General features: G+C 37.6%; 6 protein-coding genes across 10 annotated transcripts; 4 read left to right on the top strand and 2 right to left on the bottom strand.

The window, feature by feature from the left end:
* The first annotated feature begins 37,418 nt into the window (after positions 1 to 37,418).
* Positions 37,419 to 39,239, top strand: LOC110884005 (probable inorganic phosphate transporter 1-7). The gene is made up of 2 exons (XM_022131681.2): positions 37,419 to 37,938; positions 38,101 to 39,239. Exons 1-2 carry the CDS (start codon positions 37,419 to 37,421, stop codon positions 39,165 to 39,167), a joined length of 1,587 nt encoding a protein of 528 aa, XP_021987373.1. The 3' UTR covers positions 39,168 to 39,239.
* A 1,084-nt stretch (positions 39,240 to 40,323) lies between these two features.
* Positions 40,324 to 42,168, top strand: LOC110880567 (probable inorganic phosphate transporter 1-7). Its single transcript, XM_022129066.2, has one exon. The coding sequence runs from the start codon at positions 40,351 to 40,353 to the stop codon at positions 41,971 to 41,973; it is 1,623 nt and encodes a 540-aa protein (XP_021984758.2). The 5' UTR covers positions 40,324 to 40,350; the 3' UTR covers positions 41,974 to 42,168.
* Positions 42,169 to 43,158: 990 nt separating this feature from the next.
* LOC110884004 (actin-depolymerizing factor) lies at positions 43,159 to 45,796 on the bottom strand. The gene is made up of 3 exons (XM_022131679.2): positions 45,478 to 45,796; positions 44,532 to 44,797; positions 43,159 to 43,620 (listed from the first exon to the last, which is right to left on the bottom strand). The coding sequence occupies exons 1-3, from the start codon at positions 45,499 to 45,501 to the stop codon at positions 43,470 to 43,472; spliced, it is 441 nt and encodes a 146-aa protein (XP_021987371.1). The 5' UTR covers positions 45,502 to 45,796; the 3' UTR covers positions 43,159 to 43,469.
* A 788-nt stretch (positions 45,797 to 46,584) lies between these two features.
* Positions 46,585 to 57,558, bottom strand: LOC110884003. 4 transcript variants are annotated; one of them, XM_022131676.2, is made up of 5 exons: positions 57,410 to 57,558; positions 56,883 to 56,936; positions 54,146 to 55,301; positions 49,903 to 49,956; positions 46,604 to 48,322 (listed from the first exon to the last, which is right to left on the bottom strand). In XM_022131676.2, exons 3-5 carry the CDS (start codon positions 55,299 to 55,301, stop codon positions 48,315 to 48,317), a joined length of 1,218 nt encoding a protein of 405 aa, XP_021987368.1. In that variant the 5' UTR covers positions 56,883 to 56,936; positions 57,410 to 57,558; the 3' UTR covers positions 46,604 to 48,314. The 4 variants fall into 4 exon arrangements, 3 of the variants coding, with proteins under 3 accessions (XP_021987370.1, XP_021987368.1, XP_021987367.1); XM_022131675.2 differs by lacking the exon at positions 46,604 to 48,322 and adding an exon at positions 49,087 to 49,384; XM_022131678.2 differs by lacking the exons at positions 54,146 to 55,301; positions 56,883 to 56,936; positions 57,410 to 57,558 and adding an exon at positions 50,430 to 50,580 and having other exon boundaries at positions 46,585 to 48,322.
* A 6,278-nt stretch (positions 57,559 to 63,836) lies between these two features.
* LOC118483366 (signal peptidase complex catalytic subunit SEC11A-like) lies at positions 63,837 to 67,282 on the top strand. 2 transcript variants are annotated; one of them, XR_004870543.1, is made up of 4 exons: positions 63,837 to 64,061; positions 64,309 to 64,478; positions 64,682 to 64,753; positions 64,959 to 65,088. XR_004870543.1 is itself a non-coding variant. In XM_035979099.1 (4 exons), exons 1-4 carry the CDS (start codon positions 64,673 to 64,675, stop codon positions 65,449 to 65,451), a joined length of 255 nt encoding a protein of 84 aa, XP_035834992.1. In that variant the 5' UTR covers positions 64,504 to 64,672; the 3' UTR covers positions 65,452 to 67,282. The 2 variants fall into 2 exon arrangements, 1 of the variants encoding a protein (XP_035834992.1); XM_035979099.1 differs by lacking the exons at positions 63,837 to 64,061; positions 64,309 to 64,478 and adding exons at positions 65,152 to 65,197; positions 65,360 to 67,282 and having other exon boundaries at positions 64,504 to 64,753; positions 64,959 to 64,994.
* A 2,673-nt stretch (positions 67,283 to 69,955) lies between these two features.
* Positions 69,956 to 71,101, top strand: LOC110880566. The gene has a single exon (XM_022129065.1). It carries the CDS (start codon positions 69,956 to 69,958, stop codon positions 71,099 to 71,101), a length of 1,146 nt encoding a protein of 381 aa, XP_021984757.1.
* Positions 71,102 to 72,089: the final 988 nt, after the last annotated feature.

Here is a 72,089-nt window from a genome sequence, read left to right as displayed (position 1 = left end):
AGAATCATGGAGAAAACTTACAAGAATCGCTTGAAAATGGATTGAAAGTGCCTTGGAACGAGGGAGTGCGTCTGGGTCGGAGGAGGCTGTCACATCAAGTGATGTGACAAGGGTATTTATAGTGTGAGGGAGAATAAGGCGGTGCAATATGCTGGGTTGGATGGCTGTTCGGTCAAATGGTCATCCGATCGGATGGTCATCTGATCGGATGTCCATTCGGACAGCCGAGACCCGTTTTGCTAGATTTCTGATTTTGGTTCGTTTTGCGAGCTAGATTAAGCATTGCGTTGCGTATTGTTGTGTAATTTCATTATATGACAAGATTGTATAACTAACACAAAAGTTTCCGTGTTTCAAGTCTACGTAAGCTAGCTATTAAGTGTAAAGTTTCAAGTTTCTAGTTTAACAAAGTCTCAAAGTTTCTCGTTTCATAAGTATCATGAATCAAGAATCAAGTGTCTAGTATTAAGTTTCCCCAAGAATCAAGATTCATAAGTATCAAGCATCAAGAGTTAAGTTTTCAGGTATCCATGTGTCTAGATTCAAAGTTTCATAAGATTCAAGTATCATAAAGTTTCACAAATAGTCTAACATAGCTAAGCCTCAAATAGTATAGGGACCAGACTTGCCAATAGTTGAAAGTTCAGGAACACAGGGCGTTACACTGAGGACGGCTAATCATTCATCATGTGGTGGCGTTGATAGCTAAAAGACAAAGGGTACATGCACTAATCGGTCTTTGTCCCGATTACTAAGTGTTATGTGCCTTATATCCAAAGCTTGATGCAAAACTACTAGCGAGCCGGGGGTCTCACTAGAAGCAGCCTCTCTATTCCTACGGGGTAGAGGTAAGGCTGTCTACATCTTACCCTCCTCAGACCCTACCTTTGCTTTGCTATTGGTGGGATTTACGGAGTATGATGATGATGATGATGAATCAGGCTAAAACGCCCCTCCACACCTTGACTACCGCCCCTCTGGGTGTTTTTTTTTAAATGATGAGATTCGCTGATTTTGAGATTTAACCGTTGGGTCCAACGGTAATAAAAAATATTTTTTTCTTTATTTTTAATCCATTTTTTACCTATAAAGATCTCACTTTCAACTCCATTTTTTATAAACATTTCCCTCTTCTCTTCACTACTTCTTCACATTTATATATATATATATATGTATGTATATATATATATATAATATATATATATATATATATATCATGAATCCCTTCTGACCCCCTTTCGGTGTTCCGTCTAGACTCGGCAACCAAACTTCATATCGTCCAAACACCACCCAACTACAACCATCCTACAATTTCCAAGATATGGACCAGATTGTGATGGCGTACACGCAAATATTAAACATGCCTCCGCAATTCTTTCACGGTCCACACGCCTTTGCATCCATGGGCGGTTCGCATGCGGCTCAAGAAGAAACCGAGCCCGACATCGAAACGGTGTCGGAGACACAACCGGACCCCGTAGCCGAGGTATCTCAACGTGGTAGACTGATGTGCTAAAAGTGGTCTAATTAAACTAACTAATTTTAACCTAAACTAGACTAAGTTTTAAATTTATAAACTAAGACTCTCTAAAACCTAGACCATACTACCGACAAGTGTACCAGTCTATGAGTATCGAACCCACAAGACTCTAATGATTACGTTACTAGACTCGACTAACTTTATTAATCTAACTGATTTACTTGATAGGCTACAGGTCCTATTCTTTTAAGAATTTTGAAAGGTCCAATATACCTAGGACTAAGCTTTCCTCTTTTAATGAATCTTACTACTCCTTTCAAAGGAGAGACTTTTAATAATACTTTATCTCCTACTTGAAATTCTAATGGTTTGCGTCTGTTATCAGCATAGCTCTTTTGTCGATCACGTGCTGCTTTCAGTCGTTCTTTGATTTGAATGATTTTGTCAGTTGTTTCTTGTACTATCTCAGGTCCAGATAATTGTTTTTCCCCAATTTTTGCCCAACAGACTGGGGTTCTGCACTTTCGTCCATAAAGTGCTTCGAATGGTGCAGCATTGATACTTGTGTGATAACTGTTATTATAAGAAAATTCTATTAAAGGTAAGTGTTCGTCCCAATTACCTCCAAAATCAATTACACAAGCTCTAAGCATGTCCTCCATTGTCTGAATTGTCCTTTCGCTTTGCCCGTCTGTTTGAGGATGATAAGCCGTGCTTAAATTCAACTTGGTTCCCATTGCTTTTTGGAAACTTGACCAAAAATGAGAAGTAAAACGGCTATCTCTATCGGAAACAATTGATAAAGGAATTCCGTGTAATGAAACAATTTCATTTACATATAATTTGGCTAATTGTTCCATACTAAAGGTTTCCTTCATTGGTAAGAAATGAGCTAACTTGGTTAACCTATCTACAATCACCCAGATTGTATAATTACCTTTCCTTGTTTTGGGCAGTTTGGTAACAAAATCCATTGTTATCAATTCCCATTTCCAAACTGGTATTTCTAATTGTTGTAACAATCCTGAGGGTTTCTGATGTTCAGCTTTAACTTGTGAGCAAGTTAAACATTTAGAAACATAGGCTGCTACATCCTTTTTCATTCCTATCCACCAGAAATTTTTCCTTAAATCCTGGTACATTTTATCACTTCCTGGATGCATCGTATATTTAGACTTATGGGCTTCTTCTAATATACGGTGACGTAAATTTCCTAATTTAGGTATCCACATTCTCTTTTTATGGAACCTCCAAATTCCATATGTTCCTTGTTCTAATTCTTTAATCATTCCTTTTAATCTTTCAGTATCCTCCTTGATTACAGATTCTTGTGCTTTTCTAATCTGACCGTTTAAATCTACTTGAAGATTTAATTTAAGAGAACGTACCCTTTTTGGCTTTTCATGATACTTTCGACTTAAAGCATCTGCCACTACATTTGCTTTTCCTGGATGATACTGGATATCACAATTATAATCACTAAGTAATTCCATCCAGCGTCTCTGTCTCATATTCAACTCTTTTTGCCCAAAGACATATCTTAAACTTTTATGATCTGTAAAAACAGTAAACTTACTACCATAAAGATAATGTCTCCAAATCTTAAGGGCAAAAATTATAGCTCCTAGTTCCAAATCATGGGTTGAATAATTTTCTTCATGATTCTTAAGCTGTCTAGAGGCGTAAGCTATAACCTTTTGACGTTGCATTAATACACATCCATATCCTAACTTTGAAGCGTCACAAAAGACTACAAAGTCTTCAGTTCCTTCTGGTAACGCTAGTATAGGTGTATGGGTTAATCTTTGCTTAAGGATTCTAAAGGCTTCTTCTTGTTTTGGTCCCCATTCAAATTTAACAGATTTACAGGTTAACTTTGTTAAAGGGATGGCTATTCTAGAAAAATCTCGGATAAATCTTCTATAATAACCGGCCAATCCTAAGAAACTTCTAACCTCAGTTGGTGACTCTGGGGTTTTCCATTTGGTAATTGCCTCGATCTTTGTTGGATCTACATGAATTCCTTCATGGTTAACTAAATGTCCGAGGAATTGCACCTGTTCTAACCAAAATTCACACTTTGAAAACTTAGCATAAAACTTTTCTTTTCTCAATAAACTTTAAAGTAATTGCAAATGCTTTGCATGCTCCTCTTTACTTTTAGAGTAAATTAGAATATCATCTATGAAGACAATTATGAATTTATCCAAATATGGTTTACATATTCGGTTCATCATGTCCATAAATGCAGCCGGGGCATTGGTTAAACCAAATGGCATGACAGTAAATTCATAATGACCATACCTTGTTCTGAATGCGGTTTTAGGAATGTCCTCTTCCTGTACCTTTAATTGATGATATCCTGATCTTAAATCGATTTTAGAGAAAAATCGAGCTCCCTGAAGTTGATCGAACAAATCATCGATCCTCGGTAATGGATACCGATTCTTAATCGTGACTTTGTTTAATTCACGGTAGTCAATGCACATACGCATTGATCCGTCCTTCTTTTTAACGAATAAAATCGGTGCTCCCCATGGTGATGAGCTTGGTTGTATAAATTCCTTCTCCAACAATTCGTCTAATTGTTTCTTCAGTTCTTGCATTTCAGCGGGTGCCAAATGATAAGGTGCTTTGGCAATTGGTGCTGTTCCTGGTAGCAGGTGAATTCTGAATTCAACTTCCCTGTCAGGTGGTAGTCCTGGCAATTCTTCTGGAAAGACATCTGAAAACTGGGACACTACTGGAATGTCTTTTAATTCTTTTCCTTTCGTGTTAGTGATTATAGAAATCAAATACACTATAGATCCTTTCCTTATATAACTTGCAGTTTTCATCACAGAAATGAATTTAGTGGATTTAGATGGTTTATCTCCTTTAATTGTGATCTTTTCACCTCTTGGTGATTTTATCTGTATTGACTTTTGATCACATAAGATATTTGCTTTATTGGCTATTAACCAATCCATTCCTAACACGATATCAAATCCTACTAGATTCATTGGGTAAAGGTTTGCAATAAATTTTTGATTAAAAATTTATATTCTTGCTCCTTGCAAGACTTCAGAAATCTTAACGGTTTCTCCATTTGTTGTTTCTACTAGACATTCTTGTGGTAGTTTAGTTAATGATTGATTTAGGAGTTTGCAAAATGAAGTATTAATAAAACTTTGGTTGGCACCAGAGTCAAATAATACTTTAGCAAAAATATCATTAACTAAAAACGTACCAGCAATGACGTCTGGAATCATCTTGGCTTCATCTGCAGTTAGAACAAAAGCTCTAGCATTTTTAGGATTCTTGTTATTTGCAGCTGGAGCCAATTTTGGACAATTTGGCCTGATGTGACCTTTTTCTCCACAATTGAAGCAGAATCCATTACAGGATTTCTTCTTGCAATTCTCTTCCTTGTGTCCTGGTGCTTTGCAGAAATTGCAGTAAGTACAGCATCTTCCGGAATGCTTCTTTCTGCAGGCTTTGCAGTATGGTGCAGAGGTAGAACCTACATTCCTACGATTGGAATTTCCAGAATGGAATTCTTGAGTAAGCTTTTGGGTTAGGTTTCTCCTCTGATCTTCTTCTCTAGTTCTCACTAGTTCATCAGTCAAGGTATTGGCTAGTTCTACGGCTTCCTCTATGGTTTGGGGTCTAGCTGCCTTGACTACATGTCTAATCTCTCCAATTAATCCCCAGATGTAACGGAAGATTAACACTGGTTCTGGTGATGCAAGGGTAGGTACTATCCTAGCATATTCAAAGAATGTGGTAGTGTAACCCTTACTGTCTACCCCGACCATTCTAAGATTCAGAAATTTATTTGCTATTTGTTCCTTTTCATTAGGAGGGCAGAATTTCCTTTCTACCATATTTTTGAATTCCTCCCATTCCATGTTATAAATTCTATCACTTCCTCTTGACTGGAGGATAGTGTTCCACCATTCTAAGGCTGCGTTTTTAAACAGATTTGAAGCAAACATTATCTTATCTTCTTCAGCACATTTACTTATTTTCAAAACAGCCTCAGTTTTCTCTATCCAGCGTAGGGCTGCAATGGGTCCTTCATTGCCCGAGAATTCTATTGGCTTACAGGACCAGAATTCTTTGTAAGAACAACCATATGGCATGGTTCTTCTTCTTTTGGGAATGGGCGCTTGAAGTACAGGTCCATTGTTCACGCTGTGTTCCGGTTCACTTGGTCGTTTACTGCTATGCTTACTTTTATTATTCGCTTCTTGAACTGTTTGAATAATAAATGGCATCGCATCTATAATTCCTTGTGCCACTATGTGTTGAACGACACTATTATCCATTTGATTTCCATTGTTGTTTGGATTCTCATTAACCACATTATTGTTACTCTGGTTATCGTTATTCAGATTATTCTGATTTTCCTCGTCGGTCATCTGAATTTTACATAATTACCAAATATTAATATCACAAATAATATTTGAATATAGCCAATCACATGACACGCACTTTTAACCAAAAGCGTCGAGCATTGCGACTTTTACTCTATTTATATAGTATGCATCATTACACACTAGTACTGAAATTTAAATTACAATACCGACTGAAATGTAAAGCTACAATACTAATAGTAGGCATCCGTATTGTTTTTTTTTCTAACACATACACACATATACTATTTTATTATTATTATTATTATTACTACCGTTCCTGCAATTACCTTCACTGATATGGATTCATCCAAAAATCCATATTACGCTCATCGTATTTCCATACGAGGCGTTCTCCCACCTGTCGCATTCTATCACTGCTTTCTAAAATTTCCTCCCCAAAAGTCCTAAGTTCTTGGACATTTTCTGCACTCATTGGGGGTGCAGGCTCTAGGACTGGGTTTGGAATTTGTGGTACGGGTTCCTGATACGGAGGCATAGGGGCCTGGTACGGGTATGGATTCTCTAAAATTTCCCTAACATATGCATCACTAATGTTGTAGGGATCTTGAGGATCTAACCCTGGGTAAGCTCCTAAGTTGGGCATTGGCATATTTTCCTGTATTGGGTTTTGTTGCACGTAGTCCCTAACATCGTCCCACCAGGGGTCGTAGTTGTTTGGGTCTAGGGGATCTGGTGCCGGTACCCTAGGTATCTCCTCCGGGTTGTAATCAGGCATTTCTATCTGGTTTTCTACTTCCATGGGTTGGTCAGGATTTTGTGGTTGGGGTGCTAGCATTTGTTCCAGGTTTGGGTCAGCAGCAGTGGTTGCTAAAATATGGATATTAGCGATACCCCTATTGAGCATATCCTGATTATAAGCATCAGTCTCTCTTTTTGCTGCGGCTAACACTCGCTGCTCCTGCAACTTTTTCATTCTTTTCCTACGCTCGTGCGCTCCCCTACAGAACCATCCCCTCTTTTTCTGAGGAAATGGCTCTTCAGACTGAGCCTTAAACACAAAGATTCCTTCTTCTGTGTCAGCAGAATACCCTGAGAGGGCAGGCTGAGAAGAGGAGGTGCCTTCGCTCCTAGGCGAACCAGACAGTTGACGATAGATGTCAGAAGTTCCTTGGTCGCTCATACTGTAAACTAACAAATAGTCAGATAACACATAGCAAGAAATACAATTATACACGTATTTCCATAATTTATTTCCTAACACTTTGAATTTTGATGTCAGCAGAACACTTCTGTGGCTGAATCAGTGGCATAGCTCTGATACCACCTTCTTTCACAACCCCCGATCCCTATTCACCGGGAACGGGCGGCCGCGAGCCAGTTTCGGTGGTATCACGTTATTAATCAATTTGGCAGCGGAAATTTTCATCAGGACCGTAGTTAGGAAATGTTGAATCAGAGTAAACCACCTCGTTTAATAATATTAAACATATGGGTAAAACCCAAGTTTTCAATACACACGTTTCATAGGAATAAATCCTATTTATTTATTAAAAACATCTCTTTTATTCTTAGGTAACTCTATTGCCACTTTTCCAAGCCTTCAGTGCTGTCCAGCTGGCTTCTATTTGGCTTTCACATATTGTTACCTGAAACGCGTTTTAAAAACATTTTGTCAGTGGGAAATACTGGTGAGTGAATTCCAGTTTAATCAAGTTTAAGTAAAAACCAATTTGCAGTATTGAGGGCACATCCGCAATTACATTTGTATCCAAGACATCACAATTAACATCAATGGTACGGTCATACTCAACTTATGGGATGTTACCACGCCAGTAACCAATTTTGTATACAAAACCCCAACATACCCACTATAATTGTATTCTTTACAAATACTCAATAACTGCTTTGTATATATTTAATTTAGTGAGGTTTTGTAAAAATAGTAACAAAAAGGTTTACAAAAAGTGAATCAACTCACATTGCTGGTTTAGGTTTTTCGTAAGGATTTCCTGGAGATAATCTATAAATTACACAAATGCACGTGTGTTAGTATAATAACCCATTTTAACATTAGTAATACCCTCCCCGAGACGTCATTCCAACGACTACATCGGGCAGAACCACGACAGCCGTTACGGAACCCTAGATCAATCGGGCAGCGTATCTAATACGTCTCCAGGGGTTATAATACTTACATCGTAGCAGAACCTCGCTATTTTAGGGGGTATAATACCCGGGTATAGTAACGCCACTACAGAAATTTAAGAAAGAAAGAAAGGAAATGAACGACAGACTGAAGGCTCGTTGCCTTCTATTTATAGGGCTGAAATCGCACTTCCAGGCGGCCCGCATTAAGAATGGGCTAAGCTTACGCGGCCCGCGTCAACGCTGGGTCAACGCGTAGCTTGGCCCGGTCACCACCTAGGTTCGCCGTGTGTTGGGCCACGTGGCGGCCCAGGGCTGCGCCACATTCTAGGTCGCGCGCGACCCGCTTTAACTTAAACAACTAGTACGCGGCCCGCATCAACTAATGATTTCAGCGGATTCTGGTTGCATTCTAATGCGGCCCGCGTTAAGTTGAGGTGAGGTCAATGCGGCCCGCCTCAACTTAATAATTATTGTTTTTAATTTATTTTATATGTTATATTGTATTTTGGGCTTGGTTTTCACATACGGGGTGCATATAAAGACATGTTGGGATATTTTAAGATATATTAGGGTGTCAGAAATATTATGAGGGTGTCGGTTTTACCGAGGGTTGTTATAGTTTACTTTAATTATCTAATCCAAAATTAAATCCAAAAACCGAATAAAAATAATTAGTCAAACATAGTGTTCATCACAAACCTAGGCAGCGTTTAGAGTTTAGCTGTAACACCCGTGTTTTCAAAAGTCAAAGTCAAGATCGAAGTCAAAGGAGGAAAAGATCGCTAATCATGATCTGTCACTCTTTGTTCAACTATTGTTTTGACTTCTTTGACTGTAGTTAGTCTATTTTATGTTTACGTTAGTTGTATTATGTGGAGTATTTAATTAAAATCGAAGTAATCGAATTGTTTACCGCTGCGAACCGCTTTCGGCTGTGAATAATAGGAAGTAACAATGCGATAAAGTCAATTAATCAATCATCGAGCTAATCTAATCATCATCGAAGTCGAAACTTGAATCTCTGGTGTTATTATACGTCTGTGTGTGCCTTATGTGTTACTTGTGCATGTTTACTTTATGTTATGTGTGGTAATCAATCGAATCAAAATCGAAACCCAATCGAACTCAATCGAAATCGAGTTATGATAATTGGTGGAGAAGAGATAGCGTGAGATATAGATGCTTGTATGTTGATATAGCGGTTGGGATTAAAAGTAATTTGGATAGGAAACTCTATCATACTCGCATCGTCCTCAATCGAAATCGAAATATCAAAAATTGTCGCACCAAACACTCGAATCAGGCAGCTGAACGATTAGGCTTCCAGCCGATCGAACAGCCAGCCGACCGGACTGCTGTCCGATCGGACAGGCTGTCCGATCGGACAGGCTGTCCGATCGGCCAGCCCTTTCCTCTTTTGGCAGCCTATAAATACCCCTGTCATTGTCATTCTTACCACTTTTGGAAACCTCTGACCGACCAGCTCATGCTCTCATCCTTTTTCTCAGATTTCTCTCGATTCCGATAAGATTTCATCCTAAATCTTGTACTTTCTTGATCTACACGCACTCCTACACCTTTCTATCTTTCAAATCTTAACTTTTAACCGTGAAATCATCAAGATTCAAGTGTTCTAGGATGATGTTATCATGGTGTTCTTGAAGAACTTCATGTTTTGGCCTCAATCCACCAAGAATAACTTGGATCTAGCCGATTTCCACATAAACAAAAAAAGATCTGTTATAGATCTAAACATATACACAGTGAAAAGGATTGAAAGATGGATTTCCAACTTTCTTTCAACTCTTTTACACTCAATGCCTTCAAAACCGATAGGAACGGAGCTTGAGCCGACTTACTAACCATTTTAGTAGTTGTGCGGTTCAAGATTCGGATTCTATCCACGAGATTCACGATTTCGGGTTAAACGTTAAAACTCCGTTCCGAACAGTTCACCGGCCGGATCTGGGTGATTCCTGTCCGATCAGGAGAAACAAGTAAGAACGAGGGTTCTGTGGTTCAACTCGTTGTCAAAACACCTCGATATAACGACAAACAAAATCAGAACAACCAAGTGTTAGACGAACAGGCCGACCAGGTCAGGATGCTGACCGATCGGGCTGCTGTTCGAACGGACAGCCAGCCGATCGGACAGTCAGCCGATCGACCGGCCGGCCGATCGGCTAGCACATGGTCCCACACTTGAACAATTCAAAGAAGTGGAGTATTGAACGAACTGTTGTTCGATCGGACTGCCGTCCGATTGGATTACTCGTCGGATCATGAGATACTATGCTTCAACACTTAATCGATTTTCAACATGTTAAATGCATTTGGAGTGCCACCCGATCGAACAGCCGTCCGATCAGGTGACACCCTACTAAGAACCTGTTTGCTGAAGTACCTAACCGATCGGGTAGCCGGCCGATCGAACGACCGTTCGATCGATCGACCTAAAAGGTAAGGATACTTCAATATTTTCAAATGCTACAACGAAAACCTCAAAAGGTCAAATCATCATACACAAACGCATCTTACTCAAAGTAAGAAACAATCCACTCGAACAGCCATCTGATCGGCCTACCGACCGACCGACCGGACAGGTTGTCCGAACGGAATGCCAACCGAACGGTCAAGCCGACCGATCGGACTACCGTCCGATCGACCAGCCGTCCGACCCTCCAACACTTATTTTCGTTTTACGCGTTGCTCATCATTATGCTATCGAACTATTCAGGCTAACCCTACTCCCAAGCGCTCCCTTCAATCTATCCAATCGCTGTGAGTATACTCGAACCCTTTTTGCTTTAGCACTTTTGGGTGATACATACGTTACTTATCCTAAATCACAATCGAACACACTACTCAATTACTTTAAACGCTAACCGTTACCGCATGTATTACGTGACTAAATGAATGCTTGTTGTTATGTTTACACGTGGAATGCTATCTACCTGCCTTAACGACGATAGTACTATAGTTTGGACTCAGCACCCGTTCACACGGGGGTTGTTAAGGACAATTACTTGCATGGATTACGGTGGTAATCATGTATTGTGAACTGCCTCGGGCAGTCAACCCGCAGTCATTGGTATCGATAGATCCATGTCGATAATTAACATTCTTCGTTTTCCTCTGTATACGTGTTGGTTATGCGTAAACTATTTCGAACTCTATATGAAACTATCAAACTTGTATGCTCACCTTTACATTTTATGTATTGACTTTATTTTAACGTATGTGACAGGTGTTTAAGATGCTTATCTGCTAGGAAGGCGAGGCTGGAATAAAAGTCTAGAGCATTGTTGTCTGTAGATCTTGCAGCATGAGTCTCTAGACATAGATAAACAATATTTATATTTAAATCTGAGTTGTCGGAACAGAATATTTGCCTGGATTTTTATCTGTAATAATTTATTTGCTATTTGAGGTACGATATGGGACGTATTATAAAAATTAAATAGTAATGATAATCGTTATGGAAACTTCTGGACAATCTGTTTCGCTCAGTGCCATGCCCCGATGATTCCGCCATCGGGTGGGGTGTGACAGATTGGTATCAGAGCCATAACTATAGGGAATTAGTGTCACGACCCCCGACCCCATCCTGGCCGGAATCGGAAGTCGCGAGCAGTCCAGTGGTACCGGTGATTATTTTGAAAAAACATTGCAGCGGAAATTTCATCAGGATCGTGAGTTAGGAAAAATATCAGAGTTTAGAAACACCGGATTTTATTTAAAAAGATGGAATAAATTCCATGTTTTACAAAGGTAGCTTTTAATAACAACAATATTTCTTAATTTGAAAATAAGCCACTTCTTGAAGTCCTTTAGTGTCGGATCCAATCCTTACTCCAATCTATTGTAATTACCTGAAACGCGTTTTAAAAAGATTTTGTCAGCGGGAAATACTGAGTGAATTATCCATTTTACTGAAAACGACACATTTGTTATAATTCACAGTGGTAAGATCTTTTACAATGTCTCTGATATCAACCAACTACCCACAGTACTTTACCACTCGATCCATTGGCCCATACGTCCAATGGTATCTGTGATTATGGTCATATCACCCAATGGCTGCCCCAATGGTGAAGATTATCAAGTAATGTGCACAATACCCCACATACCGGCTGTAACTTGGTGATTCACATAAACTTAATCACTGTAAGTTATAATTCTGAAAATAATTTGGAGTATTGTAAATAGTTAACAGCTCACAAACTGTGAGAAAAGAGTTTATAAAAGAAGAATAACTCACTAATCATCATGCAGGATTGAGTTAACAAACTTCTTGATTCTATTTTTCCCGATAATTAAGCATGTACTTTATTATTCTGGATCTTCTGATGATTTAATAGTTTGTTTGATTGTAAGGGTGTAGTTGGGAGTGTTTTTGGTGGTTTAACAGAATAGAATACGTATTGGTGTAAAACCCAAATCAAACCTTAACGGTAGTCATGAGATTCGAACCTTAACGAATTTCATAAAAAACCGGGTTAATGATCAATACAGCTTTTACGATAATTCACGAGATCAAATTCTCACAATGAATGACAAAGTGCAATACTTCAACTCATTTATCGTATTAACGACAAACGACAAAGTATAGTACTTCAACTCAGAATCGAATTATCGACAACTACAAAGTACAATGCTTCAACTCATTATCGAATTATCGACAACGACAAAGCATAACCCAATGTGGGCGGCACTTAGACATTCTTTGGACATATTGATCCCGGAAATGAATCGTAATAGCGATCGAGTAATTACCCCGATTGCGGCAAAATTTTGAGATTATGTGGGTTTTTGTAGTATTTCGACGATATCTCGTTGCCTGAATCGAATTTGTTCGTCGAACCAACGCAGGAAATCAAGTGCCAAACTCCTCTATTTATACTGGAAAAACGGCGCGCTCGCGTGTCACGACAGGGAAACCTGGTCCTGGCGCGTGGCGCGAGAGGTCACTTTTAATATGAAGTAGCCACGCGTCCCAGTAGCTTGGGTGAGTCGACGGTTCGAGAAAATTCGATTTCTATCGAAAACTGTTTAGATAATACTAACTAGGAAATACCCCCCCTGAGTTTTAGGGGCCCTGATCCTGATTCCGATTGTTCTGAAAATTTTAGGGTTCATGCAGTATCACTTGGGGGTCTCAATTAGGGTTTCCTATTGGACAAAATATAATAAGAAATAATAGTTTTGGTGAGAGTTGTTACATCCTCCCCACCTTAATAAAAATCTCGTCCTCGAGATTTGAACTATGATATTTTCTTGGGGTTATGTTTCTTCTTTTAATTAAGAGGGATAATGTTGCGTGGAATGGAATCAAATGATATTTTGAGGGGTATGAAAATTTAAAATTAAAAATGATTTATAGAAACAATTGGATTCAATATTCGAAATGAACTTACTTTGATCAATTGAGGGAGATTCTGAATGGATAGATTATTTATTTGTGAATGGAAGTATGGAAAATGATTTGTTAATGATTATCCGAAAATCAATATCGTTTACTTAAATGGTACTGGACAACAGGATTTAGTGTATTGTAATCTGAGTACATAATTGTACCAAGAATATGACAAATCAAACGAATGACTCATGAATAAGGTTTAACACAGGTTACAGCTCTATTCGGATGCTACAAAGTGTTTGTAATGATTGAAAGAATTCAATAATGATAACCGAATAAATTCACCGTTTTTGAAATTGTGAGTTTCAAGGAAGCGAATCTAGATATTTCAAAAGATGAAATGTTCAAACGAATGAGATGAAATGGTATAGTTTTTCAAGGTGATTGGGTTCAAGCTAAAAGATATATGATCTATAGATTCTTAGAATGAATGTGAAGAACTTTTTGGAATTAGTAAAATTCTTTGTCAGAAGAAAACTTACCTTGATTGGTACCTAAGGAAGATTTAAGATTGACCGGTTCAAAATGAAATGAAAACATGAAAATGTTTTGTCAGATATCGAATTATGATATGAGAAAATCAATGTGCTGCGATGGGTGATTTGTAAGAATACATGAAAAGACAATAAAGTTAGAGTATTTTTGTCTTAATACAAAGTTGTATTCAGATGATTTTAATCAAAATGTTTGATTTAAAGATAGGTGATATTTTGATTTACTAAATACCTTTTCCTTTTATGTTATCATAAAGTAGAATAATACATAAATATAGATAGGTTTAAAATATCAAAATCCGTAATAATAATAATATATGTTTTATAAATAGGTTTACCCAATATCGTAGAACTCATGATTATTATTTTTAAAATCAAGTATGTTTACTATAAGATTAGGGTATCATGAAAGTAGAATAATAAATGTTTATTTTAATATCGAGCATACTTAAATATTGGTTTGCGTAAATGACATTTGATATTTTAATATGTATATATTATAAAAGAATATTTCTATAAGTATTTAATAGTTGTGAAATATTAATTAAGATGATCATATGAATGCTTAGACAATTATTTAGATAATTTTTGTTCGTCCCTTTAATTATTTTTATGAAAATATATTTTCTCTTTACAGTACGAAGTATATATATTTCTATATATAATATAAAAATATGTAATTGAAATTTACTAACTAAGTATGATGACTTAATTTATATATAGTAAATAGTTATTATCATGGTTGGATATTGGTTAGTGCTGCCTTGTTTAAGCATAGGTGATCAGTCCATGCCTAACTAAGGCTAGGTTATCCAACACCTGTCCTTGACAATAACCCTAGTATTTTAAAATAATACTAACACTATCACTATTAATATTATTACTAATAAAAATTAATATGAATTACCAATAATAAATAACTAAATAAAACTAAAATGAGAGTATACCTCAAACATAATTTTATATGTAAAATATAAATTCTGCACCTCAATGGTTTTAACAAGATTTTTAAATATAGTAATACTATATTATAAATTAGGTAATTACTTATGTAAGTTTCCATATAGAATAAATCAAATTTATATTTTAAATTTATATAATGTTTTTCGATCAATGATGATAATAAATATCACGAAAGGCTCGATTGATGCTGTAAGAACTATTTTAAGAGATACACGGAAATAGGACATGAAATGGGGTATTCTTATCTTAGCACATAATTGTGTTAAGATTGTTTGTATAGAATAAATCAACAAAGCGGATTCAAAATAAGTAAATAACTAAATAATTAATCCGAGATTAGCGCAAGCTTCAGATTTTGTGAAAACGTCACCACAAGGTGATCGTGATTTAAAGAAAATGATTCAATGAAGTTGAAGACCAACAAGCATGTTATAGTTCAAGAAAATTGAAGTGCTTGTTGGGATTATTTTGAATATGATGGTTGCAATTCATCATATGGGACTTTGAATGAAATATGTATTGCGGGCAAGTTAACTGATTTTGAATAAACCGAGTTTGAATAAGAAAGTTCGACATGATCACAACAAAACCATGTATACCTTTTAAAAGAAACTCGAGTTTTTCGAGAAACTCATTGCTTCGATATTAGAGAGTCATTGCTTTGTAAAAACGCGGTTTACAATGCAAAGATCAAGTATAGTGAAATGATATTTGAACTTTTGATAAAACAACAAATTGGAATGTTGCCCTCCTATGGTTTTCATAACTCAAATGAACCATATGCGCAACAAACAGTGCATGTGTAACGTGTGGATTTACCAAGAAATGAAATGGATCAATATTTGCTGCTATGAAAGAAATCCTCATGGTATGATTACCATTAAAAGAAGTGGAAAACATGAAAGTCAACTCTTTATAGGCAGAAGTCAGAATTGCAACGAAAGAAATATAAGAACTTCTTATCTGGAATTTCGTGTGATAACTATTGTTAAATGATATTATCAGAGAATGCCGAATGAAGTGATATGAAATAGGGAATTTGCAAAACTATATGACTTCTTTTATAGTGCTAATAATTATGACTCAGGTTAGACTATGCACCAATGTTTGTGAAATATTGTTCCAACGTACCTCAGCGGGATTTTGATTGTTTTGTAAGATCATGTGGCAAAATACCGCTTTTTGATTAGTAGTACTTTTACCGACGGAATTAATATTGGTGTCATCGTGCCTAATTTATATTTTTCAAAGGTCTTGCCTTGGAAGTTGTGTGTGATAAACTTTGACGTCTGTGGATGTATAATTTTAAGTTTCATGTGTTCTTCTTGTGCACCAAATTTTTACATGCTTCTTATTTGAGTTCATAATTGTGGCGTTAATAATTTATGGTAACGCATTGGTAATTCTTATATTTTTGATGGTGTCTAATGGGTTTTCCATTTATTATTGTTGCTCGAGTTACGATGTAGATAATCAAACAAAATAATGTTTGATATCGATATAGGTAAGAGATTCTTGATAAAGGAATCTAAATTTATTATTGACACATATACTTGTGCTTTATCCCTAATTATCAATTGTTATGGCTTTTGAAATTTCTTATAGATATACATATCTATATAATCATATATTTCACATGCTGTAATATACATACCCTTTATAAGGTTAATGTATTTAACAGATTCTTATTTCCAAAAACAAGTCAGGCCATGATATTTATTTAGGGAAATCTTGTCACTTGTTTGACATTTTATATACCCCATCTTACCCGGTTCGCGCCGGAGAGGTAATCTCAGTATATCCGGACAAGCTGGAGAGTCTGCTACTCTATACCCAGTTTGGCCGGAGAAAATTTTCTATTTCCCATAAATAGTATATTTTCAAGATTTTAAAAGTGTCTCTTTTATTAGGACTTTTATCCCGAATCAAGGAAATTTGTATTCCCATAACATATCTTATTTTAGACCAAATAATATCAATAAGCAAGAATAAATAGCAATTAAGTGCTATTGCCTGCTAACCGTCATTCTTATGATATACCAGTATCCATTACATTATACTTATATAAGTAATTTTACCTTAAAGTTTATTTTAAGGCAAAATTCTTAAGTTCAAGTCTAAATATCATTCAGAATGTTATCAGATAATATTGAGTTTTTAACTTTCCGTTTAAGCTTAGGTATTATTATTATAACACCTACTTGCTCTAAACAAGTGGCTTAGTTTATACTAAGGCATCTTTTCTTATGTTTAAGTCTAAATTCTATCAGATGTGCTACCAGTTAATAACAATCTCCTAACTCTTTTTATTTAAGCTTAAGTATTGTTATCACAACACTTTATAGGCTTAAAGTAGTGGCTTAGCTCTGATACCACCTTCTGTCACGACCCCCGACCCCATCCTGGCCGGAATCGGAAGTCGCGAGCAGTCCAGTGGTACCGGTGATTATTTTGAAAAAACATTGCAGCGGAAATTTCATCAGGATCGTGAGTTAGGAAAAATATCAGAGTTTAGAAACACCGGATTTTATTTAAAAAGATGGAATAAATTCCATGTTTTACAAAGGTAGCTTTTAATAACAACAATATTTCTTAATTTGAAAATAAGCCACTTCTTGAAGTCCTTTAGTGTCGGATCCAATCCTTACTCCAATCTATTGTAATTACGTGAAACGCGTTTTAAAAAGATTTTGTCAGCGGGAAATACTGAGTGAATTATTCATTTTACTGAAAACGACACATTTGTTATAATTCACAGTGGTAAGATCTTTTACAATGTCTCTGATATCAACCAACTACCCACAGTACTTTACCACTCGATCCATTGGCCCGTACGTCCAATGGTATCTGTGATTATGGTCATATCACCCAATGGCTGCCCCAATGGTGAAGATTATCAAGTAATGTGCACAATACCCCACATACCGGCTGTAACTTGGTGATTCACATAAACTTAATCACTGTAAGTTATAATTCTGAAAATAATTTGGAGTATTGTAAATAGTTAACAGCTCACAAACTGTGAGAAAAGAGTTTATAAAAGAAGAATAACTCACTAATCATCATGCAGGATTGAGTTAACAAACTTCTTGATTCTATTTTTCCCGATAATTAAGCATGTACTTTATTATTCTGGATCTTCTGATGATTTAATAGTTTGTTTGATTGTAAGGGTGTAGTTGGGAGTGTTTTTGGTGGTTTAACAGAATAGAATACGTATTGGTGTAAAACCCAAATCAAACCTTAACGGTAGTCATGAGATTCGAACCTTAACGAATTTCATAAAAAACCGGGTTAATGATCAATACAGCTTTTACGATAATTCACGAGATCAAATTCTCACAATGAATGACAAAGTGCAATACTTCAACTCATTTATCGTATTAACGACAAACGACAAAGTATAGTACTTCAACTCATTATCGAATTATCGACAATGACAAAGTACAATGCTTCAACTCGTTATCGAATTATCGACAACGACAAAGCATAACCCAATGTGGGCGGCACTTAGACATTCTTTGGACATATTGATCTCGGAAATGAATCGTAATAGCGATCGAGTAATTACCCCGATTGCGGCAGAATTTCGAGATTATGTGGGTTTTTGTAGTATTTCGACGATATCTCGTTGCCTGAATCGAATTTGTTTGTCGAACCAACGCAGGAAATCAAGTGCCAAACTCCTCTATTTATACTGGAAAAACGGCGTGCTCGCGTGTCACGACAGGGAAACCTAGTCCTGGCGCGTGGCGCGAGAGGTCACTTTTAATATGAAGTAGCCACGCGTCCCAGTAGCTTGGGTGAGTCGACGGTTCGAGAAAATTCGATTTCTATCGAAAACTGTTTAGATAATACTAACTAAGAAATACCCCCCCTGAGTTTTAGGGGCCCTGATCCTGATTCCGATTGTTCTGAAAATTTTAGGGTTCATGCAGTATCACTTGGGGGTCTCAATTAGGGTTTCCTATTGGACAAAATATAATAAGAAATAATAGTTTTGGTGAGAGTTGTTACAATTAGGCTAGACACAACCTAGTCCGGGTCGATGTCTTAGAGACCTAGACAATAGTTAGGAACCAACAGACCAAGCTTATGTGCTATATCCTGCTATTTCTCGCTTACTCTACACTATCACTGCACCCGAATTTTCAACTAAAGACAAGCAATTAAGTCAGGATTAGGTGTGAAAACCACAAACTCTCGGCTAAGTTGCTTGGTCAATGTTGTTTTTATCAACTTATCAATGATTTCTTCATTATTCTTTTTAATATAGAGCGCTTGTTTAACGTTGAGAATTATGGCAAATCAGGAGTGAAATCCATATTTTGATGAATAATCTCCTCTATTTTACTAAAAACAAGGAAGAAGTTGCTAAGCCAGGGGTGAAACCCTAACCTTGACAACTTGTTCCGACTTTTACCTCATCTCACCAAAGCCTCGACGGACTCCAATGACCTGAACTCACGAGTATGACCTGGGGAATACGTGCTGAATGCCCAAGAATCGAGGCAGAAACACGACCCCGAAAGTCGAAATGTGACGACAATTTTTCGAGAATAGTCGAATCGCCTTGGATAGTCAATGTCTAATAGCCGCAGACAATCTATTTCTCAATTTTATGTGTTTCAATTCTGAGCCCGCAACTGCTGACTCTGATAATTCTTCGATTTTATGTGTTTTATGTGTATGTGTATTTACCTGCTTACATGCTTTAAATTTATGGAGAATTATTCGATTTTGCTATCACTTCGATCGACACACATGATTCGCATTGCTCCTCTATCTCAAGACAATAACAAGTCGCTGCAAATCTAGACAATATTATGCTATGATATACGCTTATACTATACTCGACATGCCATACGATTATACTATACTACTCGATATGCTATACGCGAACTATATATACGAACGGAACGCGAGCTTTGAATGAGAGGTTTCTGTATTCTGACTACCTCTGTGCCTAAATGCGTTTGTGCTTATGTGCTTCTGTGATTCTGTGCCCTACGTGCTTATGTGCTTCTGTGGTTATGTGACTTTCGTGCCTATGTGTTTATGTGATACATGCCCTATCGTGTTCCTGAGCATTAGTTAGAACTAGACGTGTGAGGTGAGATTCGATTATGTTGTGTTGAGTCCTGTGATGATGCCTATAGCAGACAATGTCGTCTGGATCCTGACACCTACTTACTTGCCAAGAAAAGAGAGAAAACGTCTTGCTGCTATCATCGCCAAACAAGTAGTAAAAGCTGTGAGCGATGTCTATGAGAACGTCAGCAAATCGTCTGAGGAGTCGAGAATCGAAGCTCCTAAAGATGCTACCAAGACAGTTTTCAGCTTCAAACAGTTCAAGGCATGCGGACCAAAGGAATTTACCGGAGAAGATGGCCCTACCGCCATGTTTCAATGGTTTAATTCTGTCAAAGTCACTCTGCGCCAAAGCGGTTGTCTAGAAAATCTCCGTACCCTAAACGCAACCGGCGTCTTCCAGTCCCGAGCTCTAGACTGGTGGACGGCCGAACGAAACAAACGCGGGAATGATGCAACTTATGAGCTGACTTCGGAAGAGTTGAAATCCATTATGATGGACGAATTTTGCCCTCCCCATGAACGCCAAAAGCTGGAGGACGAGTTTTGGAAAATCAAGCAGAAAGACGGAGACAACGCTGCCTTGACTGCTCGCTTTAAGCAGCTTAGCATTATCTATCCCGATCAAGTCAAGACACCAGATATGGCTATCAAGAAGTATATTCGAGCTCTACCCGATTGTGTTGCCGACTTTGTTCATGCCGCCAAGACATCATCGATTGAAGAGACTTACTTGCTTGCCGCCGAGATCAACGACAAGCGGGTTAAATCTGGTTTCTAGGATAAGCCCTCCAAGTCTCTGCATCAAGCTACTACTACATCGACCGCCGACACCGCCACTGCTCAACCATCCAAGTCATCATGCTGAAAGAAGAAGCACAATAACAGCAGCTCCAGCAACAAGAACTGTGCTGTTACTACCACTGCTGCTCCTCTGCAAGCCGTACCGGCTCAACAGCAGTCTCACCATCGACCAGCACCAGTGACATATGCACCGCCAGCAAATCGTGCATACACAGGTCCCTACCCGCTTTGCCCGACATGCTCATATCATCATCCGGTGGGTCTCGCCTGTCGTTTCTGCGCTCATTGCAATTTGTACGGTCATTTCACTGCCAACTATCATTATGGTCCCCGTAACACCGCAGCTCCTGCCACGGCTCATCAAGCTCTACTTCCAGGCCCGCAAGGCCAACACGCAGCTCAAGCACCCGCGGTCAATGCTCGAGTCTGCTTTGCATGTGGTGATCCTAACCACTTTGCAAACATGTGCCCAAATAGGGTTGTGAAGCAAGAACCCCAACAGCAACACCAGCAGCAGCAGCCTCAGCAGCAACAACAAGCAGCACGCGCTAGAACCTTCAACATCAATGCTCGTCCAGCCCAGGCTGACAACAACGTGGTTAATGGTACGTTCCTTGTGAATAGTATTTATGCATCGTGTTTGTTTGATACTGGAGCCGATAACTGCTTTGTGTCGTTTGGATTCGAGAAGCTCCTTAGTCGTAAGCGCTCTTATCTCCCCTCGTCATTCGAAGTTGAAGTCGCTACTGGAAGAACTGTCACCGTTAACTCTGTTCTCCGTGATTTTACTCTCGAACTCAACAATCACATCTTTCCAATAGACCTCATTCCTATGCAACTCGGAAGTTTCGACGTCATAGTAGGCATGGACTTTCTTCGCGAAAACAATGCTGAAGTTGTATGCTTCGATAAAATGATTCGATTCTCGCTCGCGAATGGTGATCTATTATGTGTGAACGGTGAAACTTCTTCGAAAGGTCTTAAGCTCATGTCATGTGTCCAAGCTAGCAAGTACCTCCGCAAGGAATACAGAGCTTTCTTGGCCAACATTGTAGTAGCGGAGAAGGAAAAGAAAAGGAAGGCAGAAGTTAGAGACGTTCCAGTGGTCCATGAATTTCCTCAGGTGTTCCCTGATGATCTTCCTGGACTACCGCCAAGTCGTGATATCGACTTTCGTATTGACCTCATTCCTGGAGCCAACCCTGTTGCCAAAGCTCCTTATCGACTCGTGCCATCCAAAATGTGGGAACTCTCAAACCAACTCCAGGAATTACTTGAGAAAGGATTTATTCGCCCGAGCACCTCTCCTTGGGGCGCGCAAGTCCTTTTCGTTAAAAAGAAGGACGGTTCGTTCAGGATGTGCATCGACTATCGGGAATTGAATAAGTTAACCATCAAGAATCGTTATCCCCTGCCTCGTATTGATGACTTGTTTGATCAACTGCAAGGTGCTACGTGTTTCTCGAAGATCGACTTACGCTCAGGCTATCATCAACTGCACATTCAGGAAGGAGATATACCTAAAACCGCTTTTCGCACTCGATACGGCCACTATGAGTTCATTGTTATGCCTTTTGGTTTAACTAACGCACCCGCGGTGTTCATGGATCTGATGAATCGCGTGTGTAAACCATTTCTAGACTGTTTTGTCATTGTATTCATCGATGATGTCTTGATCTATTCCAAGTCGAAAGCCGAACACGCGCAACATCTACGTTTGGTTCTCGAGCTACTCCAGGGGAATCAACTCTACGCCAAGTTCTCCAAGTGCGAATTCTGGTTAGAGGAGGTTCAGTTTCTGGGTCACATTGTTAATAGTCAAGGTATTCATGTCGATCCCGCGAAGATTGAAGCAGTTAAGAGTTGGATTACGCCCAAGAACCCGTCTGAAGTCCGTTCTTTTCTCGGATTAGCGGGCTGTTATCGACGATTTATCGAAGGATTCACTAAGATCGTTGTGCCGCTTACCGCTCTTACTCGTAAAGACAAGCCTTTTGTTTGGGGAACCGAACAAGATTCTGCCTTTCAAACCCTCAAGCATATGCTTTGCAACGCTCCTGTTCTCACATTGCCCGACAGAAACAACGACTTCATTGTCTATTGTGATGCTTCCAACTTTGGTCTTGGTACCAAATCGAACGGAATCTTCTATTTTCTGGATCGGACAAGTTATAGCTTTGCAACGCTCCTGTTCTCTCATGCAGCGGGACAAGTTATAGCTTACGCATCTCGTCAGCTCAAAATCCACGAGAAGAACTATACAACCCATGATCTCGAGCTAGGCGCAGTTGTTTTTGCGTTAAAGATATGGCGACACTACCTGTATGGTACCAAGTGTACGATCTTCACCGATCACAGGAGTTTACAACACATCTTTAATCAGAGAGAACTTAATATGCGTCAACGCCGATGGGTAGAACTTCTTAACGACTACGACTGTGAGATTCGTTATCACCCAGGCAAAGCAAATGTTGTTGCCGAAGCGCTCAGTAGACGGAGTTATTTGCTCAGTATTCGCAATACTCAAGCCCAGCACGACCTCGAAACCCTCATCCGCGAAGCCCAACATGCTTGTTTTAATGAACACACCTTGAAGAAGGAGAGATTCTATCACGACGGAGCTCAGCTTGTAAGCAAATCGAACGGAATCTTCTATTTTCTGGATCGGATTTGGATCCCTAAGCGGACCGAATTACGAAAGATTCTAATGGATGAAGCCCACAAATCCCGATATTCTATTCACCCCGGTGCCGATAAGATGTACCAGGATCTTCGCTACAAGTACTGGTGGCCGGGCATGAAAAGGGATATCGCTCTCTATGTCGGAAGATGCCTGACTTGTGCAAAAGTAAAGGCTGAACATCAAAGACCCTCTGGCTTGCTCGAACAACCGCCAATCCCTGTATGGAAGTGGGAGAGTATAGCTATGGACTTCATAACCAAGCTTCCGCCTACTTCATCAGGTTACGACAGCATTTGGGTTGTCGTTGATCGTTTGACCAAATCAGCCCACTTTTGGCCAATACGAGAAGACTACAAGGTAGAACAATTAGCCCGAATCTACACCGAAGAGATCATTTGTAATCATGATACGCCTCGTGACATCAACTCTGACCGTGATGCTCGGTTTACCTCGCGATTGTTGGAAACGTTTCAAGCAGCTCTTGGTACGTCGCTTAACTTAAGTACCGCATTCCATCCTCAAACCGAAGGACAGACTGAAAGAACGATCCGTACTCTTGAAGACATGCTCTGTGCGTGTGTTATAGACTTCGGTGGTAATTAGAATAAATACCTGTCGTTGGTCGAATTCTCGTACAACAACAGTTATCATACCAGCATCCAAATGGCACCATTCGAGGCTTTATATGGAAGAAAATGTCGATCGCCTATTGTGTGGCACGAGATCGGTCATTTGCAACTAACCGGTCCCGAGTTACTGCAAGAAACGACTGACAAAGTCCTCCAGATTCTAGACAACTTGATGAAAGCTCGAAGTAGACAGAAAAGTTACGCCGATAGAAGATGCAAGCCCCTTGAATTTGACGTTGGTGACTACGTACTCCTAAAGGTATCACCTTGGAAGGGTGTGGTCAGATTCGGCAAGAAAGGGAAACTAGCGCCTCGATATGTTGGACCTTTTAAGATTCTGGAAAGGATCGGAAAAGTCGCCTACAAACTCGAACTACCGGAGGAACTTAGTAACGTCCACCCGACTTTCCATGTGTCAAACCTTCGAAAATGTCTGGCTGAGCATGATCTAATTGTGCCTCTCGACGACCTTCAAATAAACGAAACGCTACATTTCATGGAGAAGCCTGTCGAAATCATGGATCACCAAACCAAGCAACTCAGACGCTCGCGCATTCCTATCGTGAATGTCCGATGGGAAGGCAAACGAGGCGCAGAGTTCACTTGGGAACTCGAAAGCAACATGAAGGCGAAGTACCCACAGTTGTTCTAATGAAAGTCGAGAGAGAGAAAGTAGCAAAAGGTGATTCACGGTGTTGTGCAGCTTTCGGCCTAATTTCGGGACGAAATTCCCTAAACAAGGGGAGGCTGTAACACCCCGTGTTTTCAAAAGTCAAAGTCAAAGTCAAGATCGAAGTCAAACGAGGAAAAGATCGCTAATCATGATCTGTCACTCTTTGTTCAACTACTGTTTTGACTTCTTTGACTGTAGTTAGTCTATTTTATGTTTACGTTAGTTGTATTATGTGGAGTATTTAATTAAAATCGAAGTAATCGAATTGTTTACCGCTGCGAACCGCTTTCGACTGTGAATAATAGGATGTAACAATGCGATAAAGTCAATTAATCAATAATCGAGCTAATCTAATCATCATCGAAGTCGAAACTCGAATCTCTGGTGTTATTATACGTGTGTGTGTGCCTTATATGTTACTTGTGCATGTTTACTTTATGTTATGTGTGGTAATCAATCGAATCAAAATCGAAACCCAATCGAACTCAATCGAAATTGACTTATGATAATTGGTGGAGAAGAGATAGCGCGAGATATATATGCTTGTATGTTGATATAGTGGTTGGGATTAAAAGTAATTTGGATAGGAAACTCTATCGTACTCGCATCGTCCTCAATTGAAAATGAAATATCAAAAATCGTCGCACCAAACACTCGAATCAGGCAGCTGAACGATCAGGCTTCCAGCTGATCGAACAGCCAGCCGACCGGACTGCTGTCCGATCGGCCAGCCCTTTCCTCTTTTGGCAGCCTATAAATACCCCTGTCATTGTCATTCTTACCACTTTTGGAAACCTCTGACCGACCAGCTCGTGCTCTCATCCTTTTTCTCAGATTTCTCTCGATTCCGGTAAGATTTCATCCTAAATCTTGTACTTTCTTGATCTACACGCACTCCTACACCTTTCTATCTTTCAAATCTTAACTTTTAACCGTGAAATCATCAAGATTCAAGTGTTCTAGGATGATGTCATCATGGTGTTCGTGAAGAACTTCATGTTTTGGCCTCAATCCACCAAGAATAACTTGGATCTAGCCGATTTCCACATAAACAAACAAGGATCTGTTATAGATCTAAACATATACACGATGAAAAGGATTAAAAGATGGATTTTCAACTTTCTTTCAACTCTTTTACACTCAATGCCTTCAAAACCGATAGGAACGGAGCTTGAGCCGACTTACTAACCATTCTAGTAGTTGTGCGGTTCAAGATTCGGATTCTATCCACGAGATTCACGATTTCGGGTTAAACGTTAAAACTCCGTTCCGAACAGTTCACCGGCCAGGTCTGGGTGATTCCTGTACGATCAGGAGAAACAAGTAAGAACCAGGGTTCTATGGTTCAACTCGTTGTCAAAACACCTCGATATAACGACAAACAAAATCAGAACAGCCACGTGTTAGACGAACAGGCCGACCAGGTCAGGATGCTGACCGATCGGACTGCTATCCGAACGGACAGCCAGCCGATCGGACAGTCAGCCGATCGACCGGCCAGCCGATCGGCTAGCACATGGTCCCACACTTGAATAATTCAATGAAGTGGAGTATTGAACGAACTGTTGTTCGATCGGACTGTCGTCCGATTGGATTACTCTTCGGATCATGAGATACTATGCTTCAACAGCCGTTCGATCAGGTGACACCCTGCTAAGAACCTGTTTGCTGAAGTACCTAACCAATCGGGTAGCCGGCCGATCGAACGACCGTTCGATCGATCGACCTGAAAGGTAAGGATACTTCAATATTTACAAATGCTACAACGAAAACCTCAAAAGGTCAAACCATCATACACAAACACATCTTACTCAAAGGAAGAAACAATCCACCCGAACAAATACACAAACACATCTTACTCAAAGGAAGAAACAATCCACTCGAACAGCCATCCGATCGGCCTACCGGCCGACCGGACAGGCTGTCCGAACGGAATGCCAACCGAACGGTCAAGCCGAACGATCGGACTACATTCCGATTGACCAGTCGTCCGACCCTCCAAAACTTGTTTTCGTTTTACGCATTGCTCATCATTATGCTATAGAACTATTCAGGCTAACCCTACTCCCAAGCGCTCCCTTCAATCCATCCAATCGTTGTGAGTATACTCGAACCCTTTTTGCTTTAGCACTTTTGGGTGATACATACGTTACTTATCCTAAATCACAATCGAACACACTACTTAATTACTTTAAACGCTAACCGTTACCGCATGTATTACGTGACTAAATGAATGCTTGTTGTTATGTTTACACGTGGAATGCTGTCTACCTGCCTTAACGACGATAGTACTATAGTTTTGACTCAACACCCGTTCACACGGGGGTTGTTAAAGACAATTACTTGCATAGATTACGGTGGTAATCATGTATTGCGAACTGCCTCGAGCAGTCAACCCGCTGTCATTGGTATCGATAGATCCAAGTCGATAATTAACATGTTTCGTTTTCCTCTGTGTACGTGCTGGTTATGTGTAAACTATTTCGAACTCTATATGATACTATCAAACTTGTATGCTCACCTTTACATTTTATGTATTGACTTTATTTTAACGTATGTGACAGGTGTTTAAGATGCTTATCTGTTAGGAAGGCGAGGCTAGAATAAAAGTCTAGAGCATAGTTGTCTGTAGGTCTTGCAGCATGAGTCTCTAGACATAGATAAACAATATTTATATTTAAATCTGAGTTGTCGGAATAGAATATTTGCCTGGATTTTTATCTGTAATAATTTGTTTGCTATTTGAGGTACGGTATGGGACGTATTATATAAATTAAATAGTAATGATAATCGTTATGGAAACTTCTGGACAATCTGTTTCACTCAGTGCCATGCCCCGATGATTCCGCCATCGGTTGGGGTGTGACATTAGCCAAGAACCATGTTTAAGAAAAAGAAACGAGTCTCAAACAAATAATAAATCATAGTATCAAGTTTGGAAAACACAAAGTAAAAACTAACTAAATAACTAACGAATTGTAGTCTACCCGATTCTTCAATTCTAAACTTTGAACTTGAACCAATCCGCTTTCTTCTCCTGTTCGTCGAAGGCTCGCAGCCACCTCCGACAACAACAACAACAACAACAATGGGTAGGAGTTGGCTACAAAGCCTATTTTTCCTACAAAGTGTAGGAAGCAATCTCCTTGTGACATGTGGCATCTAGTATTATTTTACTAAACGACATTAAGGTAATTGAATAATTACAACTATTTATAGAATTTTTATATCATAACAATAAAAAAAACTGTTTTTATGGAGAGTTATGTCTATTAACTATTCAAAATTGGAAGTTACATCATTCATATCCACAATTAATTTATCCGAAGTTCGAAACATAAAATAAATTCATCATTTCTTAACATTGTGTTTTATCAGTTTACGATTTTTTCACACAGTGTTATATCAATTTTCACAATTAAACACACCCTCATATATTTCGAAACATAAAACACATTCATTATTTCTTGACGTTGTCTTTCATCAACTGATTTCTTCACATTGTGTTATACCAGTTTTCACAATTAAACACACCCCTTACTCATAAAACACAATAGTGTCTGAAATGCACAATATAAAACACACCAGTGAAATACACAATATAAAACATGCAGACATTATATAAAACACACTAGTGTCTGAATTATTTGAATATTAATTTTTTAGATATGTAGCAATATGGTACTCATATTAGAGATAAAAAAACGCTCATTATTATGGCATAATTTTTTTAAAAAACAAATTATGTATAAAAAAGTTATTGACGTTTTAAAAAGATGGGGTGAAGTTACATGTGAGTTGCATGTGATTCCTAAATTTAAGGCATACGAAATTTACTTTTATACACTTAATTCAATAAATTAATCAATTTAATTAAAACAAATATTACAATTTTGCCATTTATTTATTCTTATCCATCAATTACATAATCTAATGGCTATAATCACTTCTTACACTTTTTAAACAAAATACACTTTGTAGAGAAACCCCATAATAATAATAATAATAATAATAACAATAATAATAATAATAATAATAATAATAATAATAATAATAATAATAATAATAATAATAATAATAATATTAATAATAATAATAATAAGAATAATAATAATAACAATAATAATAACAATAATAATAACAACAACAACTCATTTCTTTCCCGTAGGGTTTCTTTCTCCGTATACAAAGAAGATAATATCTTATTTTTTTTTTTCATTCGTCCACAACAATTATATATATGGCAGCAGCTCCTTTGTGCGACCTCTCCTATCATAATTTGAGTTGAACTCAAATATGTTGTTGTGGGCCTAGCCTCACTAATCTCTCCAGTCTACTAACTTATAAAATAGAGATAGTAGACTTGGCCCAATTAAGGAAAATAGCAGTAATTTTAATTCGGTCACTGATGTTCTACTCTACTTAACTGGCTAGTTATTTCCTCATTACTCGTTTTTGCTCCATTTACACCAGGACCTTGCAAAACACAAAATAACATAATACAACACTAAAAACTAAAAAAACAAATAAAAACTATACACAAATTATACACTTTACACGGGACAAATATGTGTATTTTACCACACATCAAATATCCCCACACTTACCTTTTTTATCCCTGAAAAAGACTTACGCTAATGGAATCAGAACTAGGATCACTGGTTTCAAAAACTTTAAGTTACCTAATTACTAGACTCAAGAACGTTTAACCAAGATTACCGGTATTGTTTTCCACCTAAACCCAACCACCGACTCATCAAGCCCCTTTAATACTAGCATTAGGTTCAAATTAACATTTCATCTGAAGGTCTCAACTAAAAGTTCAAAGATCTACCTAATCCCATCTCAGGCTTCTAAGGAAAAAAATCAAAAATCTATCATCTTATATAAATAACTCTTATGTGTTTTTAAATTAAATTTTGGATGGAATGATGGATGATGATGAGCTTTATTTTTTCTTTTACTTCTATCTAACGGGTATACCCCACCCGAGTCACCATCCCAGCAGTTAATACCATAGGCTTTCGTTTATATTATTATAATAGCTCGTATGAATGGATGATGGATTTTTTTTCTTGGCGCCACCAGAATCCGGATTTAGTTTCCTAAAAAGGATAAGGCGTGCCAATTTAATTTAAAAGTACTTATAGGTCATTTATTTATAATGGTTCCTTTTATACCCTCAACAGTTTCCGTTTTCCAATATTCCCTAAGATGAGAACCCACAAGACTTCATGATTTAATATTAAGGTATTAACAAATCTAGGAACTCTCTAAGTCGGTTGGGCCTACCAATATAACCCGGAAAATAAGTCTTTTGTCTGATTTATTTCATATGTATAATATTTTGAAAACCAAGCAATCCCAGTTTTTCTATCATTTTCCTTTTATTTGCAAAAATTATTTTGAAGGACATTTTCTATTTTTTCAATTTTTTTCAATTTTTAATTTTTTCTATTTTATTTGTATTTTTTTATAACTCAAACGACTCAACTAAACACTACGACTCAAACGACAGGTTCTCATCCCCACACTTAAATTCTACATTTCCCTCAATGTAGGAATAGAAACCGACTCAAAAGACTAAAATTAATAAGAAATAAAAAACTAAGTGCAAATCGGAAAGGACTTAGCTCGTTATATAACGCATAAGCTCTAGAACTCTAGTCCAATCCAGCTCGATCATATAGCATTTCATTCGCGATCGAGTACGAGTGGTACAATCCAAACCTGCACAAACAAAGCAAAACAAAACCCAAAGCAATACCGTCTCTAAAAAATTAACTACTCGAAACACTAACGACTATATGAAAACTAAACTACAACTCTAAACAAACTCGGAGGAAACCATTATAATTTATTGTTGAATCACTAATATGTTACCAGATTCTAACAATAGTTCAAACACAAAACATTGGATCACTTACAAGAATCCTCCACCTGGAGGAAACCATAAAAAAATTAGCCGCTCATCTCAGTCACGTGATCTTCAATAGCTTGAAAAGTGGCTGACATCATGTTCTTGATCTTGATTGTGATGAAGGATATGATAGTTGATGATGATTGAGAGCCAAAAATCTTGTATTCCCACCAAAATTCGTCCCAGGAAAGAGTTAATCCCGAATAACGGTTTTAAAAATACATTAAATACCCCTCAAACATGATTCTACGCGTTAATCCATAATTCACATGCACTCAACTTTCAGCTAATAACATCCAGGCCCCTGAATTTTAATGTTTCGTGTTTCTTGTGTTTTTGAGTTATCTTTTGACCCGAACAACTCTCATTTAGTGTGATATCTCTCTAATAATCATCCGTGGTTGCCCCGTTTTATCATTACGCTCTCTAACTTCCCCGTATTACGTGTGTTACCTATAAAACCACAAACACTCGTAGTTAACATATTCAAGGCGCATTATCATTTTAAATATAATAAAACACGTACTATACCCACATTAATGCACAAGATTCACACTCTACATCACATCCTCACACTTAACTTTGATTGTCCTCAAGCAACCATCACGAACATTACTCACCTTATTAACAAATCACCTTCAAATCTCTTACCGAATTAACAAAACAAGGTCCCAAGTCATACCTATCCCATAGACTGACACAATCGAGATTGACAAGCTGACAGTTAGATAATATGTCTTTAAAACACTTTAAGACTTGCCTAACTAAAACTAACATGCTTATCACACATGCCCACACGCCCCTCACAATAATCACTACTCTCGGTTTTATCAAGACTAGCGTGTAATGTGCTAGTATATATTTCGCTCAAAACCAAATACGCTACCTTGCAATCATAAGCTTGTATAGCAATCACACCTCCACTGTATCAAATAACGTAGCACATATCAAAAGGACTTTTGGGTTTTGGGTTTTGGGTTTTGGGTTTTGGGTTAAGGGTAAAGGTAAGGAAATATTTTTGGATTTTTATATGTATATGGCAAACACAAACGAATACCAAACCATAACAACTTTATTCACAATAATGTATATAATAAAACACGTATTATACCCACATTAACGCACAAGATTCACACTCTACATCAGAAGGTAAATTGTACATAAACCGGGTATGAAACACGCAGGGCCGGCTCAACCATTTTGGTGGCCTAAGACGAAGTAAAAGCTTGTGGCATTTTTCCCAAAAAAAACGTATGTAATTGAAAGTTAAACTTGAAGGGCCCAAGTGTAATTATTTGAAAGATTGTGTTAAAATTTAAAAACAAGAAAAAAAAATGGAAGAAAATGGTGAACCAGGGATTCAAACCCATGTCTCACCAACATCCATACATACACAAAACCACTACACTACCAACCATCAATCTGTTGATAACCCACACCCTAAAGCTTTTATAAATGGACTGTGGTTTCATCAAATCGTGGAGGCCCTATAGTTTTGGTGGCCCAAGGCCCAAATCTCATTTGACTTAGGCTTGGGCCGGCCTTGGAAACACGGTAGTACACACAACAAGTAATGATGTAGTGGTGCATAAAAAACCCGAACCCGGACCCGGAAAAAAAACCCGGAACCGGGTATTATAAAAACCGGGTTTTCTATACCCGAACACGACCCTACCCATAGGGTAGGGACCGGGTATTCATATTTGATCTAAAACCCGAACCCGGAACCGGGTTTTTTTATACCTGGTTTATACCCGAAACCCGGTTTTTATAAATAACCGGTTATTCATATTTGATCTATGTTATTTTATCTATGTTTTCAAGCATTAAGACTTCTAGTTCTTATGATTTAACAAAATTATGTATGCACTTTGATGTAATCTTGTTTAATTATTAGGTTTCTAATGATATTTGAAGTATTTGGTCATTATTCCCCTCTATTTGCTGGAAAGATCCATTGGTATTTGTCTAATACAAAAAAATGAAAAATTGATGGAGCTTGGTTAAAACATAACATAGCAAATAAAATATATTGTTGTTTATGTAATCCAAAAGGATTCAAATCAGGATTATTCCTTCGATCTAGCACTATCGAATTTAAATTTAGAAATGTCATTAAAATTTCAATAGGCACCATCCATTAAAACATACAAAGAAACATTAATACCCGATCGGGTTTTTCTAATACCTGGTGCGGGTTTTTCCCAACCTGATGCATACCGAACCCTACCCGATGAATACCCGAACCGGACCCGAACCCGGAAATACGGTATTATAATACCCGGGTTTTATAAAACCTGACCCGAACCCGGGTATGAAGGGTATACATTTTTGGTAGAAAACCCGGACCCGGACCCGACCCGGTTTTTAAAAAAAACCCGATTTTGTAAAACCCGATCCTACCTGAACCCGGTTCCATACCCGGAACCGGTTTTTAAAAAAAAACCCGATTTGTGCACCACTATAATGATGCTTGTTGAATCTGTAGCTTGCTAGTATGTGCAATAACTTTAAAATTACTTAAGTCTTATTTGAAACTATGGTTTGTTAAATGTTTTTCACCGGTTTATCGTTCATGATTTATTTTCAAATCGTTTTCTGGTAATGATAAATAAATATAATAATAGTGATAGTGCTGGAAGGAGGGTGATGTCATAGGCACTAAGAAACCTCATGGATGGAGAATTTTGTAAAACTTTTTTTGACAGTATTTTGATTACCTATTATATAGGGTCGGGATTTAGAGAAAATGCTCAAAAGTGTGAGAATGGTGAGAACGCTTATCAATCGTCCGATGAAAACAATCTATGGACTAGATTGGCGCGGTGGCGTTTTCATAAATAACATCATTTTTATTACGTGGACGCGCTTCATTAAGGGTAAAAGCGTCTTTTGACTACTTCAAACAAAACGCCATCTCATGAAAATAAAACGCCAAAACAAAAATCACACAACATTCTGCTAAAAACGCCATTAGATATAAGACGCCAACTTAATTATAGTAAAATCCCGCCTAAAAAACCGCCAAAAAATCCTATATATACAACTACTCAGACATTCAATTAAAAAAACACAAAAAACAAAAACTCCAAACGTCATATTTAATATATACCATTAGACTGATAAACGCCAGAAACCCCAAAATCAAATATATTGATGTCAATAAAGTGTAGCTGTATGGTGTGGACAACATTGTCAATTTTATTTCTTAACTGGGGATTAACAATGTTATCCACACAACATACAGCAACACTTTATTGATTTTAGCATGATCAAATTTACAGTTTTAAGATGGTTTATTGGTGGCGTTCTTTTTATCGGTAAAACGCCAAAAAATATAACATTTTGGCTGAAAGAGTGTAAAATCAATAACATTTTTGCTGCATGAGATGTACAAAAATTATAGAAAAAGAGGTTGATTTCATACGAAAGTTGAAACAGCTAGTGAAGATAGTTCAAAAGAAGAAAGAGACTGGTGACAGTGAAGATTTAAAGATCAATATTTATTTTGTTTAATTTTCTTTTTCAGTTGATTGTTATTTAATAAACAACGCCATATCTAATAAAAACGCTAAAAAAGTAAATGTCTTACACCTTTGGCGTTTATCAAACCATCATAAAATGACAATGGACAAGTATTATAAAAAAAACTTTTTTTATGTATTCATTTTTTTTATTTTCCTTTTCAGTTGATTGTTGAATATAATAAAACGCCATATATAATAAAAACACCAAAACAGCCAAAAATGCTTGTTTAAACGATATCATCCAGTTAAAACGCCACACCAAAAACTCCCAAACTATAATAAAATTAGTTTAAAAAAGTATTATAAAAAACACAAAAAAATAAAAAATAAAAAACAAACTTGAAAATGTAACTAGAAACAGTAACTTCAAATCAGAAAAAACTGAAGATAAGGAAAATTTATTATATTACAATCTAAAACGCCAAACTTGAAAGATGGGACGTGTTACAGACTTCAGAGATAAAGCTTGTCAACAACAATAATTACAAACAGTAACTGAAAAGACGAATACTTTATTATAATAACGCACTGCCTAACTTACGCGCCAAAAAGAGATCCTATAAAATGTCAGGAACTTCCATTTGATCAAACAAAAAAAAACGCCAATACTTCTAAAATATCACTCACTGTAAAACGCCAAAAAAAATCAAGATTGCTAATATGCTTTCTTGGATATTCAGAATTTTTATTCGTCAAGTTTCACTGAATGAATTGTTAGGGAGGCAAGTAACTCAGTAAGATTTTGCTACATGAGATGGACAATATTCAAGAAAAAAATACTAATGCCAGTCATATGGCATTTTGTATTTTTCGTTCTTGAAGTAGACTTGGATGAGGAGAAAAGATCAATGACACTGAAGAGTGGGATGATGATAAAGATGAAGATCAAAATGAAGAAAAAGCGAAAAACCCACCCACACGTCATAGATCTATGTCCCCAGACATCCAGAAAAAAAAAAAGTCACTACAACAGACGAGTAGGCAAAATAATCAAACCGATGGGTTTGTTAAGTTTTACATAAAACGCCATATTTTCGTGTCAGTTCTTGTACTATTAAAGAACAGAGAGACTGATGACAGTGAAATATTGTGAAAAGAGATCCGATTAGCATTTTTAATTTATTTTCTTCGCTTGTATTTTTTTTTACTGTGGCTGAAATATAATCCAACAATTGTAAAACGCCAAGATAACCAAAACGCCAAAATGTTTATAAAAAAATAATAGAACAATGAGCCATCTTGTTTAAAACCCCTTCAAAAATGCCATTCAAATAGATTTCCTACCCCCTCCCCCCCGGTTCCAATGGCATGCGTTGTGAATAAATGCCATAAACGCCAAAATGTTGATACAATGGAACCATTAAAACACCATTAATTATTGGATTTGGTTAACGCCAAAAATCTCAAAAACCAAAAATTAAAGCAGAAGATGAAAGGACAAAAAAGCTCCTCCACCCTTTTCTAAGCGGCATGACACGTATTAGGCCAGGAAGCGTTCTCACCGTTCTCACATTTTTGATCGTTTTCTCCCGATCCCGTTTCCTATTATATAAACGTTTTTGTACAAACATAAAATGGTGTTTAAATCTGTGTATGTGTATATAAGTATTATTTTAACATATAAAGTTGTTAACTTATTGCAAACGTTTTTCACTACTTATTATTTATCAAAACATGTATAAACCGATTCGGTCGCACGCCCAGGGTGTAAAAAACCTCGGTGTGACATACTGGTCATGGACACAGTATTGGGTGATGCATGTTTTAGTAGCTCATATTTAGGGTTGTTCACAAGCCAAGCCGAGCTCGATCTAGAGACCTAGTTGTCTTGGCTCGGCTCAAATTTTAAACCTAACTGAAATTTTGAGCTCAAGCTCAGCTCAGCTCGCTTTGGCTTGAATTTTATATTTCAAACGAGTTAAAATACTAATTAAACTTGTTTACACTAGAGAGAAGATTGTATAAGTTTATCATTTGGGTGATGTGGGAATGGAATAAAAGGGAAGAGTGGCATTGAGTAAAAATAAATAAGAAGCTACCTAGATTCAAACTCGGAATCTCCAACACTAATTTTGCATTTCAAAGCTTGATATACATATGAAGTATTTTATCTTGACAATTATTCGAGCTAATGAGCCAAACTGAGCCGATCCACAACTAGCTCGGGCTCGACCTGTTTACAATTGCGACGATTTTGAGCGAGCTTCGAGGCACATGCATTTTGAACAACCCTAGTCTTATTAAGTCATAATATATCTTAATATGCCACAATGAGTCACTTATGTATATGTATGACCCATATATATATGGCCATGTTTGAAGGGTTTGATAAGATTGTAATGTTGGGACTTAGCTCATGCATGCTAGGTCTTTGATTGGCTAAGATTTGGTTGTAATTGGCCATATTAGGTCATAGTGAGTTATAATGCGTCATTGATGTCTTAATGGGCCTTATTAAGTCATAAGAGTCATCATAGCTGTTAACGAGGCAGAATATACATATTATGTCTCTAAGATCTTGTAATGAAACATATTTATGATAGAACTTAATCAAGCATGATAGACCATATTACATAATACGTCTAAATGGCTAGATTGGGTTGTAATTAGTTATATTAGGTCGTAACAGCCTTATAATGGTTGTGATTGACCATTTTCTACCTAGACCGATCAAGTATGATTGTGATTGACCAACATTGACCGTGTATCAAAACGCGACTACGTTCTTGGTTTTCTCTATATATAAATTTATACAACTGGTACATTTGTATTTTTCTATAAATGATCACCTAATCTCACTCAAAACTATCATTTTCCGGTACGAATATGATCATCATTTAATTCATACCTTTTTTTGTATATACATTTGATTTGACTGGGTTGTTGGAGTAGCGAAAATAATGAGAATATGCCGCTTAATTTTAGTTTCAATACTCCTTTTCATACTATATATATACACATTTGTTTTAACCTCCCTCCATCAGAAGAACAAACAAAGGTCAGTACACGATACCAAATATTTCTATCTTTAGTCTTTTTCTATTACATGAATGCATGGATCAACACCACTTTCTCTAATTTCATTAGGGCCTGTTAAAAAATAATAGATCAATCACATTTTTGTTAATCAAACCTAAATTGATTGTATGAGTGTGATATTTACTAGGTACGTTTGTTTGTTTGTTTGTTATATGTGCATTAATTTCTTGTAGAAAGGAGGAGATTGATGGAGCCATCGGGGAATTTACAAGTTTTAAACGCCCTCGATGGAGCAAAAACACAATGGTACCACTTCACGGCGATTGTGATCGCTGGAATGGGGTTCTTCACGGATGCATATGATCTATTTTGCATCTCGCTCGTTACCAAATTGCTTGGCCGTATTTATTATTACCAAGAAGGATCTCCAAAGCCGGGAAGTTTGCCACCTCAGGTCTCTGCTGCCGTAAATGGTGTTGCACTCATCGGTACCCTAGCCGGACAGTTGTTTTTTGGGTGGCTCGGTGATAAACTAGGGCGGAAGAAAGTGTATGGTATCACGCTTATGTTGATGTGTCTTTGCTCCATCGCTTCCGGTTTATCATTTGGTAGCCAACCAAAGGGGGTAATGACCACTCTTTGCTTTTTCCGGTTCTGGTTAGGGTTCGGTATAGGCGGTGACTACCCTCTCTCCGCCACCATCATGTCCGAATATTCTAATAAGAAAACACGTGGCGGGTTTATAGCCGCAGTTTTCGCCATGCAAGGTATTAAATAAAAATATTAGTTATGGTTTATTGTTATACCATTACTATTACCATAGAAGATATGATTTAATTAGTTTTCTTTTGTAATTATCTTCAGTGCATCCGTTTATAGTTGATTAATAATACAAAATATATTAATTAATATATTCTTTCTAATACAAGGATTCGGGATCTTGGGAGGCGGAGTGTTTGCGATTTTTATTGCGGCGATTTTCGATAACAATTTCAAAGCTCCACCGTACGAGGTGGATCCAGTAAAGTCAACAGTGCCGGAAGCCGACTATGTATGGCGCATTGTCCTCATGGTCGGAGCTCTTCCAGCACTGTTAACTTACTACTGGAGAATGAAGATGCCAGAAACCGCCAGGTTCACCGCCTTAGTGGCTAAAGACGCCAAAAAAGCTGCTTCCGACATGTCAAAAGTCCTCCAAGTTGACATCGAATCCGAGCAAGACAAACTCGACGAAGCCATGGCCGATACGAAATTCAGCTACGGACTCATAAGCAAAGAATTCGCTAAACGCCACGGCCTCCATTTACTTGGTACAACAAGCACATGGTTCTTGCTTGACATCGCGTTTTACAGCCAAAACCTCTTCCAAAAAGACATCTTCTCCGCCATCGGATGGATCCCACCCGCGAATACCATGAATGCGATCTACGAAGTTTACAAAATCGCGCGAGCGCAAACTCTCATCGCGCTTTGCAGCACTGTCCCCGGATACTGGTTCACCGTATTTCTCATTGACCGAATCGGTAGATTCACAATCCAACTAATAGGATTCATCATGATGACAATTTTCATGTTTGTTTTAGCATTCCCTTACGACTACTGGATCCAACCCAAACACAACATGGGTTTTGTTGTCTTCTACTCTTTAACATTCTTCTTCGCAAATTTCGGGCCCAATGCAACAACATTCGTCGTCCCAGCAGAGATTTTCCCGGCCCGGTTGAGATCAACTTGTCATGGGATATCCGCAGCGTCAGGGAAACTCGGGGCGATAGTTGGGGCTTTCGGGTTCTTGTACTTGGCTCAAAACAAAGATCCTGCTAAGGCGGATCACGGGTATCCACCGGGCATAGGAGTAAAGAACTCATTGATTGTGTTGGGTGTGATTAACTTGTTGGGGACATTGTGTACGTTTCTGGTGCCGGAATCAAAGGGGAAATCACTTGAGGAAATGTCTGGTGAGAATGAAGAAGAAACTGGTGAGACAAGAGCATAAGTGTTGCTGGAGGAAACAAATGCTGTTTTTTTGTTACATTTTTTATGGTGGTTTTGTCACCTTAGCTTATTAGTTAATTTATATTGCAACTTTTTTTTTTCTTTCTAGAGTTATTATTCATTTTTTTTTTTTTTTGTGTTTCATTTTTGTAGAAGACATGTTGTCTAATATAGGTTATAAAATGAGAATTTTGTTTTTGAAAACGAGTTATAAATGGTGTTAATGTTACTTGAGATGCAAATTATCTCAATGGTTTGTCTTCTTGTTGAAGTTTAAGATTATATCGTATTATTGCTTTGTCTTTTAAGAATTGTTGTAAATATAATCTAACCCTAGTTTCTTGCTAGTACAGTTTCTTTTTATAAAACTCAGTTGTTCTAAAGAAATATAGATTTAGGATATCCAGGCGCTCTAGCAAAACAGAAATATTTCTTAGGCAATAACATATATTTATTAGGCGTAACTCGCTATCGTCAAACCAAAATGAACTAATTGCACTTTATAAATGCAGTCGATTATTCCAAAGTATTTAACAAGAGTGGTCTATATACAATATTGGTAATGAAGCATCACAAGCATATCAATTCTCAGATGAGCTTTGTGTCACAAGCCTCCACTAGTAGCATACATAATCATATATCAAGAACCAGAAACGAATAAATTTATCGAAAACGACAACCAGTCAATATAAAAACGCCGATCTCGTAAAGCAAAAACGAGAATATCATCCAAACAACTAAATGCTACAAACCAATATTTGTTCATACTTTCATAGAAGGTGTATTTTTGACCTTGTAAACCTCTTCACACTTGTCTCTATTCTTATTTTGTCTCCAAAGGGCATTAAAAACTCAAAATCAATGCCTCCCAAGAAGCGGTGCCTCCAAAACGCCGGAAAACATCCAAATTCGTGAATCTTGACGTAGAAAACAATCCGAAAACCTTGAACTCCAGACAAAAAAAACTTGCTGTCTTAACCATATTATCATTTGAAAACCTCAAGAGCACAAATTCATCGATGATTTTCCACCTTAATATATGTTTTTATGTATCAAAACAACTGTTTCCAGGTCAAGGGTATATGCTAGTATATATTGTTTCTAACGTCCATATGCAACATATATGCACACACACACACCGTACACCGTTAACCGAAGTAGCGCATACTCACATTCTTCCGGAGATGGCTGGTGATCAACTTCAAGTGCTTCACGCACTTGATCTCGCAAAAACACAATGGTATCACTTCACCGCGATTGTAATTGCGGGAATGGGTTTCTTTACAGATGCATATGATCTTTTTTGCATCTCTCTCGTCACTAAATTGCTCGGTCGGATATACTACTACAAGGGGAAAAACACACCCGGGGTGTTGCCTGCGAACGTGGCAGCAGCGGTTAACAGTGTGGCATTTGTCGGGACCCTTTCGGGCCAGCTCTTTTTCGGGTGGCTCGGGGACAAAATGGGAAGGAAAAAGGTGTATGGTATGACGCTTATGATCATGGTGATTTGTTCGATAGCTTCCGGGCTTTCGTTCAGTACGGACCCAACGTCAATTATGACTACCCTTTGCTTCTTTCGGTTCTGGTTAGGGTTCGGGATTGGCGGTGACTACCCGCTTTCCGCCACCATCATGTCTGAATATGCAAATAAAAAGACCCGTGGCGCGTTTATTGCAGCGGTTTTCGCGATGCAAGGTTTCGGGATATTAGGCGGGGGGATTTTCGCCCTTATAGTGGCGTCGTCGTTTAAAGCTGCGTTTGATGTTCCTCCTGCTTACGAACTGTTAAAAGATACGACCCCACATCAGGCCGATTACATTTGGAGGATTATTTTGATGTTTGGCGCAATTCCTGCGGCTTTGACTTACTATTGGCGAATGAAGATGCCAGAAACCGCTAGATATACGGCTTTAGTAGCTAAGAACGCTGAAAAGGCGGCAAAAGATATGGCTCAGGTTTTGCAAGTTGATATTGAAGCTGAGCAAGGAAAGGTTAACGAACTTACCGAAAAGGAGAAAAACTCATTCGGTTTGTTCTCAAAAGAGTTCCTTCGACGCCACGGGCTTCACTTGCTAGGGACCTCAACCACTTGGTTCTTACTTGATATCGCATTTTACAGTCAAAATCTATTCCAAAAAGACGTTTTCGCTGCAATCCAGTGGATTCCCAAAGCGTATACTATGAGCGCGATGGAGGAGGTTGTCAAGATTGCGAGAGCTCAAACCCTGATCGCGCTTTGTAGTACGGTTCCTGGGTATTGGTTTACCGTTGCGCTAATCGACAAAATGGGAAGATTTAAAATCCAACTGATGGGTTTTACGATGATGACAATCTTTATGTTCGCACTAGCAATCCCATATAATCATTGGAAAAACGACGATAACAAATACGGGTTTGTTGTGTTGTACTCACTAACTTTCTTCTTCGCCAACTTCGGCCCGAACTCCACCACATTTATCGTGCCAGCCGAGATTTTCCCAGCAAGGTTGCGGTCCACTTGTCACGGGATATCCGCAGCATCTGGGAAGCTCGGGGCAATAGTTGGTGCTTTCGGGTTCTTATATCTGTCGCAGAGCCCATCAAATCCAGAAGAAGGGTATGGTAAAGGAATCGGTGTGAAGCACACGCTTACTATTTTGGCTGTTGTTAACCTTTTAGGCGCTCTATTCACCCTTTTGGTACCCGAAGCTAAAGGGAAATCACTTGAGGAGATGTCGGGTGAGAATGAGGACAATGACGATGATGCAGTGACGCTTGAAGATAGATCTAAGGTTACCGCGGATGAATCTAAATCAACAGCCTAATATCTCTTTGCATACTTATTTGTTTTGTGTTTAATCTGTACTCTAAATCCTAATAAGTGTCTTGTATTTTCTTTAAGAATCATCTTCAAAGAGCAATATGGAGACATACAAGTTTCAAGGTGATCATGATCATTCATTTCTTTATGTAAAAACATACCCTAGATTGGATTAGAATAGAGGTGTAAATTTATGATATGCCACAAACCTAACATAAAATTCACATGTTTGGGTTTAGTCTAAACGGGCATGGGTCAAACATGTGAACACGTTGAGCTAACGGGTTGACATGTGTAACCTATTTATTATTTCTATCTTTTTATATGTGTTTTTAATCATAACTTAAAATAATCAAGGAATTTTATGCCAAAATTTAGAATTAAAAGAGAAATTAACATGTCTTTATCCCTTTTGCCTTTGATACTTTTGGCTCCCTAGCGCAAGAAGCCATCAACTTCTTGACGAGGGTTCAACGGGTTATCCACAGCAATTGTTCGACCCCAGGGGGTCAGGGGTTTGTGTTCGGGAGGTTGGGGTTTGCAATTCAGAAAGGATTGGCGGCGCAGCTTGTTGCCCGTCTACCTTCTGTTTTGATGTAACTTAACAAGTTTTCTGGACTTTATTTATATATCTTTCTATTCATATCAAAAAAAAAAGCAATTGTTTTGCATACATTGTAGTTTTTTTTTTCTGTTGTAGATATGCAACTCTAGAATATTAATATTTAAAAAATAAAAAAAGAAAAAAAAATCTGGTTAAACGGACCGTGTTGCTGTCACCGACGAATATACATGTTGTGTTCAAGACTTCAGGTTCACGGTTTGACACAATTTTTAGGTTTGAATCATGTTTGGCTTCATGTCAAAATTTCGGATTTGGCCCAACAACCAACAAACACAACACGTTTAGCACCCCACTAAACAAAGTACATATATCAAAATGAACGGTTTGGGTTAGGTTCAAAGTCAAAATGAGTAAACTTTTGATTCCGAAACAGTTTTTGTCCAAAAATTTTTATTCTTTAATAACAATTAGTACGTCAAATATGACTACAAAAGTTATATTATCCCATTAATATGATTTAGAAGATTTATGCATTAAAAATACACTTTTGGCAAATTTTCAACCCATTTGACATGCTTTCCTTTTAATCTAACTTTTATCTTTTGCCCGTTCGACAAGCTAAAATAAAACATAACCTAAATCGATTTATTTTTAAGCAAGTAGGCTGAAACCGCCACCTCTAACAAAATAATACACAAGAAGGTTACAGGATTAGAAGCCAACTATATAGATATAAATCTATAATGATGAGTCACTAGATACATAACAATTTGTAAGTATAAATAATGGAACAATTCTTACAATAATCCGGTGAAACAAGCTTATTGTCGTCCGAGTGCCATTTTTATGAAACGTGAATTCTTTTGCTAGAATGAAGCAGAAACTAGTCTGCAGCTTCAGGAAGCTAGAACCAGTGGTTCAAGAAAGCTAATCGATTAGTATACGCGTTCCTTTAGCACGTCAAGCTCCATTTCTGTAGGGTCGGTGGCTTGAATCTCATAGTGGACCCCATCGAGCTCGTGTCTGAGTCTGTCTTTTGATGTTGCATATAACATCTTCGCTCGGATCCTAGAGGTTGCAGGAGACCTACACAACATGCAAGTAGATTGTAAACGTATAGGAATCGAACCAGTAAAATACCCAAGATTTCCCAATCAGCGCATGCACCCAAAATGAGACATTTTTTTTCTAAGCAGTCAATGCGGTAAAAAATCGGATATCGGTCAAGGACCGATATTTGAGATATCGGTAATCGCGGTGGGATATCAGTAATTTTAATATCAAGCTGAATTTATATATATAGCAATTTAACACTAACAAATCAGTAAATTCTCCTACCATTAATAAAATAACCTTTTGCAACTTGCAAAAAACTAACAATTGTAGCAAGTAGGAATTGATTAAGATTTAAAACACCAACATTTAACAATAACGATTACAAATTAAGGGGTTGTTTGTTTACCTGTTAATGAGGCTCTTAATGGTTTAGACCTCTTACTGGTTCAGCACTTAATGGTTCAAACTGTTTGTTTCGCAAGCAGATGTCTGAATGGTTCAGACATTTGGCTCTGAATGGTTAAGCATTATACAGAGTCTGAATGGTTAAGACCTCTAATCTGAATTGGTCAGACATTTTCCTCTGAACGATTAAGCATTATACTCGCTCTTAATGGTTTAGACCTCTTCTGGTTCAGCACTTAATGGTTCAAACCTCTTATTGGTTCAGCACCCATCCAGATGTTGCCAAACAGCCACTAAGACTTAAAACACTAATAGCGGCAATAAGAAGAAAGACGAATGGTAGAACTAATAATAATGGTACTGATATCGGGAAAATTGGTGATATATCGGTCCAACATCGCCGATAATATCAGTACCGATATTTTGCCCTGATGTCTAACCAGGGGACCGATAACCGATATATCTACGGTATTAACTGCATAGATTTTTTTCTTAAGGTATGCAAATGGATCATATAGAAAAAAGAGAAAACTAACCATGCGATGAAGAAGATCTTGCTCTTTTGACAGTTCTCAGAGGTGACAAAGTCAAAGTCAAAGATTGCGTATCTGCAATCATCTTCGGGCAACGCCGATGTAAAATCATCGTAACTTTCAGCAGGATTGCCGGTCTTCTCCACAACAACTTCATTTTTCTTCTCGTCAATTTTGAAAATCACGTAACGGTGTGCCTTTTTTCTTTGGAGTTCCAAGAAGGTGCCTTTACAGTGATCAGCAACACCCATTCCAGAAGAAGCATTCTTCTGCGTATCAATAGTATACGTGTAAGAATACATAAGAAAAATAATTCTAAAGTGATTCTCCAAAATCGCCTAAATCGCCATATAAACAAACAATAAGAATCCGTTTCATTGCAGCTACTACTGAAGTGATTCTACAAAACTTATTGTTTAACCACTATAAAACCACATAACAAGAACCGGTTACATACAGTTTTCAAAATTAAAATCAAATTCAAAACCTTTTTTAACAGAAAAAAAAAACAAAACAAAATTTATCAACTAAAAATCCAATATATGATTGGCCAAAGATAACATAATATCAAGAATTAATAATAAATAGTAATACCCTGCAAAATCAACTATGAAACCTTTTCCAAAATCAAATTCAAAACCTTTTTTTAACAGCAAAAAAAAAAAAAAAAAAAAATTTATCAGCTAAAATTCCCATATATGATTGGCCAAAGATAACATAGCATCAACTAATTAATAGTAATTAGTAATACCCTGCAAAATCAACTATAAAACCCTACTGATAACCATTAACAAATCATAAACAAACAGAGATCATATGTCAGCTCATAATTATACCAATTAACTACTACTACAAAAAAAAAAAAAAAAATCTTAAGCTGATTCCATGATTGATTTATGAACATAAAGTAAAGAAATTTTTACAAAAAAAGATGATAAATTGGGCATACCCCTCCTCGGAATCTGAACGACATGATCAATCTTGGATATGAAAAGAAAAACCCAGCCAAGTGGAATGAATGAAGAAGAGAAGTGGGTGGGTATAAGTTGGGTGGGTTTAGAAGGTAAACCACAAAATAAGAATAAAAAGATGAGCGGATGATAATATAAAGACTGAAAATTCAATTCACATTACGTAAAGATTGGGAAGATGATTGGGAATCGGGGGCGGTGCGTAGAATCAACGCTTGATTGAATTTAGTGGATCAACTTGTTGCTACTTGTTTTGTGGGTTCGATTAACCTCTCCTAGTCGTCGCGTCCACTATATATAAATAAAAAAATATTAGCTTTTTAATTTATCATTACTTTCTTGTGATGTTTCTAAACTGATTGATTTGTCTTACTGGTTTACTCTTTTTTTTTTTTTTTTTTTAAAGAGAACTTCATTAAAAACACACCTCCGACTCAAACGGGCAAAAGGCAATACACAACAAACACCCTCAACCCAAACGGGCAAAGGGCAGGAAATTACAACATATACATCGGAAAAGTCGAATTGGCTTACCAGGTCGGTTCAATAATACAATTCTTCTATTTGGAGATAGGATTGCATGTTTGTGTTAAGTAAGTTTTTATATGTAATTTTGTTAAATAGTCGGGCAATTCGGCCATATAAAATGACCGACTTACTCTTCTCGTTAACAGAAAAAATGAATAAAATTAACCAAGTGGACTAAAATGGCAACGATTAAACCTTTTTGAACCCACAGGCGACTTACTCTAAATGCGGTCTTTTGAATGTCTTCTCCTCGTACTCTAACCTGATGATACCCAGATCGCAGATCTATCTTGGAGAACCAACTCGCCCCTTGTAACTGATCGAAAAGGTCGTCAATTCTAGGTAAAGGGTAGCGGTTCTTTATAGTTAGCTTATTCAACTCCCTATAGTCGATGCACATGCGCATCGACCCGTCTTTCTTTTTAACAAATAAGACGGGCGCTCCCCAAGGAGACACGCTCGGGCGTATAAAGCCCTTGTCTAAGAGGTCTTGTATTTGTGTCATTAATTCCCGCATCTCTGTGGGAGCTAATCTATAGGGAGCCTTAGCGACTGGTTTCGCATCCGGATTCAATTCGATTTTAAACTCCACTTCTCGCTCGGGAGGGAGTCCCGGCAATTCCTCCGGGAATACATCCGGAAATTCGTTCACCACTTCAACCTCTTCAAGCTTTGGGAAGCTTTGTTGAGTATTTACTACGTAAGCTAAGTATGCTCTACTCCCATTGAGCACGTACTTAGTGGCTTGAACGAGAGTACATAGCTTCGCTTCTATCTTTCTTTCGCCTTGTACATTTAATCGTCTTCCACTTGGGGCTCGGAGATGTATGGTTTTGGTTTCACAATTTATCTCCGCGTGGTTTTGAGACATCCAATCCATACCCACTATTACTTTGAATTCCCCCAAGATCATGGGGATAAGATCAATAGCAAACTCCTCATCCTCAATGGTCAATTTACAATTTTTACATATTTCGTGCAATAAGAAACTTTTGCTATCTGCTATCTCTACTTCTAAGGGCATCGACATTCGTTCAATCTTAAAGGGTGGACGTTGAACAAGTTCACTAGAGATAAACGACATGGTAGCTCCGGTGTCAAACAAAACGTAAACCGGTACAGAATTTATTAGAAATATACCTGAAACCACATTGGTTGGGACTTGGCTTCTTCAGACGTGATCTGATACATTCTCCCCTTTGCCCTAGAACCCTCTTGCTTCTTATCTTCTTTCTTTGACCCTTGTTGAAGCTTTGGGCATTCCGACTTGATATGCCCTTTTTCGAAACAGTTGAAACAAGTCTTTGGGTTATCCGGGCATTGATAGGACGAATGCCCCTCCTTACCGCATTTAAAGCACCCCTTCTTACCTAGCAAACACTCCCCGGTATGGAGCTTTCCACACGTCTTGCATGGCGTAATCCCACCTTTCGACTTACCCTTTCTTCCTTGATCCTGAAACTTCCCCTTTTTGGATGGACTAAAACTTGCACCTTTTTCACTCGGCCTCTTTTCACCTCGCTCCTCTTGCCTTTTAATTTCGATCTCTCTATCCCGCGCTAAATCAATGAGCTCTTCAAGAGTTTCACATTTTGAGGGAGTGATGAACTCTCTAACTTCTGCCTTTAACACACCATAAAAACGACTTATCTTCATCCTCTCGGTTGTTACCAATTCCCCACAGAACTTCATCTTATCCATAAAATTGTTTGCTATTTCATTCACTGATTCGTTTTTCTGCCGGAGGCGTAAGAAATCCTCCTGAATCTTGTCGATCGCCGACTGTGGACAATGATATCTCATGAAAGGCCCCTTGAACTCTTGCCAAGTCATAGCTTGCAGTCTGTCTTCGCCTACCTCCTTGCTGTGAGCATCCCACCAATCCTTCGCTTGATGGGTTAGTAAACCGGTAGCGAACATCACTTGATCCTCCTTATCACACCGGCTTCGTATAAAGACCGCCTCTATATTCGAGATCCACCTTTGACATTCAATTGGATCTATTTTACCGTCATACGTCGTCGGATGACAAGCCATAAAATCCTTGTAAGTGCACCTTCGTTCCTTACTTCTACTCTTGGATCCTTCGATTAATTCCTTCAACTCTTCGAACCTACTCGTCATCATAGCATCCACAACCCCCAGAACTCGGCTTTCTACTTCTTGAGCCAACCGTGGAAGATTGGCTTGTATAACCCCTTCCGCTACTTCTGTAACTCTGTTCTCGAATGCTTCTTGTCTAGCCACATCATTGTTATCATCATTATCATCGTTAATATTTCTTGCATCAGCCATCTACACAATGTTAATATTTCGTTTAATACAATTTAATCATTCAACATATCTTTAATCATTAATCATCATTCATTTAATCCATTTCATCTCATTTGCTTCGTTTCCTTTGATTCTTACGAATCCATTCTTGTTGTGTTCGCTAATAGTGATTACACACACTTGTTAAACCTTTATGGACACAACGTAGCCAAGAAATAAGCCTTTCAAACAACCCGGTAACACGTAATATAAAAGAAAACAAAACAATTCAGCGCTTCAGCATTAGGTAAGCCGTCGGCGACGGCTATGTTGCCCGTCGGCGACGGGCTCGTATAGGGGCCGTCGGACATGTTCACCCGTCGGCAGGGTGTTAAGGCGTCGGACCAGGGCTGGCCGTCGGCGACGGGGGCTAACCCGTCGGCGACGGGCCTTCGTTTAGCAGAAACGCTGCAGCTTCATTTTTTTGTGTTTTAACCCACTTCCAGGTCCGTACCAGCTGCCCGGGTTCCGGAATTACTTGTTTTGATGCCCATAATTGTTACTTCACATTTTTAACTTAACCTTACATCTTAAACTCATAACATATACTAGCATTTATCGAAATCATACTTTATTACCTCATTGGCGATCCGGGAGCGAGCACACTTTCGAACGAGCCACTGGTTTGAGTTCAAGCATCGCTTTACAAGCTCGAATCCCTCAAACCATGGCTCTGATACCAACTTGTTAGGACCGCTTTTTCAAAAATAAAAGAATAACTACATAAGCAAGATTTTTAGGAGAATTAAAGTACCACTTTGACGCTTAATGAAATTTTTTTTTTACAAAAATTGGGCATGACCCGTTTGTAAAACGGACATACTCCCTGTTTTTACATAATTAACAACGTTTACACTACGACCCATTTAACATAAAACTATCCCAACAAAAACGACAAGTTTTTAATTCTAAAACATTTCAACAAGTCAACAAGTAATAAACACGATCCAAAAGCATGCATATAAGTTGCGGAAGCGCATGGTATCTTAAGGCTTGAACATGTGCTCGTCCCATATCTCCAAATCGCCTATAGAGGTGCTTTACCTACATTAACATTCACAAATTTAATAAGTTAGTTATCTCATAGAAAATCATAACCTTTCGGTTTAGCTTTAACCACATAGAACATTCTTACTCTTAAGCATACAACAACCCAATAATTGGGTTAAGCATAACCATTCTCGTAGAGAGTTTGACATACGCATTCGACCCACGAAGTTGGGTTTAGCATAAACACTCTCGTAGAGAGTTAAGCATACACTTTCAACCCATGAAATTGGGTTTAGCATAACCACTCTCATAGAGAGCTAAGCATACACATTCGACCCATAAGATTGGGTTTAGCATAACCACTCTCATAGAGAGCTAAGCATACTCATTCGACCCATGAGATTGGGTTTGCATAACTCAACACTTCTTTCATTAGCATACCCAAATCCACGAGGGATTTGTCGCTTGCTTACTACATCGTCAATCTCGTTATATAAAAAAAGTATAGCTTTAACAACGAAAGTTTATATAAATATGAAATATAATAAAAACTCGTATGACATGAAGCATACCTCGATCTTGTGCTCCTTCCGCTTTACTAGTGTTAGAGCTTTCCTCCTTCACGCCTACATTACAACATTCGTTTACTTAGTTGAATCAAGTCATTCCATCATTTTCTCTCATACTACACATATAATCATCTCTTAAGCATTTTATCAAACACTTGGTGGGCATTGAATTTATAATCATAATGTACAAGTGTTCATAGCATGGATTTCACTTGATTAACTTTCTAGTTCAACAAGAATTTGTTAAATTCATATACTTCCTTTACCTTATGATAATTTGTCTAATTCCTTCATCACATACAAGATCATGCAACAACTCACAATTGTAAGCATGTTATAGAAATCACCTTGTTCATACAAGTCTTTCAACATATGGGTATAACCCTAACCTTTTCAATAATCGAAATTAAGCACAATTCTAAGTTTATTTTAGGTTCCTAACCTGCATTTGCACATGAATTGCACCTAATTTCACGTTTGGGTCAAAAACCCACTTCTTATTACTCACTAAAACATGATTTTTGACTTACCTATTGTTGTTAGAACTTAGATGGTTGACAATTCGGGTTCTTGCATCGATTTGGGCTCTCAATTCCTTCCAAATCTTGAGAATTCTTGAAAGCTAGGGTTTTCCCCCTTTTGTTCTTGCTTGTCGTCGACCAACAACACCACCAGTGTGTTGGTTTTACAACTTTCTAGTAGTAATAAAATACTTTTATCATAATTTACTATTTCAGCCCTTATAGTTTTAAGTGTTGATAATTATCATATTAAACCTCTCTCTTATTAACTAATAACACATTCTATTAACTTGGTTAAATTCTTGCAATTATATTTACTTAAATTAGCATAAATAAGTGATAAACATATTTTGGGGTGTTACAAGTCTACCCCCCTTAAAGGAGGTTTCGTCCCCGAAACCTGATCATAAATTTATTCATGGACATACCGAATAGAAAAGGATAGTGTTTCCTCATTTCGTCTTCTGCTTCCCATGTAAGATCCGAACCCTTCCGGTGCTGCCATTGTACCAACACTTGTCTAACAGCTTTGTTGCGGAGATTCTTCACCTTGAACTCCTTAATGGCTATGGGCCTTTCGACATAATTTAACCCTTCATCCAACTCGATATCATCGAGTGGTACTAGTGCTGTCTCATCCGCAAGACACCTTCTTAGTTGCGACACGTGGAAAGTATTGTGAATCCCGTTTAGAGCAGGCGGTAATTCCAATCGATACGCAACCCTTCCAACCCGTGCCAAAATTTTAAACGGCCCAATGTAACGAGGACCTAGTTTTCCCCGTTTGCGAAAACGGATTATACCCTTCCATGGGGACACCTTTAGCAAGACGAAATCTCCAACTTGGAACTCGATAGGACGCCTTCTCTTGTCTGCATAAGCTTTTTGCCGATCTTGAGCTGCTTTCAACCTTGTTCTAACCATTTCAATCTTTTCGTTCGTTACTGCTATTAAATCACTTGGTGCAAGCTCCCTTTGTCCCACTTCGCCCCAACATACGGGAGTCCTACATTTTCTCCCGTATAATAGTTCGTAAGGTGCCATTTGAATACCACTATGGTAACTGTTGTTATAAGAAAACTCGACCAGGGGCAATTGGTCGTCCCAACTTCCTCCAAAATCTAAGGCACACGCCCTCAACATATCAACGAGCGTTTGAATGGTTCTTTCTGACTGGCCGTCAGTTTGAGGGTGGTAGGCGGTACTTATGTGCAGCTTCGTACCCACACTCTCGTGAAACTTCCGCCAGTAACGAGAAGTAAATCTAGTGTCCCGATCCGAGACAATCGACACGGGCACTCCATGACGGGATATGATCTCGTTCATATAAATTTCTGCCATTTTCTCGGAAGAGTAAGCTTCTTTGATGGGTAAAAAGTGAGCGCTTTTCGTAAGTCGGTCTACGATTACCCATATTGTATCATGCCCTTTCTTTGTTTTAGGAAGTTTGGTTATCAAATCCATCGTTAGTTCCTCCCACTTCCATACCGGTATCTCCAAAGGTTGTAATTTCCCATACGGCTTTTGATGTTCTACTTTCACTTGGGAGCATGTTAAGCATTTCGCGACGTATTTAACTATGTCACGCTTCATTCCCGGCCACCAATAATTGGCTTTCAAATCCCGATACATCTTTGTAGCCCCGGGATGGACCGAATATCGAGACTTATGTGCCTCGTCGAGCAAGGCAGCTTTGACTTCGCAGAATCGCGGAATCCAAATTCGGCCGAACCGTGTCTTAAGCCCGGTCGAATTTTCTTCTAGATTATTGATCACACCTTTTAGTCGTTCCCTCTTCAGGTCTTCCGCTCCGAGCGACTTTATCTGGGATTCGCGTATTGCCTCGAGCAATCGTGGCGTAACTACCATCTTCATGGATTTCACTTTTATGGGAGGTGGGTACTCTTTACGGCTTAGAGCATCGGCTACTACATTTGCCCTCCCCGGGTGGTAGAGGATATCACAATCATAATCTTTGATAAGTTCTAACCACCTCCGCTGCCTCATATTTAGGTCTCTTTGTTCAAAGAAATATTTAAGGCTTTTGTGGTCCGAGTAAATGGTGCATTTTGCCCCATATAAATAATGCCTCCAAATTTTTAATGCAAACACTACCGCCGCTAATTCTAAGTCGTGTGTGGGGTAGTTCATCTCATGAGGCTTCAATTGTCGCGAAGCATAAGCGATAACTCTCCCTCTTTGCATTAGAACACAACCCAATCCCTGGTGTGAAGCGTCTGAATAGACCACCAGGTCTTCGGTTCCGTCTGGTAACATTAGGATTGGGGGACTTGATAGTTTTTCTTTCAACATTCGAAAAGCCTCTTCCTGTTCTTTTTCCCATACAAACTTCTCTTTCTTTCTGGTCAGCTTTGTTAAAGGCAGGGCTATCTTGGAAAAATCTTGTATGAACCTCCGGTAGTATCCAGCAAGACCCAGAAAACTTCTCATCTCTGTTGGGTTTTTCGGAGGAACCCATTTCATTACAGCATCGATCTTTGAAGGATCAACCATAACACCCTCCGCATTTATCACGTGCCCCAGAAACTGTACCTCCCTAAGCCAAAAGGCACACTTTGAAAATTTTGCGTAGAGCTTCTCCTTACGGAGAGTTTCAAGTACTTCACGCAAATGTACCGCATGTTCGTCCTTGCTTCGTGAATAAACCAAAATGTCATCTATGAATACGATTACCGATCTATCCAACATGGGTCGGCATACACGGTTCATAAGGTCCATAAATGCCGCCGGCGCATTTGTTAACCCGAAGGACATAACTAAAAATTCATAATGTCCGTAACGTGTTCTAAATGCGGTCTTTTGAATGTCTTCTCCTCGTACTCTAACCTGATGATACCCAGATCGCAGATCTATCTTGGAGAACCAACTCGCCCCTTGTAACTGATCGAAAAGGTCGTCAATTCTAGGTAAAGGGTAGCGGTTCTTTATAGTTAGCTTATTCAACTCCCTATAGTCGATGCACATGCGCATCGACCCGTCTTTCTTTTTAACAAATAAGACGGGCGCTCCCCAAGGAGACACGCTCGGGCGTATAAAGCCCTTGTCTAAGAGGTCTTGTATTTGTGTCATTAATTCCCGCATCTCTGTGGGAGCTAATCTATAGGGAGCCTTAGCGACTGGTTTCGCATCCGGATTCAATTCGATTTTAAACTCCACTTCTCGCTCGGGAGGGAGTCCCGGCAATTCCTCCGGGAATACATCCGGAAATTCGTTCACCACTTCAACCTCTTCAAGCTTTGGGAAGCTTTGTTGAGTATTTACTACGTAAGCTAAGTATGCTCTACTCCCATTGAGCACGTACTTAGTGGCTTGAACGAGAGTACATAGCTTCGCTTCTATCTTTCTTTCGCCTTGTACATTTAATCGTCTTCCACTTGGGGCTCGGAGATGTATGGTTTTGGTTTCACAATTTATCTCCGCGTGGTTTTGAGACATCCAATCCATACCCACTATTACTTTGAATTCCCCCAAGATCATGGGGATAAGATCAATAGCAAACTCCTCATCCTCAATGGTCAATTTACAATTTTTACATATTTCGTGCAATAAGAAACTTTTGCTATCTGCTATCTCTACTTCTAAGGGCATCGACATTCGTTCAATCTTAAAGGGTGGACGTTGAACAAGTTCACTAGAGATAAACGACATGGTAGCTCCGGTGTCAAACAAAACGTAAACCGGTACAGAATTTATTAGAAATATACCTGAAACCACATTTGGTTGGGACTTGGCTTCTTCAGACGTGATCTGATACATTCTCCCCTTTGCCCTAGAACCCTCTTGCTTCTTATCTTCTTTCTTTGACCCTTGTTGAAGCTTTGGGCATTCCGACTTGATATGCCCTTTTTCGAAACAGTTGAAACAAGTCTTTGGGTTATCCGGGCATTGATAGGACGAATGCCCCTCCTTACCGCATTTAAAGCACCCCTTCTTACCTAGCAAACACTCCCCGGTATGGAGCTTTCCACACGTCTTGCATGGCGTAATCCCACCTTTCGACTTACCCTTTCTTCCTTGATCCTGAAACTTCCCCTTTTTGGATGGACTAAAACTTGCACCTTTTTCACTCGGCCTCTTTTCACCTCGCTCCTCTTGCCTTTTAATTTCGATCTCTCTATCCCGCGCTAAATCAATGAGCTCTTCAAGAGTTTCACATTTTGAGGGAGTGATGAACTCTCTAACTTCTGCCTTTAACACACCATAAAAACGACTTATCTTCATCCTCTCGGTTGTTACCAATTCCCCACAGAACTTCATCTTATCCATAAAATTGTTTGCTATTTCATTCACTGATTCGTTTTTCTGCCGGAGGCGTAAGAAATCCTCCTGAATCTTGTCGATCGCCGACTGTGGACAATGATATCTCATGAAAGGCCCCTTGAACTCTTGCCAAGTCATAGCTTGCAGTCTGTCTTCGCCTACCTCCTTGCTGTGAGCATCCCACCAATCCTTCGCTTGATGGGTTAGTAAACCGGTAGCGAACATCACTTGATCCTCCTTATCACACCGGCTTCGTATAAAGACCGCCTCTATATTCGAGATCCACCTTTGACATTCAATTGGATCTATTTTACCGTCATACGTCGTCGGATGACAAGCCATAAAATCCTTGTAAGTGCACCTTCGTTCCTTACTTCTACTCTTGGATCCTTCGATTAATTCCTTCAACTCTTCGAACCTACTCGTCATCATAGCATCCACAACCCCCAGAACTCGGCTTTCTACTTCTTGAGCCAACCGTGGAAGATTGGCTTGTATAACCCCTTCCGCTACTTCTGTAACTCTGTTCTCGAATGCTTCTTGTCTAGCCACATCATTGTTATCATCATTATCATCGTTAATATTTCTTGCATCAGCCATCTACACAATGTTAATATTTCGTTTAATACAATTTAATCATTCAACATATCTTTAATCATTAATCATCATTCATTTAATCCATTTCATCTCATTTGCTTCGTTTCCTTTGATTCTTACGAATCCATTCTTGTTGTGTTCGCTAATAGTGATTACACACACTTGTTAAACCTTTATGGACACAACGTAGCCAAGAAATAAGCCTTTCAAACAACCCGGTAACACGTAATATAAAAGAAAACAAAACAATTCAGCGCTTCAGCATTAGGTAAGCCGTCGGCGACGGCTATGTTGCCCGTCGGCGACGGGCTCGTATAGGGGCCGTCGGACATGTTCACCCGTCGGCAGGGTGTTAAGGCGTCGGACCAGGGCTGGCCGTCGGCGACGGGGGCTAACCCGTCGGCGACGGGCCTTCGTTTAGCAGAAACGCTGCAGCTTCATTTTTTTGTGTTTTAACCCACTTCCAGGTCCGTACCAGCTGCCCGGGTTCCGGAATTACTTGTTTTGATGCCCATAATTGTTACTTCACATTTTTAACTTAACCTTACATCTTAAACTCATAACATATACTAGCATTTATCGAAATCATACTTTATTACCTCATTGGCGATCCGGGAGCGAGCACACTTTCGAACGAGCCACTGGTTTGAGTTCAAGCATCGCTTTACAAGCTCGAATCCCTCAAACCATGGCTCTGATACCAACTTGTTAGGACCGCTTTTTCAAAAATAAAAGAATAACTACATAAGCAAGATTTTTAGGAGAATTAAAGTACCACTTTGACGCTTAATGAAATTTTTTTTTTACAAAAATTGGGCATGACCCGTTTGTAAAACGGACATACTCCCTGTTTTTACATAATTAACAACGTTTACACTACGACCCATTTAACATAAAACTATCCCAACAAAAACGACAAGTTTTTAATTCTAAAACATTTCAACAAGTCAACAAGTAATAAACACGATCCAAAAGCATGCATATAAGTTGCGGAAGCGCATGGTATCTTAAGGCTTGAACATGTGCTCGTCCCATATCTCCAAATCGCCTATAGAGGTGCTTTACCTACATTAACATTCACAAATTTAATAAGTTAGTTATCTCATAGAAAATCATAACCTTTCGGTTTAGCTTTAACCACATAGAACATTCTTACTCTTAAGCATACAACAACCCAATAATTGGGTTAAGCATAACCATTCTCGTAGAGAGTTTGACATACGCATTCGACCCACGAAGTTGGGTTTAGCATAAACACTCTCGTAGAGAGTTAAGCATACACTTTCAACCCATGAAATTGGGTTTAGCATAACCACTCTCATAGAGAGCTAAGCATACACATTCGACCCATAAGATTGGGTTTAGCATAACCACTCTCATAGAGAGCTAAGCATACTCATTCGACCCATGAGATTGGGTTTGCATAACTCAACACTTCTTTCATTAGCATACCCAAATCCACGAGGGATTTGTCGCTTGCTTACTACATCGTCAATCTCGTTATATAAAAAAAAGTATAGCTTTAACAACGAAAGTTTATATAAATATGAAATATAATAAAAACTCGTATGACATGAAGCATACCTCGATCTTGTGCTCCTTCCGCTTTACTAGTGTTAGAGCTTTCCTCCTTCACGCCTACATTACAACATTCGTTTACTTAGTTGAATCAAGTCATTCCATCATTTTCTCTCATACTACACATATAATCATCTCTTAAGCATTTTATCAAACACTTGGTGGGCATTGAATTTATAATCATAATGTACAAGTGTTCATAGCATGGATTTCACTTGATTAACTTTCTAGTTCAACAAGAATTTGTTAAATTCATATACTTCCTTTACCTTATGATAATTTGTCTAATTCCTTCATCACATACAAGATCATGCAACAACTCACAATTGTAAGCATGTTATAGAAATCACCTTGTTCATACAAGTCTTTCAACATATGGGTATAACCCTAACCTTTTCAATAATCGAAATTAAGCACAATTCTAAGTTTATTTTAGGTTCCTAACCTGCATTTGCACATGAATTGCACCTAATTTCACGTTTGGGTCAAAAACCCACTTCTTATTACTCACTAAAACATGATTTTTGACTTACCTATTGTTGTTAGAACTTAGATGGTTGACAATTCGGGTTCTTGCATCGATTTGGGCTCTCAATTCCTTCCAAATCTTGAGAATTCTTGAAAGCTAGGGTTTTCCCCCTTTTGTTCTTGCTTGTCGTCGACCAACAACACCACCAGTGTGTTGGTTTTACAACTTTCTAGTAGTAATAAAATACTTTTATCATAATTTACTATTTCAGCCCTTATAGTTTTAAGTGTTGATAATTATCATATTAAACCTCTCTCTTATTAACTAATAACACATTCTATTAACTTGGTTAAATTCTTGCAATTATATTTACTTAAATTAGCATAAATAAGTGATAAACATATTTTGGGGTGTTACATCTATTGATTCCATTTCTTTCGTATGAATCGTCTTTAGTTCACTCCTCAATGTTTGCAAGTGTGCCTTTTGAACTCGATCAGCACCCAAATACCCAACCCGGATTGCCTCCCACACGTCTTTCAGATACGTATACTTCACAACTTGAAGGAGAACGTCTTAAAAAATTGATTGATATATCATTGCCTTAACAATAAACGTCTTTTTGACTTCAACCTCTCCCCCTGTCACAGAATCTATGGCTTCTCGCAAACCATGTGCAGCCAAAAGGGTCACCATGTTGATAGACCATGTCGTGTAATTTGTTTTTCAGTTTTGGACATTGCAACGTGACGTTTGACTCACTGGCTTGTACTATCTATCCCCTTCGATTAACTATCCTTTTAACTTATCAAATCACAAACAATAGAGCACCAAAATAAACTTTGGTTTGTTAATTAATTCACCTTACTAAGAAATATTAGTGGTGGCTTAGTAGAGATGAGCACCTTGTGTGTTTGCTTGTTATTTCCTCCCTACACCAATGTAACAATAGCCAAAAATCTTATGACACCCTTTTGCTTGTTTTTTCCAATCGCAAAACTACCAAAAACATACATGTGCTATCACTTTTGATCAAGCTTTCACAGATTAACCAATGTATCGCACCCATTTAACCCCAAATAAAAATATATTTACAAAAAGTCCATTTAAGCATGTTACCCATTTAACCAATTAACTTAACACCCCCATCCCACCCCAAATCATGAAATCCACCCCCCCCCCCTCTTTTTTATTTGACCGCTCCACCGGTTTCAACGACCCACGGTAAATCTGACTTGACAAAGATATGAAAACCGAGATTTTATTAACACATACAAATATTTCATGAGTCCACAGAAATAATCGTTTGCAATATGTTCATGAACACCAAATGCATTTATTACTGCTAGCAGGATGCTCACGCGATGCAGCCGGAGCGACAAATCGCATTTTAATACTCGTTTTTGATAGTTTTCTTATTAATATAATATTTCTTGTAGCATATGTGATAGATATACATCAAAAGCGAAGTAATCAGGTAATCCATTTCATTGTGTTGTGCATGGTTTGACCGGTTCGGTTATTATCCTCAACCGAAGCCGATACCAAAGTCATCGGTTAGTCTATTTTATTAACCAATCGGTTTTCGGTTAATCACTTCGGTTTATTCGATTAGACTGACGGTTTTTGGTTTGGTTCATTTAATTTCAGTTAATAGCAAAAATCAAACTTGGGCTAAAACTTTTGCTTAGAAATATATGAAATTGTGATATAAATACATGAAATGAAAGTATAAATATATGAAATGGAGATATAAAATACAAAAATATATGAAAATATGAATGTTTCGGTTCGGTTCAGCTAATTTTAGTTAAACAAGAGTACAAAAAAATGATAATCGTTTTTGGTTAATTCAGTTTTTAATTTATTCAGTTTTTAGTTGATTTCGGTTCGGTTTCGTCTGTTTTCGGTTTGGTTTAGGTTAACGATTTAGTTATTGCTCACCGAAAACCGATTTTGGTTAATGATCGATAGGTGCGCGTGTGATGCGACAGGAAACACAGACATTGCCACAGTGTGCATTGTTCGGTTGGTTAGATTATTATCCTCAACCGAAATCGAGGTCATCGATTAGTCTATTTTATTAACCAATCCGTTTTCAGTTAATTGGTTTGGTTTATTCAGTTAGATTGGCGGTTTTTGTGTTGATTCATTTAATTTCGGTTAATAGCCAAAACCAAACTTGGTTTAAAACTTTTGATTAAAAACACATGAAATTTAGGTATAAATGGATGTATAGGTACGTGAAATTGAGATATATACATAAAATGGGAGTATAAATATAAAATACATGAACTGAAGGTATAAAAGCTAGAAATTATGAAAATATAAATGGTTTGGTTCAGCTAATTTTGGTTAAATGAGGGTACAAAAAATTCGATAACCGTTTTGGTTAATTGGGGTTTCAGTTAATCAGATTTCAGTTAATTCAGTTTTTGATTGATTTCGGTTAGCGATTCAGTTATTACTCACCCTTAGACACTGTTAATCACGTAACATATCAATTTTTTTAACAAAAAAACTATACTCAAATTAAAGAGAACAAAATACTCGATTATATGGTGTAATTAAAAAAATAATAACGTACCAAGAAGTTATGTCGGTTTAAAATTGTGGGGGGAGTTAGTTTTATATAAATGGATAAGGTGTAACTATTTTAACAAATTATCTATAGTTTTGTTAAAGATGAGAGATTAAAGTGTAATCTAGATAAAAAGATTAAATTGACAGTATTTAATCACTTGACATTATGTAGCTATTAAACATTCTGGGATAATGGGAAAGTATGTTGGGCTTTAATCATTTATACACTAAGGCATTATCTACTTGTACTTTTTAATCCACACGTCAATGGTGACCAAGACAATTATCAAAATATTGACAAAAATAAGTTGGTCGTCACGGTACTTTTGGATTCTTTAAAACATTATAGCTTATAAGATATACAAAGAATACGTAACTGAATTTTAAGGTTTTTTTTTTTTTTTTTTTTTGTGGATGGGGAAAAGTGTAACTAATTACCTATAATTATGTTAAAACTTAGAAATTTAAGTGTAATAAGTTTAGGGGCTAAAATATAATGTTTGTGAGATCAATTTACCTTCATTTTAAGGTGTATTTATAAATTAAAAGGAAAAATTCTTTATTTTTTGAGTATTAATATTAGTATAAATATAGATGTTAAAAAGATATTAAACATCATCACCCACACGTGGAAAAAATAAAAGAAAATGAGCTAACCTCTTGATTTTAGTATTAATCTTCATTTGGGCTTTTTTTGTTGGACTTGACTTACTAGGTTTGGGGAACAATGACCCCAACAGTTGCATCTACATCCTACTCCCCACAAGGCTACAAATGTTCAATACCAGCCCAAATTTAGCATTTGAGAATCTACTTGACCCTTTATTGCATTTCTAACTTAAAATGGGATTATTATTATATATATGCTCCTGTTTAGAATACTAATTACATATTTATTCAACTCAAAAATTAAATTACATATTTTCCCTTACCAAAAGGTAATTTTGTAAATTTAGTTATTTTTCATTTAAATTCCTCACACAATTTTACAAGCCAAACACAATATAAAATTTCATTCAAGTTAATTCTAATTTCTCCAAATTCCAATTTGTATCAAACATTCCAGTTCCGTCGTAAACATTCTACGAACCAAGTGACCCCTAAAATTGAAAAACATATTTTTTATCGTTTGAAGTACGTCAACAAATGACAATATAGTATTGCAATTTTGTCCATATTTAAATTGAACTTTTATAGTTCAACAATGAAAAAACAAATCTGGTTCAAAAGCTTCTAAAAATTAATAAATATTGTATATGGTAACAATAGTAACAATATGTTTGATATTTTATGATGTTTGTTTTATTCATGATGTTTGTTTGTGTTAGATTTGTGTGTGACAATGGAATGGAATTTAATGTATTGATTATTGGTAACTGTTATTAACATCCACAATGTATTTTGTATCTATAGAGTAGAGTGATGCAGTTATCCTATTACATATTAATTTGATCAAACTGACTAAATCAAAATAACTTAAATTATGACATTCTAAATAGGGCTGTTCAAAGCCGTGGATCGAGGCTCGCTCGAAAAAAGTTCGAACAAAACTCGGTTCAAAGTTAATTAGGTTTTAAATGAGCTGGCTCGGCTCAGATTGTTCGTGGCCCGCTCGTTAGTTGGCTCGTTGGTTCGCTTGTTTTGTCTCATTTAAATTAAACCTCAAATTATATATATGTGTATTAAATATATGTAAGAAATGTTGTTTAATTAGTAATAATGTTATTTTTTATCAAAAGAAATAGATTGTTAAGCTCTAATTTTAATTAGTAATATTATTAAAAAATATATATATATAATAAGGTAAGTAACATAAAATCTTTCTTGTTCGTTTTATTTATAGTTTGCCCAAAATTACTATTCTATTAGTAGCCTAAATGATGTTCTATTTATTGTTTTTTTTTTTGTTTTTTTAGTATATCACTATGCATAAAAAAAAATACAAAAATATTATTTTCTTTAACAAACCAGCCGGCTCGACAAGCCACGAGCTGACTCGAGCTTTTGATGAGTCGAGTCCGAGCCCAACTTTACAGCTCGTTAAAAAAATAGCCGGCTCGGCTCGATTCGATTTTTAAACGAGCCGAGCCTGAGCCCACCCTGGTTCGGTTCGGCTCGGCTCGTTTTCAACCTTAATTCTAAATGAGTTTATTTTTCTTTAAACAAAATAACTTAAATTATGACATTCTAAATGAGTTTATTTTTTTTAATTCAATAAATTGGTAGTAGAAACTGTTTAGAATTTGAACTCTTCACATAATTTGGTTCGAGCTTTAAACCATTTGAAATTTACTAACGACAAATTATTCATGGTCTATTATATTTTGTAAAATAAAAAATAAAAAAACATTGTTTTCACCTGAAACATTTGTTTTACACGAATTCCATAAAAACATGAAAATTACAAAATATGAACCACGTATCTTTTTTTGTTTTTCGAATTTTGTTTTTTCGAAAATTATATGAACAACGTATCTAAAATTAAAAAAAAGTTTAATGATAATAATAATAATAAAAATAAAGATGAAGGTGGCATGGGCCCCAGGTTCAAAATAAACAAGATAGGCGGCCTAGTGCACGTGGATATGTAGCCGAATAAAATTTTATCATTTATTGCCTATTGGACTCATGTCGGAATCACAACAAACTTTAAACACGATACCGGATTTTCAAAATAACTACTTAATTAGATTTAATAGAACGTTATAACTACTTTAAAAATTATTAATTATTAATCTATATATATATATATATATATATATAGGATAGGGCTAGATAGAAAACCCTATCTATATAAAAAACCCTAGAAAACCCAACCTCCCGACTTTTTTTTTTTTTTGAAAAAAATAACATATGTAATATACATGTTTTTAAGAGTTTTGGGCCAAAAAAATCAAAAAAGCGCCGAAGGGATAATTAAAAAAAAAAAAGTTTTCAGCAACTTTCAGCATTTTTGTCTAACACGTGTTAGGCGCTGAATTTTGTTTATTTTTTTTAAAAAAATCCCTTCGGCGCTTTTTTGTTTTTTTTTGGCCCAAAACACTCTAAAACATGTATATTACATGTGTAATTTTTTTCAAAAAAAAAAAAAATGTCGAGAGGTTGGGTAAAAATGGGGGGAGATTTGGGTTTCCAGAGTTTTCTAAGAATTTTAGGGTTTTTTGTCTAGCATTACCCTATATATATATATATATATATATATATATATATATATATATATATATATATATATATATATATATAGGGGAAGGTTCATTTGAGAATAAAATTAAATTAAGAAGAAAAAGAACAAAAGGTACAAATGTAAAACATTAAATAGTTTTTCTCTCAAATCATTTATTATTATCTTTGACTAATTAATTAGTCATAAACACTGTCATCCTCCACACTTAAATTTTTGCTTACACATCAAAATTTATCCTACACGTTTTGAAATTTATCATACACATATTGAAATTTATCCTACACAGCTCGTAATTCATTCTACACACCTCGTAATTTATACTACACTTTAAATTATATATATATATATATATATATATTTTTTTTTGAAAAAATATGTTTTTTTTGAAAATAACTTACAAATTTAATGTAGTTAGCTATTAGAAAGGAAAACTACCAATTAATGATCCATCTAAGTTACCAATATACCCTTACACTAATATTAAATACAAAAATTAAATGAAGTAAAATGAAGCATTCTTAATGGTTGAAATTTCTTCTTTTTTATTTTTACAAAAAATTTCTTCTCATTTGAACTCTCCACTATATATATATATATATATATATATATATATATATATATATAATAAAGCAAACCATTGGGGGACACATGGCACCCTATGGTTGATGCCAGATAAGCAGCCACATAGTCATACATGTGGCATAGCTCACAGGGGAGGATTGAACTTGGCTTCTATGTTACGCTTTCTCTCAACTCTCTTTCTCATTCTCACAAAAGTCTCCAAACGATTGCTGCGAAACCCTAACCGGCGATTCGTATAGTCATCGACCCTAATCGGCGATTCCTCTAAGCATGGAGTGGTTGTGTCTAGCGGCGGTGGTTGTGTCTAGCGGCGACAGTGGTGGTCTAATGTTGATGGTGGAGGAGTCGCGGCGGCGATGGTTTTGTGGTACTTGAATCTTCCTCTCAATCTTTCCCTACGCCTTCTAAGGTTTTACAGTTTCGATTCGATTTTGGAATTGGGTTTGAATTCGAACTGGATTATAAGTTTTATTGATTTTGATTTTTGGGTTCTGTATATTTTAATAATTCTTCTGTGCAATACTGAACTGAAATATCTCTCTACTTTGATCGCCAATATTTTTATAAAACAAGATGATTTTTGTATTTTAACCGGTAGCAGAGGTTTTTTGTAGGTGAGAATCAAAATGGACATGGAACAAGAGTCAGAGTGGAACGCAGCACAGAATATCTCAATAAGTGAAAATCTCTTGGATGTTGCTAAGCGTCAACTGCAGTTTCTTGAAGTTGTAGATAGAAACCGTTGGCTTTATGAAGGCCCGGCCTTACAATGGGCAATCTATAGGTACATCAACAAACTAATTATCTAATAACAGGGATGTTTGTTTATTGTTTACTGTAAGACTAAAGAGTTATGCAGTTTTGATGTGCAGAAACTAGAAAGTATATTTTGAATAGGGACGCAAAAGACGCTGATCGATATGAACAGTTATGGTGCTTCTAATGAAATTTTAGTTTTGTTAATGACCCATTTGAAAAATGTTACAGGGTGATATTCTGTTTATGCATATGAGCAAGGACCCGATTCGTGTAGGAGATATTTTATTGTTCACTGTTGATGTGAGTCTCTTAATTACATTCTTTCTTTCTTTCAGTCTTTGATTCAGTTTAGTATGTAAGCTTAATTACATTCTTTCTTTAAGTCTTTGATTCAGTCACATATAAGATGTAGTGTCCTCTTCATTACAATCCGTTCTGTTATATCAAAAGGCAACAACATCAATAATTTTGAAGGATATTTATGCTCATATTTGTTTGGACACAGGGACACGAAATTCCAATAGTTCATAGAGCTATAAAGGTGTATACTGTTTCTTTAATCCCTCTTTAAAATTTTATAGCCATTGTATCGAATAACATTCCACCATGGTTTTAAATTGATTTAGTTGTTTTTGGGCCAGCTTACCACTTTGGGCTTTGATGTTAATCTTACCTAAAAAGTCATATTTCTGTAATAGGTTCATGAGTATCAACATATTGGAGAAGTTTATGTCCTTGCAAAAGGTAATGCAAATTTCAGTCATTACATATGATTCACATAAACGTTAGAATAATAATGCTAATTTATATTTGGTTTTATTTTACTTTTATATACTCAGGCACCTTTAAAAAGTTATTATTTTTATCAAACTTTTTTTAATAAAAGAATCTTTTTGATGTTATTAGGAGACAACAATAGCTATGGAGATGACATGTTTTTGTATACTCAAGGTCAGATGTGGTTGAAGCGGCATCATATCACATGGAGGGCAATCTAAAGAAATTTACCGTTCGTCATAATTATAAAGGTAGATGTGGTTCTTCATCTCGATCTGTAATCTTCTACATGTTTCATATTGATTACATCTATGGTAAGTCTTACATCATCGATTTCACTCTCACACACGCCTCAAAACCTAGGTTTATTGAATCCTATATTCGATTATTATTCATCATTTTGGTTCATGTTAATCTGAATTCGCGTTTCATTTTGATCAGTGGTGCTTTGTTCGATTTGATCCCAGTAGATGTTTTTTTTCAATGATTTTGTGTCATATACTGATATTATTTTATGATGATGAAATTAGGTAGTGTATTTTAAATATTTAGGATTAACAATTTGAATATAATGTAGTGTATTAATCATTGTGTATTTCAAATTTTGAAGTGTTTATGTGTAATATTTCATCTAGCGTACACATTGTTTTATGTCTGTTTTGATTGAGGTGTTGTTTTTTGTTGTTTTTAGATTGAAGTTTATGTTTATGGAATTGGTAGTTGTGTGTGTGTGTTGAATGTAGTGTGAATTAGGTGTTTGGGTATATATGTGATTTTTGGATGTTAATAAATTGAATTTGTTTTCGTATTTGGTGGAGTAGTTTAGAATTATTGGTGTAAAGTAGAACAAGAGTAACAATTTCTGTTCAAAAAAATTGTAGGAATTATTAGCGTTAAATCGTGTTGTATACTTTGAATATTTTGATGGTATTGGTTTAGCAGTGAGTAGGAGTTGACCTAAGGGAAGACTCTAACTGGTCGAATGAACCTAGCTATTCCCTATATATGTTTTATTCTAATCTTTTTTTGTGAATAGTTGTGTAAAAGCAAAAAACATTTAAGTCCTTAAATATTTGCCCAAAAATATTATAATATATTACAAGCCATGGACCAATCCTTTTTTTAATTCAATTCAATATTCGGTATGTTATTAGTGGGCTTCAAAATTCTTATAGTTTATAAGCATATGTTTTGTGTAACTAAATGCATTGTCTATTATTTGAGATGGAAAATTGGTGAGGTTGAAGGGTTATAGTTTATAAGCATATATTTTGTGCAAATAAATGCATTATGTGTTATCCGGAGTCACAAGACTAAAACGATTTTGTTAAAATTTTAATTGTTTCTAAATAATTAGTAATTTAGCATCTCAAAGATGATCACAATTTATTCATTTATAGATAGTCACTGATGTACTGCAAAGTACATATGTTTATAGTGTATATTTTGGTCAGTTTTCAGTCGTTTTGAGTCTAGTTTAGGTTAGAATTTCGATACTGCTGACGTTAAGCTTTGATTTCAGGTCCCGTAGCTTAAAGTGATGAAAAACGAGTAAAAACGAGCAGTTTAGAAGAAAACCGGGATTCGTACGTGCGTCGGAGAAGCTGGAAATCGAAATTAAATAAAAAAATAATAAATCAGGACATGGAGGCGCCGCATGACGCCACCCCCCCTTCGCGTCACGCTAAGCCCTTGATTTCGTGGAAAATGCTTGGCAGCTAGGGTTTTGAAGGAGAATTCCCAAGAAACTTAAGGGAGAACCCTAATTTACGAATTTAGACTTCTTTCGGGCGACTTTGGAGCATTCTTGGCAAGCAATCGGAGATTTGAAGGCATAGGAATCATTGGTACGAGTCGAGGGCGAAGAATCGAAGATTATATCGGGTTTTCTAATCCCTTGTTTTGTCGGTTATTTGTCTCGAAACTTTGTTACAATGAATTCTGTTCTAGATTTCTTTAGATTGATGATACGTTTTAGTATGCTTGGCTAATTTCATAAACGGCCTAGACTTGATGAATGGATTAATATAAAGTTTTCACCGGTTTTGTTAATTGCATGATTGTTATGACTAATTGTGTTTAGTAAGAGGTTTGGTTTAATAGTTTGATGTATATGTGTGCTTTGATTCGGTTTATTGTTATTATTTGCTTCATGTGATTCTTAGTGACGGTCTATATCACAACATAGAGTCATATTAGGGTTTAGGATTTCGATGATTGTCTATATCACATAAGAAAACCTTAACTCTTTAGGGAGAATTGCGCAATAACCCCTAGAAGTAACTGATAATAATTTACTAAGTCTTAGTGTTCTACTAGTCCTAATACCTGGGAAGTGAGGGGCTATTGGTAGGTCTTACCCGGGGAATTGCTTTAGATAGTCCTTGGGAAAGGTCGTGTCTTGGTTTACCTGTCGGTTTTATTAGCCTATCAAGTCAAATTAATTATTCCAAACTACCCTAGATCTATGATTGGGAAAGAGTAGGTCAACATTAAGGTACTGACACAATAACTAGACAACTGGGAAGAAGTCTAATAACCGGTAGGATTAACGGCCTAGGTAGCTCCACAGGTTTCTCCTTGAGAAGGGTCGAGGGGCCTCGATGGTTCTTAATAGGTTTAGTACTTTAAGATCCCGGTTCCATAACTCGTGCACTTAACTTAATCGGTAATCTCTTAAAAACAATCCAGGATTCTTGTCTAGGTGGTCTCGTTCTCATATAAGAAAGGTCCTCAGTCTTTATTCGCCTTTAGCCTAGTTCTAGTTTAATTTAGTAGTTTAATATGGATTTCCTAGATTTTCCGTAACCCCCCCCCCTAAAGCAATTAAAACAAGTTAAGTCGTGTCTGTCAGCTTCTGTTAGAGTCTAATTTGCGTGATACATAGAGTCCTGTGGTTCGATATCCGGACTTCCTAGGTTATACTACATTGATCGGTACACTTGCCGATTGTGTGGTTTAGGTCGAGTCTAGAATTTAAAGCTTTGTCGTGTCTAGCTTAGAGAGTCTAATTTAGTTAGTTTTTATAGTCTGTTTAGCACACATCAAGTTTTTGGCGCCGTTGCCGGGGACTCTTGGCAATCGCGTTCATTAGCTTCGATAGACTTTATTGACATATACGTGCTACGTGTTTAGTTTGTTTGAGTCTTTTATTTGTGTTTTTATTTTCGTTTGAGCCATAGTGACTAGTGTTGCTTTTCTTACATTCAGGTTTTTGCTTGTAGTGGATGCCACATCTGCGTTCGCACGGACCGCCACCGAAGCCACTAGTCACTGAGTCATCATCATCATCTCGATTGGGTCAAGGCCCACAGGTTAGTATTTCATCTCAGTTTCCAAATTTCGATTCCACTCCATTACCCACCCACCCCAGTCACCCAAAACATCACCTAAGGTTTCCCCACCCGATAGCCCTACTTCTAGCATCCCAGAAAACTTAGAACACATGGCCAACGCTAGGCAAACCGTTCACCAACAAGCCACCCAAGGCTTCACTGGTCTTGCGTCACCCATTACTGTTCCACCCATAGTTAGCGAGAACTCATGGCAAATTCCATCTTATGTCATGCAGGCCATTACCAATAGCATCCAGTTCCATGGCCGCGAGGACGAGGACGCCCCGGCCCACATTAACCGTTTCTCCCGTATCCTAGCTACCTTTAGCCTTCATGGTGCCCCTAATGATGCCACCTACCTATAGCTTTTCCCATTTTCATTAGCCGGCCGTGCGGCTACTTGGTTGGACTCTCAACCAACTGGTACCTTTACCACTTGGACGGGGCTTCGTCAAGCCTTTTTGAACAAGTATTTCCCGCCCGCTAAAGCCTCACATCTTAGAGACCAAATCCACTCCTTTCGCATGGAGCCCGACGAGCCCTACTGCCTTGCTTGGGAGCGTTTCCAAAACCTTTGTGCTCGTTGCTCCCAGCATGGTCTTTCAGATTGGGCTTTATGTGAGAAATTCTACAACGGTCTCACCCAAGAGACTCGTGATCGTTTCGATACCAATGCGGGGGGGGGGGGCATATGATGGGTATTCTTACAGTTGCTGAATGTCTAGAGCGTTTTGAGGCATTTGCTCAGTCTCAATCTCAGTCACGAGCCGATCAGCGGTATCAAAGTGGTAATTCGAATACCACAACTAGTGCACCCGCCCGAGGGGTGAACCATGTCACCATGGATCCTAGTTTAGCCGCTGTGTTGGAAAACATGTCTAGGGAACTTAAGGAAATTAAGGCTAAGGTAGACAAATGTGAGTATTGCCGAGGGGGTCACGATACGAGTGCGTGTCCATTGCTAGTTGGTGAGGAGCAAGTTGATTTCGTAGGAGGAGGTTTCGGTAGAGGTCAACCTAGCGGGTTTGGTAATAATAATTTTGGTTCGGGTTGGCGTAATAATAATAATAATAATAATTTTGATAATAATAATAATTTTCGATCAAATGGACCCCCTGGTTTTCAAATAGCTCAAAATCCAAATAGGGGTCTAGGTTCACTCTTTGGTGGGGGTTCAAATGGGCAGGTCAAGGATGGGGGGTCAAGTAGTCAGGTTCAAACAGGTCAGGGTTCAAGTTATGATCTAGGGGGTAGTCTAGAAAGAATGGAGGCAACGATGAGTTAATTAATTGTTAAGGACCAAACCACCCAAAAGAAACTTAGCGAACATGACCTTATGCTTAAGAATCACCAAGCTGCTTTCCAAGACCTTCAAAGGGTTGTAGGTGATATGTCTAGAAAGTTAGAGGAGAGATTACCCGGTCAGTTTACGGGTAACACCCAACCTAACCCGAATGCTCATGTAAAGGCCATTACCACTCGTAGTGGCAAAACAGTAGGGAACCCTAGTGTTGAAGAGAGAGTGGTTGAGGAAGATGAAGAGATCAAAATGGAGGCTCCCGGCAAAGTGCAATCGAGGCTGCGCCTAGCAAGTACCACACAGTCCGAGGAGTCTCAAAGTGAGAAGAAAGCTGAGAAAACGCCCGTAGACGTTAGATCGTCTCCTTTAGTAGACCATTCGTATATCCCGTTTCCCTCACGTCTTAAGAACCAAAGATACTCAAGGGAATACGGGCAATTTCTAGACATCTTCAAGCAATTGAAGATTAATCTTCCGTTTATCAAGGCACTTCTGTCGATGCCTAAATATGCGAAATTTTTAAAGGACCTTCTTAGGAATAAGGAGAAGTTAGGGGAGTTGTCGAATGTCCCATTGCATGGAGGGTGTTCGGCCGTTGTCTTAAATCAGCTTCCCGAAAAGCTTACCGATCCCGGTGTTTTCACAATTCCTTGTCTATTCGGTAGTAACACCAATACTAAAGCCTTAGCTGACCTAGGTGCTAGCATCAATTTGATGCCCTTTTCTCTTTATGAGAAGCTAGACTTAGGCGAGCTTTCACCTACCCGAATGACATTATCCTTAGCTGATAGGTCAGTCAAACACCCGAGGGGCATAGTTGAGAATTTGCTTGTTAAGGTTGATAAGTTCGTTTTTCCGGCCGATTTCGTCATTCTCGATATGGAAGCCGATGAAAACGTACCATTAATTTTAGGACGCCCGTTCTTGAACACCGCTAAAGCTCTCATAGATGTCTTTTTAGGCACCATCACACTTAGAGCAGGCGAGGAATCGGTAGTTTTTAAGGTTATGAATTCGAGAGGGCCTAGTGATAGAGTGCAGGCGGTATCGTTAGTGGGTGAGTGTGAGAAGGACGAGAGAGATGAGAAGGTGGTGAGTGGTCCGAGTCTAGAGAAAGTGATAGGACTCAAGTGTGGGGATCCACCTGATAGGAGAGTAGAGGAATTAGAAGAGAGAATGGTGCGTTTAGAATCTAAGCTAGAGATACTAAGCAAGGCTAAGTGTGGGGATGTTTGATGTATTGCAAAATACATCTTTTATTTGTGTACAGTTTGTATAGTTTTCGTTATATTTAGTTTTGTTTTTCGTTAGAATAAGCATACTATTGATTAAATCGTGTTTCACAGGTCTTGATGTTTAAATATGTGGGAAACCGAGTAAAACGAGCCAAAATATTGGAAAGTCAAGTCTTGGAGCATGTTGGAAAGGTCGAGGAGTTGAAATAGAGTTAAAGAGCTGAAAAATCACTCTCTGGCACCCCGTGAAAAGTTTCTGGCACCCGATGAGAGGCTGGAGATGTTACATGAGAAAAAAAAACAAGGTGGCACCCCGCCACCCATTCCTTCAGTGGGTGGCGCCCAGCCAGAAGCCTGTGGCTGGAAATTATTACGAATTTAATAAGGGTTTGTTATGGAGAGTGATATATAATCATCTTAAATTGAAAAAAACCCTAATTCACGATAGTGGGACATCTTGGGCGACTTGTTGAGCATTCTTGGAGCAATTTTGGAGATTTTGAAGCCTAGGAATCATCGGTACGAGTTCGGGGAAGAAGACTTGAAGATCTAATCGGGTTTTCTAGTTCTTTGTTCTTGACTTTTCTTACGAAACTTGTTATGATGAATTCGTGTTTAGACATCTTTGAATTGTTTTCACGTTTTAGTATGCTCGGCTAAATTTATTAACCACCTAGACTTGATGAATGGATTAATATAAAGTTTTTACCGTTTATGTTAGTTGCATGATTTTTTTGGATTAATTGTGTTTTGTAAGAGGTTTGATTTAATGATTTGATGTATATGCATGCTTTGATTTGGTTTATTGTTATTATTTGCTTCATACGATTCTTAGTGACGGTCTACATCACAACATAGAGTCATATTAGGGTTTAGGATTTCGGTGAGTGTCTATATCACGTTAGAAAACCTTAACTCTTTAGGGAGAATTGCGCAATAACCCCTAGAAGTAATTGATAATAATTTGCTAAGTCTTAGTGTTCTACTAG

The sequence above is a fragment of the Helianthus annuus genome, chromosome 10 (genome assembly GCF_002127325.2).
Source record: "Helianthus annuus cultivar XRQ/B chromosome 10, HanXRQr2.0-SUNRISE, whole genome shotgun sequence".
Lineage (NCBI taxonomy): Eukaryota > Viridiplantae > Streptophyta > Magnoliopsida > Asterales > Asteraceae > Helianthus > Helianthus annuus.
This window is presented reverse-complemented; position numbering and strand designations above follow the sequence as displayed.

Coding starts and splice junctions, on each gene's coding strand:
- LOC110884005 (XM_022131681.2), top strand. CDS start 37,419: ATGGAGCCATCGGGGAATTTACAAGTTTTAAACGCCCTCGATGGAGCA. Junction 37,939..38,100: donor CGCAGTTTTCGCCATGCAAG/GTATTAAATAAA, acceptor TTCTAATACAAG/GATTCGGGATCTTGGGAGGC.
- LOC110880566 (XM_022129065.1), top strand. CDS start 69,956: ATGTCTAGAAAGTTAGAGGAGAGATTACCCGGTCAGTTTACGGGTAAC.
- LOC110884003 (XM_022131675.2), bottom strand. CDS start 55,301: ATGGCTGATGCAAGAAATATTAACGATGATAATGATGATAACAATGAT. Junction 49,957..54,145: donor CCAACCAAATGTGGTTTCAG/GTATATTTCTAA, acceptor GTTGTAATGTAG/GCGTGAAGGAGGAAAGCTCT.
- LOC110884004 (XM_022131679.2), bottom strand. CDS start 45,501: ATGTCGTTCAGATTCCGAGGAGGG. Junction 44,798..45,477: donor CGTTCAGATTCCGAGGAGGG/GTATGCCCAATT, acceptor ATTGATACGCAG/AAGAATGCTTCTTCTGGAAT. Junction 43,621..44,531: donor AAGATCTTCTTCATCGCATG/GTTAGTTTTCTC, acceptor CATGTTGTGTAG/GTCTCCTGCAACCTCTAGGA.
- LOC110880567 (XM_022129066.2), top strand. CDS start 40,351: ATGGCTGGTGATCAACTTCAAGTGCTTCACGCACTTGATCTCGCAAAA.
- LOC118483366 (XM_035979099.1), top strand. CDS start 64,673: ATGTTACAGGGTGATATTCTGTTTATGCATATGAGCAAGGACCCGATT. Junction 64,754..64,958: donor TTTTATTGTTCACTGTTGAT/GTGAGTCTCTTA, acceptor GTTTGGACACAG/GGACACGAAATTCCAATAGT. Junction 64,995..65,151: donor TAGTTCATAGAGCTATAAAG/GTGTATACTGTT, acceptor TTTCTGTAATAG/GTTCATGAGTATCAACATAT.